Genomic DNA, 72,089 nt, shown 5'->3' with positions numbered 1-72,089 from the left:
TTTAAAAGATTTTATTTATTTATTCATGAGAGACAGGCAGAGGGAGAAACAGGCTCCATGCCACGAGCCCCATGTAGAACTTGATCCCGGGACTCTGGGAATCACAACCTGAGCCAAAGGCAGGTGCTCAACCACTGAGCCACCCAGGCGTCCCAAAGACTTCCCAAATTTAATGAAAGACCTGAATATATCCAAGAGGTTCAGTGAACTCCAAGCAAGATGAGCTCAAGGAGACCCACACTGAGACATATTATAATCAAACTTTCAAAGACAGAGACAAAGAAGGAATCTTGAAAGCAGTGGGGAGCAAATTATCATGTATAAGAGATCCTTAATAGGACAGCTTTCTAATAAGATACTTGGAGGCCAGAAGGCAGTGGGCCAATATATAAAAAGTGCCAAAAGAAAAAAAAACTGTCTATGAGGAATCATATATCCAGCAAAACTGTCTTTCAAAACTGAGGGAGAGTGGCGCCCATTTGGCCCAGTCGGCTAAGTGTCTGTCTTCGCCTCAGGTCATGATCCCAGAGTCCTAGGATCAAGCCCCACACTGGGCTCCCTGCTCAGTGGGGACCCTGCTTCTCCCTCTTTTTGCTGCTCTCTCCCATTCATGCTGTCTCTCTGCCTCTCACTCTCACTCTCTCTCAAATAAATAAATACAATTTAACAAAATTTTTTTAAAGTGAGGGAGAAATGAAGACATTACCAGATAAGGGTGTCCAGGTGGCTCAGTTGGTTGCCTCTCTCCTCACTTGCACTAAATAAATAAATAAATAAATAAATAAATAAATAAATAAATAAATAATTTTTTTAAAAAGGCACTCCCAGATAAACAAAAGCTGAAGAAGTTCATTACCACAAAAGCTGCCCTGCAAGAAATGCTAAAGAAATGCTGTAAGGTAAAATGAAAGGACACTAGCCAGTAACTGGAAGCCATATGAAGAAATAAATATTTCAATAGAGGTAATTTGCCCTTAGGCAATTACAAAAGCTAGTTTTATGGTAACAATGGTTTATAACTACACTTTTTGCTTCTACATGATTTAAGAGACTATATTTTAAAAAAATACAATTATTAGCCTAAAAGTTGGTATTGTTGTAACTGTGGTTTGTAACTCCAAATCTTGTTTTCTATATAATTTGGCAGAAAGGTATTAGGAAATTTTTGGTCACACAATGTATAAATATGTAATTTGGAGACATCAACAACTAAAAGGAGTAGGGATGTAGCTATTATAAAAAGGCACAGTTTTTATGTTATTGAAGTTAAGCTGGTGATATTTTAGAGTATCATAACTTTAGGATGATAAATGTAATCCTCAGGGTAACCACAAAGAAAATAACTATAGATTATACATGAAAGGAAATGAGAAAGAGATTTAAACATTCACTAGAAAAAAAAATCAACTTGAGACATGTGAATGGTTCAGTTTGTTGAGCATCCAGCTCTTGATTTTGGCTCAGATCATGATCTCAACTTCATGAGATGGACCCCCTCAGTAGGCTCCATGCTCCAGAGTCTGCTGGAGATTCTCTTTCACTGCCCCTCCCTCAGCTCACACAAAATAAGCTCCTTCTCTCTCTCTCGAAATAAATAAATATATATTTTTTTAAAAAACAACTAACCACAAAAGACTGTAATGAAGGAAATGAGGGACAAGATGTAAGTCATGTAGAAAACAATTAGCAGAACAACAGAAGTCCCCCTTATCAATAATTACTTTAAAAGACTGTAATGAAGGAAATGAGGGACAAGATGTAAGTCATGTAGAAAACAATTAGCAGAACAACAGAAGTCCCCCTTATCAATAATTACTTTAAATATAAATAGATTAAATTCTCTAATCAAAGACGTAAAAAAAAATATCTATACGCTACCTACCAAGAGACTCAAGAGCCAAAAACACAAATAGATTGAAAGAATGGAAAAAGATAGTCCATGAAAACAGTGTCCAAAGAGATTATGGGGCAGCCTGGTGGCTCAGCGGTTTGGCACTGCCTTCAGCCAAGGGAGTGATCCTGGAGACCCGGATCCAGTCCCACGTTGGGCTCCCTGCAGGGAGCCTGCTTCTCCCTCTGCCTGTGCCTCTGTCTCTTTCTCTCTCTGTGTTTCTCATGATTAAATAAATAAAATCTTAAAAAAAAAAGATATGAATGGCCATAGAATATCATACAAAATTGACTTTAAAACAAAAAAGTTTGTAAGAGACAAAAAAAGACATTAGATATTTATAAAAGTTTCTTTAAAAAAAAGATTTTATTTATTTATTCATGAGAGACACACAGAGAGAGGCAGAGACACAGGCAGAGGGAGAAGCAGGCTCCCTGCAGGGAGCATGATGTAGGACTCGATTCCGGACCCCAGGAACATGCCCTGAGCTGAAGGCAGACTCTCAACCACTGAGCCACCCAGGTGCCCCTTTAAAAGCTTCAATATAGCAAAAAGATGTAAGAATTATAAACCTTCGCATAACTAAAAACAGACTAGGAAAATATATGAAGCAAACGGTGATGAGATTGAAGGGAGACGTAGAAAATTTTATAATAATAGTTGGAGACTTCCATACCCTACTCTCCATAATGGATACAGTGACCAGAGAGAAGATAAGTAAGGAAACAGATCGAATAAGACAAGAGACCAACTAGATCTAACAGACATGTATAGAACACCCTATCAAACAACAATAGCACACATATCCTTCTCACATGCACATGGGACATTTTCTAGGACAGATCATATGTTAGGCCACAAATTGTCTCCATAGACTTTAAAAGATAAGTGAAAAAAAGATAGCTGTATGAAACTATCTTCTCCAACCATAGTGGGATGAAGTTAGAAACCAGTAACATAAGGAAAATCGGATAATTCACAAAATTGTGGAAATTAATCCATTTTTAAACAATCAATGGCTCAAAGAGGAAATCAGGGCAATTAGAAAATAGAGATGAATGAAAATGAAAATACAATATAGCAAAATTTATGGGATTTAGTAAAAGCAATGATAAAGGGGAATTTATAACTATAAATACCTACATTACAAAACAAGATCTTATATCAGCAACTTAGCTTTACACCGTAAGGAAGTAGAAGTAAGAATGAGCTAAACTCAAAGGTAGCAGAAGCAAGAAATGATACAGATTAGAAGAGAGACTGATGAAATAGAGAATAAAAAAAAATAAAACATAAAATCAGGGACACAAAAAATTGGTTCTTTGAAAAGATCAACAAAATTGATGAGCTATTAGTTGGATAGACTAAGGAAAAAAGAAGCCTAAATTTCTAAAATAAGAAATGGAAAAAAAAAGAAAAGGAAATGAAAGTGAGGAAGTGAGGACATTACTGCCAATTCTACAATAATAAAAAATAATTATGAGAGTACTATAAACAATTGCATGCCAGCAAATTGAATAATTTAGATGAAATGGATGAAACAAAACAAAAACAAAATCCACCAAGACTAAATCATGAAGAAATAGTCATTCTGAATAGATTTAAAACTAGTAAGAAGATTGAATCAGTAATCAAAAATCTGACAAAGAAAAGCCTTGGACAAGGTAGTTTCACTGGGGAATTCTACCAACATTAAGATTTATATTAGTGTATGCAGGGACACCAGGGTGGCTCAGTGGTTGAGCACCTCCCTTCAGCCCAGGGTATGATCCTGGAGTCCCAGGATCAGGCTCCCTGCATGGAGGCTGCTTCTCTCTCTGCCCATGTCTCTGCCTCTCTCTCTCTCTCTCTCTCTCTGTGTGTGTCTCTGATGAATAAATAAATTTTTAAAAAATCTTTTAAAAATGTATGTATACACACACACAATAATACTTCTTGGGCAGCCTGGGTGGCTCAGCGGTTTAGCACTGCCTTCGGCCCAGGGCGTGATCCTGGAGAACTGGGATGGAGTCCCACGTCGGGCCCCCTGAGTGGAGCCTGCTTCTCTTTCTGCCTGTGTCACAGCCTCTCTCTCTCTCTCTCTCTCTGTCTCTCATGAATAAATAAATAAAATATTAAAAAAAAACTTCTCAAAGTTTTCCAAACACTTGAAAAGGAGGAGACACTTCCTAACTCATTCTATGAAGCCAGTATTACCAATGTCAGACAAAAACACTACAAGAAAACAAAACTATAGGCAAGCATTCCTTCTGAACATTGATGCAAAAATCCTCAACAAAGTACAGGCAAATCAAATTCAGCAGCATGTTGAAAGAATTATACACCATGACCAAGTTGGGATTTATTCCTGGAATGAAAAGATAGTTAAACATAAGAAAATCAATCAATGTAATATAGCACATTAACAGAATGTAAGAAAAAAATCACACAATAATCCGAATTGATGCAGAAAAGCATTTGACAAAATTTGACACCCTTTCACATTAAACACACACAAACACAAAACTAGAAGTAGAAAAAAAACACTTCACCGTTAAAAAAGCCAAAAATGAAAAATCCACAGTGAACATCATACTCAATGAAAAAAGACTGAGTGCTTTTCCTTTAAGCCAGGGACAAGGCAAGGATGTTTGCTTTCATCACTTCTATTCAACATAGTACTGGAGGTTCCAGCAAGAGCAATTAGGCAAAATAAATAAATAAATAAATAAATAAATAAATAAATAAATAAATAAAAGACATCCAAGTTGAAAAGGAAGAAGTAAAATTATCCTGCAGATGATATGATCTTAAGATTCTAGACAGATAGACACACACACACACACACACACACACACACACACTGATTAGAATAAATGAATTCAGCAAAGTAGCAGGATACAAAGTCAACAAGCAAGAATCAGCTGTATTTCTATACAATAACAATGAACAATCTGAAAAGGAAATTACAAAAACAATTTTGTTTACAACTGCACCAAAAAGAACAAAATACTTAAGAACTAACCAAGGAGATAAAAGATTTATATGATGAAAACTATAACACATTGCTAAAAGAAATGAAAGACATAAATAAATAAATAAAAACACATCCTGTGTTTATGGATTAGAAGACTTAATGCTGGGACACCTGTGTTTATGGATTAGAAGACTTAATGCTGGGACACCTGGGTGGCTCAGCAGTTGAGAGTCTGCCTTCTGCTCAGGTCATGATCCTGGTGTCCTGGGATCAAGTCCCACATTAGGCTCCCTGCATGGAGCCTGCTTCTCCCTCTGCCTATGCTTCTGCCTCTCTCTCTCCCTCTCTCTCTCTCTGTCTCTCATGAATAAATAAATAAAATCTTTGAAAAAAAAAAGAATACAGTTAAAATGTCAATACTGGGGCAGCTGCATGGCTAGTTGGTTAAGTGTCTGACTCTTGGTTTTGGCTCAGATTGTGATCTCAGGGTCTGGAGATCAAGCCCTGAATTGGGATCTATGCTTGGGTAGATTCTGCTTGAGACTCTCTCTCTCCCTCACTCTCTGCCCCTCCTTGCTCTACACTCTCCTGGCTCTCTTTCTAAAATAAATAAATTAGATTTTAAAAATAATTAAATAAATAAAATAAATGTTAGTAGTACTCAAAGCAATAAATAAATGCAGTGCAATCCCTGGCAAAATCCCAATGTTTTTTTTTTTTTTTTTTTTTTTTTCAGGAATAGAAAAACCCATCTCCAAATTCACATGGAATCTCAGAGGACTCTCGACAGCCAAAACAATCTTTAAAAAGAACAAAACTAGGGGATCCCTGGGTGGTGCAGCGGTTTAGCGCCTGCCTTTGGCCCAGGGCACGATCCTGGAGACCCGGGATCGAGTCCCATGTCGGGCTCCCGGTGCATGGAGTCTGCTTCTCCCTCTGCCTGTATCTCTGCCTCTCTCTCTCTCTCTCTGTCTCTCTCTGTGACTATCATAAATAAATTAAAAAAAATTTAAAAAGAACAAAACTAGAGGAGTTATACTTCTAGACATTAAAACTTACTACAAAGCCACAATGATTAAAATAGTAGTACTGGCATAAAAACAGACATAAAGGCCGATGGAGTAGAACAGACAACCCAGATAAAAACACTCACAGATATGGCGAAACAATTTCTGCCAGGACCATTCAATGGGGGAAAGGACAGTATTTTCAGTGTTTCAGTGCATGTTGCTGGGAAAACTGGATGTCCACATGTGAAAGAATATGGTTGGACCTTAAGCTAACACCATATACAAAAATTAACTCAAAATGGATCAAAGACCTCAATGTAAGAACTAAAACAATAAAACTCTTAGAAGAAAACTTTACCACATTGAATTTGCAATGTATCTTGGATAAGACACCAAAGGCATTGGGTAAGAAAAAAAAAAAAAAGACAAATTTGATTTCATGGAAATCTTCGAATTTTGTGCATGAAAAGATACTCTCAACAGAGTAAAAAGGCAACTCGCAGAATTGGAGAAAATACTTGCAAATTATATAACAGAGGGAGGAGTGCTATCCAGAATACATAGAGAAGTCCTAGAACTGCACCACAAACAAATAAGCTGGTTCAAAAATGGGCAAAGGACTTGACTAGATATTTCCCTAAAGAAGATACGCAGATGGTCAATTAGCACATGAAGAGATACTCAACATCACTCACCATGAGGGAAATGTAAATCAAGATGGCAATGAGATACCACTCACACCCATTAGGATGATTATTATAAAAACAAAAAACAGAAACAACAACAAAACACAACCAGTGTTGGAGAGGATGTGGAAAAATCAGAACATTTGGGGCACCTCACTGGCAAGCTACTCTTGATCTCAGGGTGAGTTCGAGCTCCACCTTGGGCGTAGAGCTTAACTAAAAACACAAAACCAAACCAAACCCTGTGCTGTGCACCGTTGGTGGTGATGTAAAATGGTACGGCCATTGCGGAAAGCAACATGGTGGTTCCTCCAAAAAAAACTTAAAAAAAGAATCACCGTATGACCGCAGCAGTTCTGCTTCTAGGTACATACAACGAGGAGCTGGAAGCATGGTCTCAAAGAAGTGTTTGCGTACACATGTTCACGGAAACATCGTTCACAAGAGCTAGGAATGTGGAAGCAACTCAAGTGTCCATGGATGGATGAATGAATGGATAAGCAAAACGCATAACGTGGTCTACCCACAATGGAATGGCATCCAGCCCTCTAGAGGAGGGACGTTCGGACACATGGGTGAACCCTAAGGGCATCACGCTAAGCGATTCGTGACGGTCACGAAAACCGCACGATTCCACTGACGTAAGGTAGAGAGGAGCGGGAGGAGGGGGACGAAGGCGAGGAGGGAGGCCGCGGGAGCTGCGGTGCCGCGCCGGCCCACACGAGGGCGCCCGCCCGCCACGGCCGCCTGAGGCGCGGGGCCGGAGGGGAGCCCCCTGTCCAGGATCCACGCGCGGCCCCCCGCGAAGGTCGGCGTGAGGTGCCCCAGGGACGGGCCCCGCCCAGCCGCCTCGGGGCCTGAGGAGCAGGTGCGCACGTGTCGGGCTGCCTGCGGCGTGGGGGGGCTCGTCCGCCGCGGCGGGCGCGGCAGGTGGGGGCGGGGCGGGGCCTCCGCGGGGCGCCGGGCCGGCGGGGCCGCCGCCTCAGGGCTGCGGCGACGCGCGGCCCCGGAAGCCAGGGGCGGCCCCGCGCCGACTGGGCGCCGCCCCGCCTCGGAGCCCGGGGTCGGCGCGCGGAGAGCCGGGCCTTTGCCTTCAGCCCCGGGCTGGCGAGGGCGGAGGCGCGTCCGTCAGCGCGGCCCCGGGGCCGTGTGCCGGGAGCCCCCAGGCCCGGCAGGGCCCCCGCGCCAGGCCGGGGCGCGCCGCCCGCCTCGGGGCCGGGCCCGGCGCCTCGTGTCGCCGAGGTCTGTGGGCCGGGAGCTCCCCTGGCCTCGTTGTGGCCGGAGCTTGTCTTTCTCCCGAAGCCGCCGGGAGCCGCGGCGGGGAGCCCGGGGCCGGAGGGGCGGCGTCCTCTGCCCCTCGGCCTCGAGGATTATGCTGACGAAACGCAGACTCTGAGAACTGTAGGGGCTGCTCCTTTGGAAGGGGAACGAACATGTGTGTAGGGAACACCCGTCGGCGGAGAGGAGGCCGGAGTCGCGGGGGGCTCTGGCCGGTGGCGGCGCTGCCCGGTGCCCGCCCCGGCCCGCAGGCCCGCAGGCCCGCAGGCCCGCAGGCCCGCGCCACCCCCGCCCTCTGTCCTTCTGTCCTTCTGTCCTTTCGTCCTTAGGTGAAGATGCTGTCGGAGCTGCCGCTGTAGCCTCCCAGGGAGCCCTGACCGGCTTCGCTCTTATCGCAAACACATCAGGAGGGACACACAGGGGGAAACCTCGGTTACGGGGCCCCCGTCAAGACTCGGAAGAGAGTGGGAGAAATTCCTGTTCCCGCCTGGCGGGAGAGAGCCGCCAAGGGCTGCAGCCCCCAGCTCCTGGCACCGCCCCCAGCACCGCCCCCAGCACCGCCCCCAGCGCCGCCCCCAGCGCCGCCGGGCAGCTGCTGCGCCTGAGGGAGCTCTGCAGGCCGTGCCGGGGCCTGCGTCTCAGCCCGGATTTGGAGAGCGTCAGGGTCACTGGAAATTAAACCCAGGCTGGGAGGCTGGGAGGAGGCTCAGGCCAGTAGCTGAGGCCCTGGATGCTGTCCCAGAGCAGGAGGGTGAGGAAGCCTACTCAGGGCCAGTGGAGGAGAAGGCACGGAAGCCTTCGTGTCCTTAGGGTCCCAAAACAGGTCGCCGACAGAGGCAGGACCTTGCAGTGCGCGGGAGACCTGGAGCTGGGGAGGGGGGAATTCGAGCAGAGCCTCCCAGGGCTCCCATCCGTCAGACCCCCACTGTCTGTCGGTGTCCTGCACACTTTCCTCTTGTCCTGATCTTCTGGTCTCCAGGCCCAGGCAGGCAACCTGGGGAGACATGTGAGAGAACACTTTCCCGGGCTGCAGCGCCTCCAGGGGTAGCAAGACTTGGCCGAGAGCAGGGCGTCCAGGGAGCAAGGCTCCCTGCCCTCTAGTCACCTGGAAGAAGCCCTTGGTATCGGTCCGCGCTGCTTAGAACTCTAGCTCAGCCACCTAGCGGCCATGTGAGCCCTCAGTGAGCAAGCCTGTCGGCCCACTGAACCTTCGTGTTGTCACCTGCAGGGTGGCAACAGCAGTGACCTTATGGAGGTGTGGAGGTCAAGGGAGAGGACTGGGGAGGGTTTGGGCGCCGTAAGCGCTGTTGCTGGCCTGGAGGCCTTCTTTTCCGGGCCGGGCCCCTGCCCCTTCGGGGGGCCTGTGGGCCGCTGGCCTTTCTGAACAAGCAGCCCCCCTCTGGCCCAGACGGGAGCAGTCCTGCAGCTGGCCCGCACCACCCTGGTGGCCAGTTGGGAGCAGGCTGCTGGGCCCCTGTCAGCAGCCTCTGGGCACACACCAGGCTCGAGGGCGCCCTAGAGCCTGGGCTTCGTCTGAGACATAGCCAATGGCCTTTGTACCTCCCGGGCACTGACTGAGAGCTCGGGATCCACACCCTCCCACACATGGGGAGCAGCCCCAAACGTAAGCTCTCTGCCCACAGCCTCTCCCCGCCTGCCCTCAGCCTCCCATCCCTGCTTCAGAGCCTCTCACTCATCCAGTTCCAGCTCTGTTCGGCAAGACGGGGGAGGCTCCCCTGTTCCTGGTACAGAAGAGCCGTTTAATGCACGCACGTCAGTGGAACTGAAGGGTCACGGAGGGAAGAGGCTTTTATGAACTGAGTGCAGAGGTACATACCCGGCAGCCACCCCAGCTCTCTCTCTGCGCCCTCCCACCCCCTCCTGTGTGCTCTGCCTCCTCCTGAGCTCCCAAAGGGCTCCTCCATCTTTTCCCTTGTCTTCTTCTAAGCAGGTTCTCTCTAGACCAGACCGCTGCAGTGTCAGCACTGAAATCCTCACCTGCAGCCCTGCCCTCCCCAGCCTATTCCACAAACTGCAGCAAAGTGATATATCTTATTTTTTTTTATTTAATTTTTTTATCCATGAGACACAGAGAGAGCCAGACACAGGCAGAGGGAGAAGCAGGCTCCCTGCAAGGAGCCCGATGTGGGACTCTATCCCAGGACCCCAGGATCACGCCCTGAGCTGAAGGCAGACGCCCAACCACTGAGCCACCCAGGGGCCCTGCGAAGTGCTATTTCTGAAACCACAGTGGTGCCCCTTCTCCCTGCTTAACTACCTACTATGGTTCCCCATTGCCCGCAGGAGAAAGCTCAAATTCTCCAAGATGCTGTGGAAGCCCCCTTGAGATCCCCCACGCCCCTGCTTTCCTCTTCAGCTTCATTTCTTGTCCACTGTCCTCAGTTGTCACTCTGTGTACTGGGGGTACTGAACGTGAACTGTCCACTTGTGGAAAGTGCCAAGCATCTTGCAGGGGTTTGGATGTGGTTGCGTTCCCTTGAAATGGAACTTACATTGTCTGTCACACACCCCCACCTTGTTTCTTCATGCTTAATTGGGTTGATCTGTGGATCTCCTTGCCAGCCTGTATTGGCCACCTTTCTGTGAGCCGGCTGTTCCTTCTGGCAGGCAGGGTCCCGCCGATGTGAGTCTCTTCCTGCCTCCGTGTCCCGGGTGCAGTCCCACCCCTGAGGCCGCAGCGAGGCCCTGCTGCTCCCTGTCACAACTGTGCCGCGGTGTCCTGATCTCGATGCCAGGAGCGGCCCCACATGCCCCCCTGCCTTTGCTGCCCCGGCAGGGGAGCAGCTCCTCTAAAGCCTCAGCCACCGCACCCACCCCCCACCCCCACCAGCCCACAAGCACCCAAGCCCTTGTATTGATCACTTTCTGCTCGAAATACCTCGAGCGTCCTGAGTTCCTGCACGGAGCGCTGGCTGACACAACCACCATTACCCTTATGTTACAGATGAGGGAACCGAGGCACAGAGCAATGATGCGACCTTCCCGGAGCTGCCTGGCCTGCGAGAGGCAGAGCCAGGCTGTGGGCCCAGAGCCACTACACCACCCTGCCCGGGTGCAGCTGTGTTGAGGGGCGCCAGGCATGGGAACAGGTTGCGTCGACGCCGTGGAAGGTCTTGAGGAGGTGCCCGAGGGGCCTGCCCCCCATGAGGGCAGCACAAAGGAGGCAGGGTCCTGGGAAGCATCCCGGAGGCCGCGGCTGCCCTGGATGGGATGTGTGGGGCAGGTAGACGGCTACGAGAGCCAAACTGCTAGGACAGACCATGGTGGTCACCTCCCGTGCTGGGAGCGGCTCAGCAGGGTCTGGAGAAGCACTTCAGTGATTGGTGCAAAATCAAAAGAGGTGGATGGTCTGGAGCAGGCGTCACCAGGCCGGTGGGGCAGGAGGCTAACTTGGGGGGTGGTGCCGGGTGAACTTCCTGTGGTTTGGTCTTGGTGTCCCAGGGCTCAGTGGGTCTGGGGGCTTGATGGACGTCGGAGGCTCAGGTGTATACCAGAACTTACAGGAAGAGTACATCAGGTCCTCACGGGGAATGTTCCCGCCATCCTGCCATGTATGTCATCTCCTGTTAGGCAGCTAAAAACATAGAGGCAGACAAAGCCTTGCCCAGTGAGTAGAAAAGTAAATCAAAGGAGGTGGTTGGCACTTCAAGTATTTGAATGAAGCCAGTCTTTGACTGCATGTGAGGGCTCTGAGCCGGGCAGCCAGCCTGCTAGTCCCCTCTCCCTGAACACACCCTTCTCAGGAGTCCCTGTTCATTTACCCTTTCATTTTATATATTCAACAAATGAGTCCTATCAGATAATGAGTATATTCAGATACTCCCTGAGCTTACATTCCAGGGGAGTACACATTTTCCTGAGTTTCCTTGTTGATTATACCCCTTTCAGCTGTTACCACTTTCTTTGCAATGCCTTTTTAAAACAACAAACAAAACAAAACAAAACAACAACAAAAAAAACCAAGATTTTATTTATTTATTTGAGAGACAGAGGGAGAGAATGTATGAGCAGTGGGGCGGAGGGGGTGCAGAGGGAGAGAATCTCCAGCAGACTCCACACTGAGCAGGGAGCCCAGTGTGGGGCTGAATCCCATGACCCTGAGATGATGACCTGAGCTGAAACCAAGAGTCAGATGCTCAAGTGACTGAGTCACCCAGGCGCCCCAGCAATGACTTGAAGTAAGTAAGACTTTGGTAATGCTTCAGGGTTGCCCCTGCCCATAATAAGGACTTCTATTCCCAGAGATTTGAGGGAACTCGGACACTAATTCTCCGATGCCACCCATCTGGTGACAAAAGTCTAGCCACAAGATAGGAAGAAGAGGTGGTCTGACCATGGGTGTAGAACAGTTACCCTTTTATTGGTTTCTCTGAAGCCACCCCGAGCCTCACAGGGATCTCCTGTCTTTGGCCTTTCATCAAACCTGAGCCAGGGAAACATTGCCAGCAATTCACTTGAGTTTCTGATTCTGGACTTTAGGGCCCTCTCCACACTGTGTTGTAAGCTGTGATTTCCTTTTATTTCCCGCAACGACTGAGTGCTTCTTGAAAGCAGAGACCAGGTCTCATTCCTCTGTCTCCCTAGCCGAGCCCACGGGCTGGTACATGGTCTTTGTTTAATACCTGCTTGCCAGTTGCTGCTACATTGGCCCCGCACAGTTCTCTGGATGCTCTTCTCCGGGAAAAATGTAGCCTTCTCTGCCTCTACCCAGTTCAAATGTCACCTCCTGCCGAAGCTTCTCCAGCCCCTAAAATTAAAAGGGATCAATGAGTTTGCATGTTGTTCCCTCTCATCTCAAGCAGCTGGTAGGGTTTGGAAAAGCAAACCGATGAGTGTCATGCACTATTGTGCTAGGAAAAATTGTGAGGCTTTACGAATGGGCAAAGGATTCCTGGGTGTTCTGTCAGTGGAAGGCCATGGGTTGTCTGGGGTTCTGGGGTAGTGGGTTCTGTAGGGATCTCTGCCTCTGTCTTCTGCTGTCTTCCATCTTCTAGATGGAAGCTCATCTGTGGAGGGCTGACGGTGATGCAGGTGCTCCCTGTCTGATGTACAATGCAAATCACTCCTGTTCATCACAGTGCGAATGCATTTTGTCCATTTCTTCTCTAAGAAGTCTCCATAAATCCAATTCTCAATTGAAACAGTTATAAAATCTTACTGGTTCCTTCCTTAATTATTGAGTTATATAAACATGTGCATTTTATATCTGTATGAGAGTTATAATTTTACCATTTTTTAAGATTTTATTTGAGGGGAGAGAGATTTCATGACCCTGAGATCATGACCTGAGCCAAAACCAAGAGTGGGACGCTTTAACCAACTGAGCCACCCAGGCACCTCTGATTTTACCATTAAAAAAAAATTTACTTGAGAGAGATATGGGGAGGCACAGAGGGAGGAGAGAATCTCAAGTGGACACCCTGCTGAGTGTGGAACCTGACCTGGGGCTCAGGCTCATCACTCTGAGATCATGACCTGAGCCGAGATCTAGAGTCAGATGCTTATGGCTGAGCCACCCGGGTGCCCCTATGATTTTATCATTTTGAAAATTATTCTTTGGCAGTAAGAACAACTGTCTAGGACAGAGGTAGTGATAATTCCTCCTGAGTGTTTTATCCTGTCAGGTACTATGCTAAGGGTCTTAGAGGCATTGCCATATGTGATCCTCATGGCAGCCCTATAAGGTAAGTTCTATCAGTCCCATTTTATGGATGTATATATTGTAGGCTAGAGGTGAAGTAACTTGCTGAAGGACTCAATAGGTAGCCTACTTGGAATTTGTACCCAGGACCTAGGATTTGACAGATTCATACTCTGCTGTAGACATAAGGACAGTTAAAAGGAGAGGTGAACTGAGTTTCCAAGGATGACTAGGAGATGGTGCCAGAGAGGAGGGAGGGGTCACCACCAGGCACAAGTCAGCTTGCGGGAAGACACGATGGTATGAAACTAAGGGAGGGCCAGCATTACTAAGAAATCCAGCAGGGCTGGGGAGCAGGGTGCGGCGGAGGCCTGGCGGGAGAGAAGACTGGTGCAGTACGCAGGTGCGGATCTCTGATTGACAAGGGCTGCTGGCGTCAAGTTGAGATTGGACTTTATCCTTAAACCACAGAATTTTGAGCAGAGGAGTGACATGATTAGATGAGTTTTATTATTTTTATCTTTATTGCTTTTATTTGAAGTTATAAAAGCAGCTGGGTGACCGGTCTTTTTAGAAAAATCATTTGGGCAGCAGTGTCAACATTGGATTGGAGGTGGTGAGAACAGGGTAGGGAGGCTGTTAAAAGCCAACCCTATGGCAGGGAACAAAAGGAGGGGATGAAAGAAACAGGAAAGCAGTTCAGTCTACACACTTGGGCAGCTGGTGAGGCATGTGGGGGTAGGACTAGGAGGGACGGGGTGGGGAGCAAGTTTAGGAAAGCTCCCCAGTATCCAGCTCATTTGATCCCCTACTGCAGGTTGGTTCTTGCTTTCTCAGCATTTGAGAAGCAAGATAGTGCTTGGAATTTAAAAGGAGAAAGGTTGTTAATCAAAAGTAAAGCTCTCCTTTTGATTAGCATATACAAATAAGACGGGACAGAAAAGTATCCATGCCCTTCTCTTTTGGGTCTCAAAGTGGGGAAAAAAGCAGTGAGAAAGGAAAAAGACAAATCACAATGACAAGAACCACTAGAAACCTTCTCGATACTTATCGATGTACAGATTGTTAGCACACCAGGTGATTTCTAATCCCAGCCCAGTTCCCCTCCTGGCTTCTTAATGGCTGCTGGCCACTTCCTCTTGGAACCTGGCCAGGGTAAGCTCAGGAAATGCAGACTTTTAATTCTGGAATTAGTAAAGCATATTAAGAAAGGAAATCCACAAGTGAAGAAATCACATTATGAATTCCAAAGCCAGGGAAAAGGATTGTTAAATTAGATTGTGAATTCACTTGGGACAGGACAGGGCCATTTTACTTGTTTTGGTGTAGGGCCTGAGTGATTGGTCACTGTTCCAAGATTACCCAGGATTTGGCTTCTTCCATTCTTGTAGATCTCCAAACTTCCATCCAGTACCATCAGCTCTAGCCATGGAGCTGTCTGCAGTCTTGCTTTGCACCGAGCAGGGGAGATGCCCTCCTCAGATGAAGACCTAACTAAAGGGCAGTATTTCTCATTGCACCCACCTCCCCAGGATTCAGATGACAGAATGTACTTGAAAGGCCTTTGAAAACTCTGACTGGCTATACCAATGTTACCGGCTGTTCTTTATTCCTTGTTGTTGTGGTTATAACTTCATGGACACTTGCTATTTGTTTTTTTTGTTTGTTTGTTTTTAAGATTTATTTATTTGATTGAGAGAGAGCAGAGGAGGGAGACAGAGAATCCTTAGCACACTCCTTGCTGAGCACAATGCGCTCGATCTCATGACTCTGAGATCACGACCTGAACCAAAATTAAGAGTCAGACACTCAACTGACTGAGCCACCCAGGAACCCCGGTATTTAATTTTTAACACTATGAGCTCAGTGTAATGCAACTATACACTCAGCAGAATGCATGGTACTTTCACACTTAATCCTCACAATTTCATGTTTTTTTTTTTTATAAATTAATTTTTATTGGTGTTCAATTTACCAACATACAGAATAACACCCAGTGCTCATCCCGTCAAGTGTCCCCCTCCGTGCCCGTCACCCATTCACCCCCACCCCCCGCCCTCCTCCCCTTCCACCACCCCTAGTTCATTTCCCAGAGATGTTTGTTTTTTTAATTTTATGTTTATTTTACCAAAGAGTCTCAGAGAAATTAACTTGCTCAAGAATATATTTTCCTTTTCAGGGCCCTCTGGAGATTGGGTTAAAGAATTCTCCATGTGCTGCCCTACCACAACACTCACTACACAGCCCTACCTGCTAGACTAGAAGCTGTGGGTGCCAGGAACAAAATTTTGTTCAGTTACCTCCTCTATTCAGCACATAAGCACATAGATGCTGAAAAAACAAACAAACCCAAAATACTGTTTTCCTTATAACAGAGCTCACTGTCTCCTACTAGAATGTAAGATGCATGCGAAGACCTTTTGTGCTTTGCTCATGGTTGGATTCTCAAAGCCTAGAACAATACCTGGGACATAGTAAATGCCCAGTAAATATTCGCTGGTAAATAAATGCCAGCTATGTGGGCAAGCAAATTCTACTCCTTTTTGTGACATCAGTGCAGTGCTTTTTTTTCTGATGCTGATTCCAGTAAGATAATGTTTAAGACTGCAACACTGTGAGCTGAATGTTCTGGCTTTCTGAGTTAAACATCCACTTGCAGCTAAATGATGATCAGAGGGGGAACCATAGAAATGCTCTCCCCAAGAGCTCGGTCTCCAGGAAGGTAGCCCTGCAGGCCAGCACAGGTGGCCCACGGACTCTATGTTCCACAGCTCTGGTCCAGCACCAGGAGAATGACTTGAGACTACTGTGCTCTTGAGTCCATGTCTCATGCACCACCCTTTCACCAGGTGCAACTCTTGAAGCAGGAAAAAAATAACCTGCTTATAATCATTAGCATAATTTTCTGAGGAGTCGTGTTTCTTGCCAGAACGCTTCTAGAACTGTACTATTTTTTTCCCTCTGCAAACCAGTATTATGTGCTACATTAAATGTTTTCTTTTAGTGTAAAAGTTACCATCACATTAAGAAACTTAGAATATAGAAAAAGTCACTTCTAATTTTACTAGCCACAAAATGATTAGCCTATTTGTGTATGTTCTTTCCCCTGTCGTGCAGGTGCATATATGCATTATATACATGTATATATAACGTAGAGAGACATGTATCATAGTAGTTTGTGTTCTGCTTTTTTAACATTGTGCCATGTTTATGCCATAAGGACATCATAACCACCCATTTAAATAGTTACTGATACACACTTTAGGGTTTTTCAAAGAAACTGACAATTTCAAAGACAGACATTTTTCTTATATAAATTCAAATCTGGAATTCTTAGATGTGAACTCATGGCACTTGACGAGCATCATGTAATTGCTCAGTATGCTAAATACCAATTTATTCAGCCACCAACTGATAACTTATAATTTAAATCATGTTATCAACGTAGTATTGAAAAAACATCATGAGGTTTTCAATTTGCATTTAAGCACATTGCTAGGGACAACTTTAATCATGATTGGCTGCTAGTTTTATTTCTTTGAGAGGAAATGTTTTTCTGCACCTAGTTGGTCCTCTCTTCCTTGGAGATAGCGCACTGTTAGAGCAGCAGGAGCAAGGGTTTTGGGATTCACATCTCTCTTGCTCAAAGAGCTGGACACGTATGCACCATCCTCATAAACTGTTCATTTCATCCACTCAGTTGACCAAAGACCATTATGTTTATAAGAGTAAAAGGAGGATCTGATCAAAAGAATTTGATAATTTACACTTATGAAGCTCTTATTTAACAAGCTGTCACATATCAACTAAACTTCCTGATAACCCTGGGGGTGGGTTGGTACTAATTATTAACATCTTACTGATGCTTATGAAGACTAAGTAACTTGTTTGAGGTCACACAGCCTGTTTGAACCCAGGTGGCCTATACTGTTAAGCAACCAGCTGTCTGGGATTCCATTGCTAGCTATCCCAGTCTCCCCCAGGCAACTCAGGGTAAAAGTCAGCAAAATGAAGTAAATCGGTGCTGTTCAGCTCAAAAGATAATCCACACACAGACATGGTACCTTTTCCAATCACTGTCATTTGAATGGTTCTGTCACTACGGCCCTGACTGAATGGGGGGAAAAGGGGGTCACTGAATCTAAAATGCTAAAGCTAGAACACATTTCAGAAATGTGTTTCAAGTACATACTTGAAACCCCCTAAATGCTTCTAAACTCTGAAGCAACTTGGCTTAATTGCTTACATCTGGGCAAGCCAAGCAAGCTTGGGCTGTCCCTTCCTGTCAAGAACTGAAAGAATTTTCATATCGACACAAGTCTGTCATTAACCTCTTTCTTCATCTCTTCTAGGCAAATGTCTGACCTGATTATTATTAAGACAAGCCATGTTGCAAAGGTGGAAATTTACGGTTCACTTTTCCTCATCTTTCCGAGCAAAATGGGGGTGGGGGGGTCCTGATTATTAGGTTTGTGAACCATTGCTGGGTAAAACCCAGACATTTAGGTTTTTCATACAAATCAGTACCCATTTTATCAATCAAATTCAATACAGTAAAACACTGGTTCATACAAAAATATTAAATGGCTTTTAACAAACTTTTTTCCTTTTTAAAATACAGGATTAATATTGACATATGTATCTATGGTACAAACATAAACTAAATTCAGACAACCCAAGAATTCAAAGGATTAGTTACCAATGTGACTAAATAGGGATAAAAACACCTCTGAATTTTCCATAATTTGTTTCTACCACCATGCTTTCCTGAATATTTTGTAGAAATTATTTATAACTAGTTAAGGTAAATCATCAGCAGACTGCACTACAGCACAATAATACAGTCTTGTCACTATGATCATCTGTAGTTGTCCAGCCTATCAGTTTAAGTAGTTTTCCAGCTTTGGCTTGGGAGCCTGTTTCAGAGTATACTCTTGAAGTATGCCAAGCCTTTTTTTTAGGCCCTGTGACCTATGGAAGATGTGGGACACAGAGAAAACAAAGCTGGTGGGTGCTCTTTGCATACATCTGTGTTTCCAAAGCAGCCACTGACACTGTGTGAATTGGAAGAAAATTTAGTCCTCGTGTGGAGTAAAGGACAATAGATTGGATCAGAAAGTCCACCCACCTTTCCATTGTTGAACATAACCAACAATTCCTTGTTAACAAGAAATAGATGGCACACAGTGGGCCTATATTGGGTTTTAGTGTTGGCTGTTACCAAAACTGATCCTGAGTAATACTTTAATCCTGCCTCTTCAGGGGAAAAAGTCAGGGTTGGACTGGTCAATAGAAGGCTTAATTCCAGCTTTGAATCAGTTTTTAACCCTTCACTAACAAGATTCAACTATTGAAAAAAGATTAAGCAGGGTCTTAGGTATGGACATAGCTCAACAATGGGGATGGGGGTGATGGGGTTCAGGACAGGGCTGCCTCAAAATGTGCCACTTGGACATGTGGGTTATTTGAGCTAAAGGCAGTCAAATGCCTAACAGACTGAAGAAGAGCTTTTTACCTCCCTTGTAACTGCCTAGAAGAATTTAGGTAGGGAGCCTGTACCAGGAAGAGAGTAGTATTACAAAGGATAATTAAAAAAAATATTTTTTTACAGAAGACTTCTCTGCCTGGCATGGTTTACCAAACATTTGCTTTTCCCATCTTCCTGTAAATTGTCTTTATTCCTTGTGAAGCCGCAGACCCCTGCCCCCCTCCTCTCTTTAGCTTCAGATGGCTTGCAAACCTCAGTTGCCGGTTTTTGGCCTTCTCGTGTCTCTGTGAAGTTCCTGTATGTATGAAATGAAAATTTTCTCCTATCTTACCTGTCTTATGTCAGTTTAATTATTAGGCCATCCAAAGAACTGAGAAAGAAGGGAAAAGTTTTCCTCTCCTACAAGGAAAAATAATCCTGTACTTCTCCTCCTCCACCCCATGCCCCTTTCCCATTTCCTTTACTTATATTACCTCATGGACAGTGATCCTCATTTTTGTGGAAGGGGAGAGAGGCACATAAAGGTTATGGGCTCTGGTCTATGGAAAACGGCAGAATCCCAATTGGAGCCAAGCCTGCCAACAGTCACAGCAGGCTTCTCCCCTAAAATTCCTTCTCCATCTGCCATGACATTCAGGCATAGAAAGGAGTTTTCATTGTATCCTTTAAGGTTAACTGCTTTGGATGCTTTCAGAGAGGTGATTTCAAAATCCCCCTCTTCATGGACTTAAAGGAGGAACAAAGAAAAATAAAAATAAGCCATATACACAGTTCCCACAGTATATAAGCTGAATGATTTAATATTAGCAAGGGCCAAATTAATTTGATAATGAAGACACAGAAATATTTTCTCAAGAGAATAAACATTTGGAGGGAGAAACATTTCTTTAAAAAAAGAAAAAAAAAGTTTATTTGGAAAAGCCAGCCTCTTACACAAAAGGTTTTTATACCTATACTTTCACTGTTTCAATTACAATGATATTTTAAAATGCACTGAATATAATTTACTGAGTGTCTATCATTATCTTCTTGTGCATTTTAAAAGATACTAGTTTAAAAAATATTTACAGATTTCATTCTGGTCCAATCTCCCTATCCTTCTACTAAGCCCACTTCTCTATTTTTCAAATAAGTAAAAAGGGTCAGAATATCTTTATGTTTGTGTGGAGTAATAAGAATGTGTCCAATAATTATAAGCAAGACCTAATTTTTTTCCAGGCCTTCTCAGAAAAAGAAAAGGAGAAACTTCCCTCCCAATCTTATCTTCGTTGGTTTGCCTGGGGCCAAATTGCTCTGGCTTTAATTAGCAAACATTTAAAAAAAAAAACAACAAAAACACACAAAGATTGAATATTTCACACACAGCTCTAAGCTAGACCCAGATATAAATGGAACCACTATGAATTAATGGGGGAGAACTCCAGGAAAATCAACAACAAAAAATCTAAGTCTCATAGTTTAACTGAGGTTTTGGTAAAACTGAAGCTGAATTCTGCTGCTGTATGAAATATTTATCTACATTTAACTAGATGTGTTGTATTCACTACAGATGCACAAATATATGGTTTTCCATATTTTAAAGTTAACTTTTACAGTGAAAAATATTAAGTGATTTCAAAGGGGGCAATGGTTTATAACCACTCAAAATGTCTTTGAAAAGAGAAAATAGTAATTTAATGATATAAATTCTCAAGCACTAATAATATTAGCATCCCAAGAAAAGATTCCAGAGGGGTGCTGACGAGTACAATGTATCTAGAACAGCTAAGATGTTTCCAAAGTTTTGCGCCTTAAATTTCCTAAATATATAGCTACCAGGCACGAATCTAGGCAACTACTGATGAGAGGAAAATATTTTAGTCAGGATTTTATAATCCCAACTTCCAACCAATATTTCTATTCACAAATCTTCCAGTGATGATGTCTGACACGATAATACAAATAACAATGAAGGTTAATTTTAAATTTTAGATTTGCCTCAAACAAGTTAGTTGTTATTTTTCCTTATTAACCTAACACCTAAAATAGCATTCAGCAGAATGGTTTAAAAAGTTAAGGCTCCCTAAAGAGTTCTAAAGACTAAAACTTAAGGCACATATTATAATCTTTTGGACACTGTTAAAAGCTAGGATTTAAAAAAACAAACAAAAAAACCCCACACTACTTCCTTCTCTCATTTTTTGCCAATCACTCCCTCCCCACAGGTATGGCATTTTTAATTCAGGCTACTGGTAAGGAGTGAAACAAAAATTCCATCAATGAACACCTGATACGATTCCCACACATGTCCACTATTGGCAATGAGCACCACTGCTGGATTACAGGCCAGTATATTTACAGGTATCTTGATCACGGCTGCTGCACTGACCCTCAGGCCTCACAGGTTTAGACTGGACTTTCCTCCTCTTTGGGACTTCCTTCTGTGTCTTTCTGCTCTGCAGATTCTGATGCATATTCTTTCGGCTTCTCAGCAGCATCTACACTGGTCTCCTCTTCTTTACTTTCCTTTTTCTGCTGCTTCTCTGCTTTCTGCTCTTTGGCCACAAGTTGATAATTGATGCCCATGCCAATGAAGAGATAGATGCCTGCGATAATTAGGATCACACCACATGCCCAGTAGGTGTATTTGTAGTCTCCATAGATGTCATTCAGATGACCTAAGATATCCAAAACAAAGTTATGTGGGCAAAAGTAACAAGTATACCTTCCCCAAATAAAACTTAAGGATCCACTCAGAAAGAAGATGAAAACCAATAGTCAAAGAGCCCACAAATGATGAATTTGTCTAAAAAGGAACTGCTAAAATTTACATCTTTTATGATGTGACATTTGATTTTAGATGGCCTTGCATATCCTGTTATTTCTAGCAACTTGAAGGTAATGAAATCTGAAGTCAGACTTAGGAAATGGCTTCTCATATTCTTCTCTAGTGAAGATTCACGTCATTAGCATATTAAAGGTTTTGCAAGGTCCTCTAGTAGAAATATCTATCAGACTTGGTGTTTCCAAAATGTTTTTGGCCATGAAATCCCTTGTTACCATCTCATCAAATTGGTATGTTAAGGAATAACATACAACCTTACTCTCCACCTAAGAGAAGACTGAATATAACCCATTCCAATACGATTCCTTGTGCTTTTCTAACTCAGGGCACTGGTCATCCAGCAATACTTATTTGAGCCTGCACATGCACCAGGCACTGGGCTGCTGGCCCTGAGGATAAGGGAGAGCAGAGGAGCAAACATCCACAGTTCAGTGGACAAGAGAAATGTTAATCAAATCACTACACAAACTGTGACAAGGAGGGCTTGAAAACAGAAAATGGGGGGTTGGGAGCCGCCAGCAGGGTCAGGGAGGCTTCTCTTAAAGTGCAAATGAAGCAGAGACCTAGAGGGGGATGGGAGTTATCCAGGAGGAGGCGATGGGAGAAGGATGCGGTCAGAGAACAGCAAGTGCAAAGGCAGGTGGTGGGAAGCTGGGGTGGGAGAGGGGAAGGAGGAAGGGCAGGATTGCTGGAGCAGAGAGAACAAAAGGTGAGTGACAGGAAATGAGGCTGGAGAGACAGGTGGCCAGGTTGGGGTGGGGGTTGGGGGGCGCCTTGTAGGCCACTAGAGGGAATCTGATCTCCACCCTAAGGACAATGGGAAGCGACTGGAAAGATCTAAGCAGCTGGGCTATCAGGTTTGTATTTGCAGATAATTTTGCCTGCAGAGAAGAAAACAGATTGAAGGCTGGCTAGAGTGGATTTGGGTAGAGCAGCTAGGAGGCTACTGGAGCAGCCCATATGGGAGACAGGAGCTGTGGACAGGGTGGTGTTGTGATGGAAAAGTGGGCTGATTAGAAAGAGATTTAGGAGGTGAAAACTGACAAGACTTGGGGGCAATCACTAGATATGGGGAGGAAGAGAGCAGAATCAAAAGACAGCTGTAGGACTTTTCTTTTATGTATCCTCACTCACTAGCCAAATCATACTTCCAAAAAGTATACATCTAAAAGGAGGGCCAGGGGATCCCTGGGTGGCTCAGCGGTTTGGCACCTGCCTTTGGCCCGGGGTATGGTCCTGGAATCCTGGGATCAAGTCCCGCATGGGGCTCCCTGCATGGGGCCAGCTTCTCCCTCTGCCTGTGTCTCTGCCTCTCTCTCTCTCTCTCCATGTCTCTCATTAATAAATAAATAAAATCTTAAAAAAAATAAATAAAAGGAAGGCCAAATTATATTTTCACTAATGTTATCTAATGAGCTATTAATTCAAAAGATGAAGTATTAATGATCTTAGGAAACAGTTCCCAAATTATATACTCCCTTACTAGCCATGTGATATAAGGCAAATTATTTAACCTTTCGAAGTTTCTAGTTCTTATGAAGTAGGAACTGTGACAGTCCTCTTTCATAGGCTTGTAAGACATGAGGATACACAAAGTAAAACAGTTGCTGGTAAACCATGAGCTTACATGGGAGCTACTATCAGAGATAGAGTTGTATTTTACATGTTTTTCTACAACAAGCACACTAAGTTTTCTGAAGACAAAACATATTTCAAAAAGAATGCCATTTGTAAGAACATTTGACTCCTCTTTCAGGTTGATGGTTCAATATATTTTCAATTCTGTTAAGAATCCGAGCAATTATGCTGTGCCAACCATTGTGCCAACAGTGAGGCTACAGAAATGAGAAAATGAGAAATGTTCTCTGCCACCAAGCAGTTCACTAATCTCTGTTTTCTATTACCTTTTCCATCTTCTATGCCTGTTTAATGTTAACAGAACCAAAGAGGTAGTAAGGCATACTATACCTAAAAGTGGTGGCCCCAGGAGTACAGGACAGCATTCCACAATGGTCACCAGTCCCACGGCGCTGGAGAACCTCTGAGGTCCAACGAGGTCCATCAGTGTTTCAAACAACACTGAGCTGAGCCATCCAAATGCAAATCCAAAGAAGCCCGCATAGACACAGAACCCAATGTAGCTGGAGGATAAAGGTGCTAGCAGATGACACACTCCATTTGCAACAATAGAAGCCGCAAAAAAATACTGAACTCGAGGTCTTATCCACTTGGTGTTGGCTACAAGTCCCATAGAAGGTCTAGCTACCATGTCAACAAAAGCCAGAATGGAAAGAAGGAAGGCAGACTTCTCACTAGAGTAATGTTGACTCTTGCCATAATTACTAAGAAAGACCAAAGGAGTAAACAGTCCAAAAAACATGAGCACATTTCCGGAGAGATATAGCAAAAAGCCTCTGTGTGTGAACAGAGATAAGTCCAGGAATTTATTAATTGTTTGGAAGACTGATCGTTTCTCTTCCTTGCGGTTTCCTCCAATAAGATCTGTATTTGCATCACCTCCCTTTTTCTCGTCAGCTTTTCCAGCTTCCTGAAGGGATTCTTTAGACCTATCTTTCCCTGCACTGGTTGGTGGCGGCCCTATTGGTCGCATCAGGGCTCCAGCTACACAGCAGTTTAGTAGGAGGCCCCCAAGAATTAAAAAGCTTCCTCTCCAGCCAAAAATACCAAAGAAAGCCTGATTGAGGGGAGCCAGAGTAGAGAGGAACACAGGGCTGCCTGCCATGGCCAGTCCATTTGCCAGCGGTCGCCTCTTGTAGAAATACTTGCCAATCATTGTCAGAGCTGGATTCAAGTTGAAGGCAAGCCCGAGACCTGGGGAAGTGGGAGGAAAAGAATCACATAAATGTCAGAAACATATTTGAAACTACTTAACCAAAGAAATTAAAATAAGAGGTAAAAATAATGCAAAGGAGACAAAAATCCTTACCACTACAGGACATACTATATAGTGGTTTAAAGTGTGGGATCTGGGAATCCCTGGGTGGCTCAGTGGTTTAGTGGCTGCCTTTGGCCCAGGGTGTGATCCTGGAGTCCTTAGATCGAGTCCTACGTCAGGCTTCCTGCATGGAGCCTGCTTCTCTCTCTGCCTGTGTTCTACCTTCTCTCTCTCTCTCTCTCATTAATAAATAAATAAAATCTTAAAAAAAATAAAGTGTGGGATCTAAAACTAGACTATGTGATTTCAAATCTCAGCTTCAGTACTTACTGGCTGGTAATATCAGACATGTGTTTCTTAATATGTAGAAGGGGCACACAGTGTGACTGTGAGTAAAATATAGTAAAACACTTATTAGAGTATCTGGCATGTAGTAAGCACTCAATAAATGTTATTTTTATTATTGTTGCTTATATTATTTGAAAGTGAATAACTATTTGTCTCACCTTACAGAATCACCTGATGAATCATTGTAACAATAGATCATCATGAAGTAGTTACGAACGAGAGACAAAAGTTTTACAACAGAAAATACAATACAAAATTATTCCTCTTACAATAGCACCAAAAAGTAAAAAAAAAAAAAAAAAAAAAAATTAATCACTACAATTGTGTAACTTTCCTAAATTTAGAGTCAAAGAATTAAAAAAGGAAACATAGAGGGGATCCCTGGGCCGCTCAGCGGTTTAGTGCCTGTCTTTGGCTCAGGGCATGATCCTGGAGTCTGGGGACTGAGTCCTATATCAGGCTCCCTACATGGAGCCTGCTTCTCCCTCTACCTGTGTCTCTGCCTCTCTGCCTCTCTCTCTGTCTCCCATGAATAAATAATTAAAAAAAAAAAAAAGAAAGAAAGAAAACACACACACACAGTTTTTGGAAAATAAAACACAGCATTGTCAAGACATCGGTACTCCCCAAATGAATGCATTAATTTAATGTGATTCCAATGAAAATGTCAGTGCATTTCAGTTTGGAATAGGTAAAATGACTCTGAAACATACTTAGAGAATGCATGGGAGTCAAAAAGGAAATTTTTGGTGCTATAGGAAGAGTGTGACAGACATTAACAGATATTTTAAACAGACTTCCAAAAGCTACAATCATTACAACAGTGTGGCTCTGACTCAGGGAGAGATAAACTCTGATCAGTAAAAATGGACAGAAAGTCATGAACATATCTGATTTTATATATATATGTATGTATATAAAACATTTAATGTACAAGTGAAATTTTAAATTACTGTAGAAAGAATTATTCAATAAACATTGCTAGTAAAAGTAAATAAACTTCTAGATGCTCTTCCTGGCCCCTGCTTGTTCCTGCTCCCTACCAATTATGTTTAAGCTACTTAGAGAGGCTTAAGCCTATACACAAGGGCAGATCACTCCCCTATTTCAAGCCTGCTAATGGCTTCCCATCCATAACCTTTACCTTGGCCCTTACACCTCCCATTCTTCATCTGATACCAGATCATTCTATTCTCACCTACGCCAATAAGCATGCTGTTGACCTGGGGCTTAGGTTCCCCTAATTTTTTTTTAAGATTTTTTTTTTTTAAATTCATGAGACACACACAGAGAGAGGCAGAGACACAGAGGGAGAAGCAGCCTCCATGCAGGAAGCCCGACGTGGGACTCGATCCTGGGACTCCTAGACTCAATCCTGGACTCCTGGGCTGAAGGCAGGCACCAAATCTCTGAGCCACCCAGGTTGCCCAGTTCCCCTAAATTTTCACAAAGCTTGTTCCTTGTTGCTATTCAAATCTCTTAGTTAAGGTCATCTCTTCAGAGTGACCTACCTTTGTAGATTACCCAAGTCCTTACCAGTCAGAACATTTTGTTTTGCCGCTTTGTATAGCATTGTCACTACCGGGTATTTTTCCTATTTATTCATACATTTGTGAGTAGTACTGTCTGTCCCCTCCCATGAAAGAATATGATTTAGCCATAGTTGTTGCTCTATTCCCAACAACATCTTGAACACTGCTTGATAACACACATGGTTGTCCACAAATATTTGAGAAACAGAGTTTTACATTTCTTCTCATTTTATGTAAAATCTTTCCTTCAATTCAGAAGTTTTAAATGTAAAAAAGGGGGGGCATATATTTGAAAGTAGGCAAATGTAACAAATGGAAGGACATTCCATGCTCATGGAATGGAAGAACAAATATTGTTAAAATATCCATACTACCCAAAGCTATCTACAGATTAAATGCAATCCCTGTCAAAATATCAATAGCATTTTTCATAGAACTAGAACAAATAATCTTAAAATTTGTATGGAACTACAACAAACCTCCAAATATTGTTAAAATATCCATACTACCCAAAGCTATCTACAGATTAAATGCAATCCCTATCAAAATATCAATAGCATTTTTCATAGAACTAGAACAAATAATCTTAAAATTTGTATGGAACTACAACAAACCTCCAAATAGCCAAAGCAATCTTGAAAAAGAACAGAGCTGGAGGTATCACAATTCCAGATTTCAAGTATACTACAAAGCAGAAGTAATCAAAACAGTAAGAGACAAGTACAAAAATAGACACATAGGTCAATGGAACAGAATAGAAAGCCCAGAAATAAACCTACATTTATATGGTCAATTAATCTTTGACAAAAGAGGTAAGAATATGGAAAGGGAAGAAGACAGTATCTTTAAGAAATGGTGGTGGGAAAACTGGACAACTACATGCAAAAGAATGACACTGGATCACTTATGCTACACACAAACATAAACTCAGGATAAATTAAGGGCCTAAATGTGAGACCTGAAGCCATAAATTTCTCTGACATCAGCTGTAACATCTTTCTAGATATGTCTCCTGAGGCAAGGGAAACAAAAGCAAAAAGAAACTATTGGGACTACATCAAAACAAAAACCTTCTGCATGGCAAAGGAAACAACAAAACAATTTGTCATTTGCAAATGACATACCCAATAAAGAGCTAGTAGCCAAAATATATAAGGAACTTATATAACATACATACACACACCAAATAATCCAATTTAAAAACAGGCAGAAAACATTAATAGACATTTCCCTAAAGAAGACATACCGATGGCCAACAGACACATGAAAAGATGCTCAACATCACTCATCTCCAGGGAAATGCAAATTAAATTACACTGAGATATCACCTCATACTTGTCAAAATGGCTAAAATCCAAAGCTCAAGAAACAAGTGTTGGTGAGGATGTGGAGAAAAAGGAACCCTTGTTCACTGTTGGTGGGAATGCACGCACAGTGGCTACTGTGGAAGACAGTATGGAGGTTCCTCAAAAAATTAAAAATAGAGGGATGCCTGGGTGGCTCAGTGGTTGAATATCTGCCTTTGGCTCACGTTGTGATCCCACATCGTGGGATCCTTCTGCCCACGATGTCTCTTCTTCTGCCTATGTCTCTGCCTGTGTATGTCATGAAAAAATAAATAAAATCCTGAAAAAAAAAGAATAAAAAATTAAAAATAGGATTACCACATGATCCAGTAATTCCACTACTGGATATTTACCCAAAGAAGATGAAACTATCAATTCAAAGGGATATATGTATCCTGATGTTTACTGCAGCATTATTTACAATAGCCAAATTATGGAAGCAATCCAAGTGTCCACTGATTGGTGAATGGATAAAGAAGATGTGGTGTACACATATACAATGGAATATTATTTTTGTTAAGAATTATTTATTTAAAAAAAAGAGAATTATTTATTTACTTTAAAGAGAGCATGCACATGCTCAAGGAATGCATGTGAGCAGGGGAAGGGGCAGAGGGAGAGGAAGAGAATCTCAAGCAGACTCCCCGATGCACACGGAGCCTAAGGCAGGGCTCATTCCCAGCACCCTGAAATCACAACCCAAGCTAAAACCAACAGTTGGATGCTCAACCACTTAACTGAGCCACCCAGATGCGCTTGTACAATGGAATATTATTTAGTCATAAAAAGAATGAAATCCTGCCATTTGCAACAACATGGATGGACCTAGAGAGTATAATGCTGTGTTAAATAAGCCAGTCAAAGAATACAAATAGCATATGATTTCACTTATGTGGAATTTAAGAAACAAAACAAATGAACAAAGGAGGGGGAGGGGAAGACAAATTAAAAAAATGCCAGTCTCTAACTATAGAGAATAAGGGGAGAGGTGTGGTGGGATGGGCAAAATAAGTGAAGGAGATTAAGAATACATTTATCTTGATGAGCACAGATTGATATATGGAATTGCTGGATCACTAGATTTTGTTTTTTTAAAGATTTTATTTATTTATTCATGAGAGACATAGAGAGACAGAGACACAGCCAGAGGGAGAAGCAGGCTCCTTGCGAGGAGCCAGATGCAGCACTCGATCCCAGGATCCCGGGTTCATGACCTAAACTGAAGGCAGATGCTTAACCACTGAGCCACCCAGGCGTCCCTAGATCACTAGATTGTATACCTGAAACTAATATAATGCTATGTTAACTACACTGGAATTAAAACACAATTTAAAAAAAGTAGGCAAATATATTCATAATCTTAGAGTGTAGAATAACCTTGTGATAATGATATATGAGACAAAAATCACAAAGGATTGAGTTTTCAATATCTGAAATTATACATGAAGAAGGGAAAAAGTGGAATGAGGCTAAATTAAAAATTTTTCTTTCAAACAAAATTCAACAGAAAAAATTTAATTGGGAATAGATACTTGGGGGGAGGAGGAATGGGAAGTTACTGTTTAATGGGGACAGAGTTTCAGTTCTATAAGATGAAACAGTTTTGAAAATTGATGGTGGAAATGGTTGCCATAACAATGTGAATATACTTAATACCACTGAACTGAACACTTAAAAGATGTTAAATAGTTAAGTTTTATATGTATTTTACCACAATTAAATGTAAAAAAATTTTGGAAAAAAATAACTGTCTTATGCAAAAGGATAATAATTTAATATGTAAAGCTATCACACATTATTTTTAAATAAGTACACAAAAGCAGTCAATAAGCATTTTGTACAGGGGTGCCTGTGGCTCAAGTCGGTTAAGCATCTGCCTTCCACTCCAGTCATGATCTCAGAGTCCTGGGATTGAGCCTTGAGTGGGGCTCCCTGATCAGTGGGGAATCTGCTTCTCCCTCTGCCTCTCCCCTGCCCCCCATGCTCACTCTCTCCCTCTCTCTCAAATAAATAAACACTTAAAAAAAAAAGCATATTGTGCAGAGACAATAAAGAAAAAAACCCAAATACATTGCCACAAATGTATTAAAAATATTTACTTCCCAATAATCAAAGAGATTTAAATTAAAACCAGGAAATAGGGCAGCCCTGGTGACTCAGCGGTTTAGCGCTGTCTTCAGCCCAGGGCGTGATCCTGGAGACCCGGGATTGAGTCCCACATCGGGCTCCCTGCATGGAGCCTGTTTCTCCCTCTGCCTGTGTCTCTGCCTCTCTCTCTCTCTCTCTCTCTCTCTCTCTCTCTCTCTCTCATGAATGAATAAATAAGATCTTAAAAAATAAAATAAAAAAATAAAACCAGGAAATACTATTCACCTATTAAACTGGCAATGATTAAAAAAGATAATATTCCATTGTGGTCAAGGCTGTATTCCCCCCTCACATTATGGTGGAACTGTAAGTGAGCATGATCTTTCTAGAGAGCAACTTAGCTCATGCGTAATTTTTTAAAAACACAGCAGTTCCACTTCTATAAAGTTATCCTAAGAAAATATTCATATTCACAAAGGATCATCAACGCAACACTAACATTAAGAAAATGTAAAAAATAAAAAATAAATAAATAAAAATAAAAAGAAAATGTAAAAAATCAGAAACAAAACCCTAAATATTGAACAATTAACTATGAGACTGGTCAAATAAAATTACGGTATGTATTGAGGTACCTGGTTGGCTCATTTAGTATAGCATGGGAACCCTGGATTTTGGGGTTGTGAGTTCAAGCCCCACATTTGTAATAGAACTTACTAAAAAAACCTATCATACATTATCTATTCAATGGAATTACAGAGATTAAAAAAATCTTATCAGAATATTTAATGACATGGAAAGATGTTCATGGTATCTCATTAAGTGAAAAACTGGTTACAAAACATAATCTGATCATTTTTTATGTTTGTTCACAGGAAGAAGTATGGAAAGATATACAACAAAATGTCAATAGTCATGTTCTCTGGATTATGAAGTTATGAGTAATCTATTATATGCATCAGCAGTTTTTAATTGGGCTATCAAAAAAGGAGGGAGGTATTATGAAGTAGATCTTCTATCCCTCAGAAATGTATTTGGACATTCTGCCAGGTAATTCCTGCTTTATATTTTATACTCTCTCCTGCTCCAGCAGAAGCCTATTCTCTGTGGGAGGAAGAAGTAATGAGAAAGCAAAATAACCAATGATCACCCTTGCAACAAACTGCCAGACACATTTTACCTACCATCATGGACTAGTTTTAGGACAGGGGATGCAATCATCTTTCATTATTCATTCACTCAACAATGAACACCCACTGTATGACAATTTTTTTAAAAGTTTGCTTTTCTAGTACCGTTTAGTGTATTTATAGCTCCTCAAAATGATAATCAAGTCATTTCTATAAGGAAGGAATTTCACCCAAAAGATCTGAAAGATGACTGTTAAACGAATATCAAATAGCCAGCGATAAATTAATGCTTGAAAATGAATCAACAGTAACTCACCTCCAATGACTCCAATACATAAATAAAGTTCCTGAACAGTATTACAGAAAGAAGCTGCAATCAAGCCACAGCCTGACAAGCATCCACCAACAATCATGATTGGACGACTGCCATATTTATTTACCAGGATACTGCTGATGGGACCTAGAGAGAACCAGAATGAATGAATGAATGAATGAATGAATTTAATATATTTTATTTATTTATCCATGAGACAGAGAGAGAGGCAGATACACAGACAGAGGGAGAAGCAGGCTTCCCGCAAAGAGCTTGATGTTGGACTCTATCCTAGATCCTGGGATTACGCCCTAAGCTGAAGGCAGATCTCAACCACTGAGCTACCCAGGCATCCTGAGAACCAGAAATTTAGTAGCAGAGAGGAAAGGAACCAACTCCCTCATATCTGCAAAGCACTCCCATTAAATGACAAGTCCTTCAAAATAAACAGATAGAGGGATCCCTGGGTGGCTCAGCGGTTTAGCGCCTGCCTTTGGCCCAGGGTGCAATCCTGGAGACCCGGGATCGAATCCCACGTCGGGCTCCCGGTGCATGGAGCCTGCTTTTCCCTCTGCCTGTGTCTCTGCCTCTCTCTCTCTCTCTCTGACTATCATAAATAAATAAAAATTAAAAAATTAAAAAAAAATAAAATAAACAGATAGAAACCAAAAAAAATAGTAAGAATATTGCTTTCTATATTTCATAGTCAAAGGTATGTGCATTAGAAAATAAAGATGCTAAAAAACATCACTGTGTATCTTTATAAACATTGGATGGAGTTTTATTAAGATATAAGACTCTGGTTCTCTTTAATCTTTCTCTTCTAAGGCAGAACTGGCTAAAAATACCTTGGTAATGGATGTTCATAGGCTTGTTGATGTATCTAGGGTATGAGGAACATTATTTAGTTAAGTTTGCCCTGTTTTAATTTTTGAACAGACACTCTGATATTAGAGTATTACTTATACATTAACATAAATGTAGTTTGTGTCATATTTTTTAAAAAGAAAAAAAACCCTGAAAAATACATAATTATTTTTCCAAGTTTAAATAGTTTTGCAATTAGGAAATCTAAATTAAAAAAAAAAAAACCACCAAAAAATCTGTTCCCAGTTACATCTAGATGTCTCAGGTACTGCACTGAATATTTCTTTTAGAGTTAACCTGGTTCCATGCCTATCTTACTGTTTCACGGTAGCAATACTATGAAAAAAAGCTTGCAGGAGATGAAGTCAAATAATGGTCAAAGTATCTTGGGTCTAACAACTCAAGATAGGAAATAGAGTGTTATCTAAGAAAAATCAGATTAAATTTCCTCTGCTAAAAAGATGCATACCAAAATAACAGTTTATCTTGAATGTGAGAAAAGGATCAGGAAGAAAAAGATTTGATGCATTTAATGTATTAGTTTTCAAAATGAATATTAAATGGCCCCTCCTTACTTGCCACAAATAGGTATAAGCTGTAATTACCCTTTCCCCAATTTTTAGGTATTAACTATAAGAAAGTCTTATCCAAACCAAACAGTATTTTAAAAGTTGTAACATGGGGTGCCTGGCTGGCTCAGTCAGTTGAGTGTCCAGCTCTTGATTTCAGCTGGCATCATGATCTCAGAGGTAAAACTGAGCCCAGCATGGGGCTCCACACTCAGTGGGGAGTGGGCTAGAAGATTCTCTTCCTTTGCCCCTCCCCTCACTTGAGCATGCACTCACTCTCTCTCAAATAAATCTTAAAAAATAAAATAAAAGCTGTAACACAACTCTTAAGTAGACTAACTATATTTTCTGATTACACCAAATGACAGTCATTGCATTTTATTTATTTATAAGAGAATATACCTATGTCTGTACTTCATGGATATGGACTCATGGGAATAACAACTTTGTTTACATGACACTATACCTTGTCTGCCTTCTGCCTGGTTAAGGCAGATGACTGCAAACACAGAGGGTACTGCTATGCATCAGTAGGGAAGGGGACACAAGGAAATCAATTGATGTCTGAGCTTTGCAAAGGCATGAAGCTACCGAGCACCAAGTTTCAAATCTAACCCATTTTCTCCCTATTACATGTACTCCATATTTTTGGAACTTAGCTATAAAGCAGAAGACATAAAAATTATGTTTTTCTTCTATTAGCACAGTGAATTCTGATTCTGTTCATTCTATAATTAGCTCCACAAGACAGTCTATTTTTTAAAACAAATATAGAATGTACATACTCAGAATGTATTATTGACTTTATGTTGACATGTTCTATATCCATAAACACTATGGAAAATTCTGCAGTTACAGTATATTCTAGTACTATACTCAAAGTTGCAGTATGATGCAACTAAAAGGTCAGCTCTGACCCCAGGGAACCCAAATTCAAATTATGCTATGTAAGCACACAAAAAGGAATCAAACCTTTTGATATCCTGGTGTATCAGAGGACTAAGTCTCTTTAAGGGCTGGGTCAAGAAATGGCTGTCAGGAGAGACTTCAGGCCCAACCAAGGGTATGTATAAAGGGGTTTTCATTGACCTTCTCAATCACTTCATGAAAATATTAGACCATGGCTGGTTTGGAAATAATTTGAATTTACAATTTGTGTAAGATGAAAGAATTAAATACTGAAAGAATATTCATGAAATATTTCCCTATAAATTGTTTGTGAAACAGATTCTGTATCCTCAGAATTATAAACATCAAAATACTGCCACACTGCTGACTCTGTGAAGTAGAAGTTAATACTATAACATCTACAATGTTACACTAGGAATGTTAAAGACATTAGTGTGAAACTGAAAATAAATAAATTTACATTTTTCTTAAAAAAAAAAACAAAACAAGAAAAACTCAAATAGAATAGGCAACTGAGATCTCCTCTCCTAAAAATGTATTTACATTCTAACAAGCATTAGTATGTATCTCTGACCCAGAGTACTAAAGTAAAAACAAAAACAAACTAAACCACTCATAGTTCAAAATGTGTTAGTGTTGAGGGGGAGGCCCAAATACATGAATTACAGAATTATGGCAATTGAAAAACTGATGATAATTATTAAGGGAATATACCATTTAGGAGCCAAGCAAAACAAAATAACCTATTTAGTAAAAATTCTGCCACAAGGCTCTCCATAGGCAATTTGTCTTTCAGAGTTATTTCAGGAAGGATGGCCCCAATTAGCTATCATTAAAAATAGAAAGGGGTACAGTTCATAGGCCTATTATAACACAAATTCAGAGAAATGTGCTAGTTATCTCTGGGTGAGGACAAAGAAGGAACTGTTTTCCCAAAAGAAAGTGTCATGTGCAATTAGCACAACTGACATCACTTACTTTCTATGCAAAATCCAAGTGACTCTCAAGCTCTTTGGCAGCTCCAAATTGCAGTATGTGAACCTCTGGTTTATAGTGAGCTTAAAGATACACTGAGCACCTGGAGTACATCTGGATAATATTCATACCAATTTCTTCAAGCCATCATAGTCAAAACCTGATTAGAAAATCCTGGCAGATGGGAGTTCAAAGCCTCCAAAATCACTGGCTCTCAAGCTAGATAATATCCAAAGTCCCTTTTGATTTTTCTGAACTTATAAAAATAAAATAAGTACTATAGTTAGCACTTATGTTCTCTTCAAAGTACTTAATAGACAAAACAGAATTCAAAAGGTATAAAATAAAAAGATATACAGTGGAAAAACTAAGTCTACCCACTCCTGTTCCCAGTCACCTAATTCACCTCTAAGGCAACCAAGTTACCTGTTTTTTCTGTGCAATGAAATTATGACTTCAATTATTTATTCTTGTTTCATGAGTTTATGTTATTGCCTCAATAGGATTATAAACTCCCTAAAGGCAGGGATCAGATCAAGTGTTCTCCATCACAATATCTAACCTAGTGTGAAATATGTGCACAGGACTTAATATTGGTTGAATATGCCACTAGGTTAGAAACCTAGAGTTAAGATTTTACAGTTGAAATAGAGAAACTTTATACTGGCTATTAAGGAGCTGCATGTGAAAATAATCAGAGATACTGGATTGCCACCGAAAAGTAGTATTAATACTACTTTTTTTTCATAACAGAGGTGAAAGTTTGGCTAACTAAGCAACAGGAGACACCAGTCAACCTCAGTAAATAAATACACTTGGCTTTAGAATCTCTCACTAAGCAATTATATATTTTAAGTATTATGGAAGGTTCTAACTTTTATATGTTACATTGTGATTTGATATTCCATGGTGAAACAAATAGTATTTTAAATGATGGTAACTGAGCAACTTATTACCCTCCACATTTCCTTTACAACATGTCAAGAAAAACAGAAAGGAAAAAAATGATGAAAGTTTTTTTTTTTTAATGATGAAAGTTTAAGGTGCATTTGACATGCTTTTAGGACGAATAACGTCAAGGAATAAAGGGACAATTTTATTTCGTTCTTTAATCCTAACACCATGAAAAGATTTTACAGGACTTTGAACTATGCTATTCAGGTGAGCCTGATTTACTTTAATTCTCCCAACATCAATTTAGGAAAAATCTTTGTGTTTATACGTTAAGAGTCTAGTAGAGAGCAATAAGAAAAATCAGTTGTACACATGTTATTTTTCTGAGAGCTTTTTAAGGATACCAAGTTGTACCAAATCACAGCTCCTCATAGTTTCTCATTTCTGCTTCAGAATACTATAGTGGAACAAACAAAGCAACAGTTGTTATGGTTAATGGGAATGAAAAAAATGTGACTAAAACAGCAGGCCTTGGGGGAGTACTTACCTCCACCATACATGACAGCCAACATGATTGAGGATATCCATGACACTTCACTGGTGGTGGCACTGAATATACTTTCAATTTCTTTGAAGAACACAGTAATGGATTTGGGAAATGCATAAGAGAATCCAATGGAAATGAAAGCTCCAACTACTACTGCCCACCCCCAGCCTCCATCTGGGGGAGTGTATCCAACTGGACCTCCAACTGCTGGTGGCATTTTAAGTATAGATGAATTCCAAAGTGCAGTTCAAATCCAAATACCTGAAAGATATAAAATTAAAATACTATGTTAGTAATAAGGCACTTCCACCAGCAAAGCACTTCAACCTTTTATAGCCAACTCTCAAGTAACTAAATTGTTTCTCAATATTATTTTTCTAACAGAGATGATCTTCTAGAAATATTATCAGAAAAAAGTCTTAGAGCCATGGTATTGCCCATAGTAGCTTATTAAAGGAAGACAGTTCCATAACATTTAAGAAACCATAACTGAAATAAATCCTGTTCAATAAATACAGACTTTTATTTCAAATAAGCCTACTTGTTTGAGCAGTTAATATAATTCCTCAAATTACTGTGAATAACCAACTGCCTCATTTGACTTATCTGTTTGCAAAATATACATAACACATGCCATATACAAGTTTCAGGCTTAAACATAGCTTTCTAATTTTTCTCCCTTTCCCAAAATACATTCTTCACTACTACTTTCTTTTTACTTTCTCTTATTTATAACTGACAAAATATTAGGAAGGGGGTTCCCGAGTTACTAGGCATGCAGCAATCTGCAAAACAGATCATTCTGAATACACAAGAATTTCATTTAATGGACTGGAATATTCTCTCAGAAATGTTTCCTTTTATCTATCTAATTGCTTTGGTTCAAGAAATTTTTTCCCATTATATGACAAGAGAAGGTCCTAAACAACAGCTAGTCAATATAGTTAATCTCATGAATTGAACTATCATGTCACAAGATGGTACTTTAAATAAAAAACTGTACCTTTTTCTTGACGTCACCTAGTATTAAAGAATAGCATGGCTAGAAAATGCAACTTCTTGTTAAAATTATGAATAAGATGATAGAGTGTTTGATGGTAGGCTTGCCTGTTTTCTCATGAAGGTCTCATTTATTTGAAGCCAACATCTACCCTATAAAACTCATCCTGCAACCCATGTTATCTCCATTCCAAATTCCAAATTATCTCCATTCAGATTATATTACAGCAATAAATACAGGTCATAGAGGACAAGTTCATTCTTGGCTATAACATTCTTTAGGCCAAAATACAAATCTTAACTTATAGTATAGTAGTGGCATACTAGTCAACTGCTAAATACTGTTTCTTCCAACCCATTTGAACACTTCAAATATGATTTAAGACCATGAATGCTGCAGGGGTAGGAAAAAAAAAAGCGCATAGGGGAAGTTTCCTAAAAGCAAAAGTTTAGGTTTCATGACTTGTACTCAAAATTGTATTAGAGGTTCTAGCCTGCAGTGTATGCAGACAAGAAAAAGAAATAGAAGGCATAAAGACTAGAAAGGAAGAAGTTGTACTTATTCATAGATGATATAATCGTCTATGTAGGCAATAGCTAAATATTAAAAAACAGGTACCTGAACTAAAAATGAATTTAACTAGATTTCAGGACACAACAGTAATAAACAGGATTCTTTAAATATATAAACCAGCAATCAGAATTTACAATTTTAAAAACTACCATTTACAACAGTATCAAAAAACTACTGAATAGGGATACATACATCTGACAATGTATGATACATACACTGAAAACTATAAAACATTAACTAAGAAATTAAAAAACAAAAGATAATCCATTCTCATGGTTTGAAAGACTCAATATTTAAATTAGGCAAATACTTCTAAAGGCACTCAACAGTACATTTATTAAAAGAAGTGTATAAACTGGATTTCAAGCTACAGATTGGGGAGAAAATAAATGCAAAACATATCCAACAAAAGACATGTCGAAGACATAAAAAAGACATAATCATCTTTTATGATTCAGTAGTAAAAGACAACTCAATTAAAAATGGACCAACGATATGGACAATTTATCAATGAAAATACACAGATAACAAAGTACATGAAAAAATGCTCAAAACTGTTAGCCATTTGCGAAACGCAAATTGTAATCGAGATACATACATACTAGATATGTTCTCTACTGGAATGACAAAAATTAAGACTGATAATACCAAGAGTAGAAGAGAATATGAAGCAAATAGAACGCTGTTGCTGGTGGTAAAAGCAAAGTTGGAAAATATTTTGGCAGTTTCTTAAGAAGTTAAACATACAAACAGAACACCCAGCTGTTACATCCTTAGGTATTATCCAAGAGAAACGAAAACATGTATGTATCTTGGGGATCCCTTGATGGCTCAGCGGTTTAGTGCCTGCCTTTGGCTCAGGGCGTGGTTCTGGAGTCCCGTGATGGAGTCCCACATCAGGCTCCCTGCATGAAGCCTGCTTCTCTCTCTGCCTATGTCTCTGCCTCTCTCTCTCTGTGTCTCTCATGAATAAATAAAATCTTTTTTTTTTTAATTTATTTTATGATAGTCACACAGAGAGAGAGAGAAAGAGGCAGAGACATAGGCAGAGGGAGAAGCAGGCTTCATGCACCGGGAGCCCGACGTGGGATTCGATCCGGGGTCTCCAGAATTGCGCCCTGGGCCAAAGGCAGGCGCCAAACCGCTGCGCCACCCAGGGATCCCAAATAAAATCTTTAAAAAAGAAAAAAGAAAACATATCTTCACAAAGACTTATATGAGAATTCTCTAGTAGCTTTATTCATAACAGCCCCAAACTGAAAACAACCCAAGTGTTGATCAACAAGTGAATGGAAAAACAAATCATGGTATAGCCATATAATAGAACAATATAAACTGGAACAAATTATTGATGCATGCAAGAACATGGATGAATCGTAAAAGCATTATTTAAGTGAAAAAAGACTAAACATAAGACTATATTCTGTATTGTTACCTTTATATTAGTTCTAGAAAAGGACAAATTCTAGTAATAGAAAACAGATTAGAGGTTGGAAAAAAGAGGCTGACTGCAAAGGGGCATGAGAGAACTTCACTGGGTCATGGAAATGCTCTGATTATGGCAGTAGTTACCCATCAAACTGTATACTTAAAACTGGCTGATTTCATTGTATGTAGATAATACCTCAGTAAAAGTGATAAAAAAAATAGTTCAAAGACAATGACAAGAAGGATAAAATCTGTTCAGTGGCATGTGGAGACAATATGGAAGCAAAATGTGATGGCAGGCAAATTCTCTCTCTTGACTATCTCATGGTTAAAAGAAAGGAGAGGAAAAGGAAAAAGACAAGGAAGAGGAGATGACCCTCTCTTCTGAGAATTCACAACTACAGGCCTGGGTGAGCTTATGCTTGGCAGGCAATATCTGTGGGAAACCTCTGTTGTTCTTTTAGAGATATATGTCTGGCTTTGCTAGCAAAGATTTCCCACAGACAAAGCCCAGCCAAACATAAGCTGATAATCTAAAATTTCTCACTTACTTATGGATTGATTGTAGGCTTCACACTAAGCATGGAGCTCTATGCAGGGCTTGAACTCATGTTACAGAGATCAAGGCCTGAGCTCAGATCAAGAGTCAGATGCTCAACTGACTGAGCCATCCAGGTGCCCCAGCAATATAAAGCTTCAAAATTTCAACCTGATCAATGGTTAATTACCATGAGTGAAGTAAAGCCAATTCAATATAGCTGGATTAGACACAAGAACTACAGCCATTGGATATGAATATGTAAAATTATTAAAAGTATGAAAGAAGAAATTAAGACCACTAAATAAAAACAACACATTGTTCTGTTTTTTTTTTAAGATTTTATTTATTCATGAGAGACACACAAAAGGAGGTAGAGACATAGGCAGAGGGTGAAGCAGGCTCCCTGAGAGGAGCCTGATGTAGGACTCGATCCCAGGACCCAGGATCATGACCTGAACCAAAAGTAGTTGCTCAAACCACTGAACCACCCAGGCATCCCCGAACAACACATTAAATACTATTGAAAGACTAGTTGACTTGAAACAGAACTTCTAGAAATAAAAATAATTCCCAGTGAAATTAATAATAGGTGAACCAGGAGACTGAACATAGTTGGAAAGAAAGACCATGAAATCTAAAGAATAGTTTGAAGAAAATGGAATTCAGGGGAGAGGTTTATTATGGAGTTGTGAGAGAAACATTTAGAAACACAGAGTTGAGAATGGGAGGATCTAACATACACCCTAATGGGACTTGGGAAGAAGAGAATGAAGAGAATGGGAAAGAAGAAATTTTCAAGGGTTAATGGTTATGGCTATTCCAGATTTTATGAATAATATGCACCTACAGTTTGAGAAAACCCACCAAGATAAAGAGAAAAATCTTAAAAAAACAAAACAAAACACCACCACCAAATCATTGAGAAAATACAGATTACATAATCGAGAGAGGATGAATCTGACAAAACAATTTTCAACAATTTTGCAAACTCTCAGTCTTCAAATACTCATTCTTCTCCTTTTCCTTTTTCCACTCCCCCAAGACTCCAATTGGATGTGGGTTGAACCTTCACATGGTATCTACTCTTTCTCTTTTCTGTTTTTCATCCTTAGTACAGTTCCATCTGTATTGAGAATTTGAGGCTTAGGATAGTATCGTCCTCTTGAGTGATTTTCACTAACCTAGGGCTATATAAACCTAGAATCTTTTCAAGAATATTTCAAGGATCAAGATGTTTTGTTCATATAGATGACTTAAAATCAGGTTGCAGGTCATTTGAGGACTGTTTTACTTCCAATGCGCCCTTTATTTCTATGTCACAGCCATTTAGGATCCCAACCAAAAAGAACAGGTTTTATCAGAGCTCTTACTTTTGGCAGTCCCTAGACTCCAAAGTTTCCCTGGATCCATGAAGCTTTCCAAAGCACTGCTCAGGTCACCAAGAGAATTCTTCCTCCTTCTGTAACCACAAAGCCACTGACTCCATAATCATATCACTATTGGCATAATTAGTAAGCCAGCAATATAAGAAGCTGCCAAAATCAGGTGATCATCAAAATCAGGAAGTTGTAATCAAAGACTTAATTTCTGCAGTCAGCTCCAGAACCATGTGTGACTCCTATGACATCATTAAGATGGATCTGACATGCCCTGCTTCTCAAAATCTCAAAGCCAGTGAGTAGGCATAAAGACCTCTGTTTTAATTCTGCCCTGCATATGTCATATGAATACACGTGACTGGCAGAATTTAAATCAAATTCAGAAATATAGCTGCAAGGGAACCTGAGAAATGTACTTTAGCTTTAAAGCACACTAGAAAGGAGGATGTGTAATGGATGCTAAACATTTCCAGAGTCACTTGAGACACACACACTACGATGTATGTAAAATTTTAAATCATACAAAACTATGCATACAAAACTATGTTTTGTATGATTTAAAATTTTACATACATCGTAGTGTATGTATATATATATGCATATATATATATGTATATATGCATACATACACCAGCATCTTTATAAAGAGTATATATTAATACTACCATATACAGACATGTACAAAATGGGTACATACAAAAATGAAAAAAAACTGCTGTGAGAGTTTCTAAGTGCTTACCGTCAATGTCTGTACTTATGTCATCATGGAGGGGCAATACACAATACACCAGCACTGATCTGTAGGCCAAACTTGGTAGTGCTCCTTCAGAATTATCTGGGAGAAGTGGTTCAAGAATTTAGGCAAGGGCATGTCCTCCATATCCTCCTGGCACTGGTACTTCCTAAGAGGAAGTCCTAGCCAAGACTGATATGATCTTATATACTGGGGCCACAATTATAAATTTGCTCCTATCAGGAGCTTCCCTTCATTAATTGGTCAGGATGGGTGAAAGTGTGTTACAAAATAATTTTCGACCTATTCTTGCTCATTGGTGGAACAAACATAGCTGAAGAAAAGGTGAAGTGCCCAGAAGAAGAGAGAACGCACCATCCATTTCCTTTATAGAAGAAATTTAGACAGTAGGAGATATTTCTGAGTTAGTCACAACCTCACTAGAGTTGCAGATAGGTCCTAATCTCCTGAGGCATAATACTATTTGCACAGCCAGAATTGCTGGCTTGTCCTGATTTCAGGCACTTGGTCTATTCGAGGATCCCTAGTTTGTTCTCTATGTGAAAATAGTGTCAACATCTGAAAATAATATTCTTTTCCTTGGAACTGTAGTCTTGTTTTACTCAGTATGTACACTTTTTTTAAAAAAATTTCTTTTGGTTTTATTTATTCATGAGACAGAGAGAGAGAGAGAGAGAGAGGCAGAGACACAGGCAGAGGGAGAAGCAGGATCCATGCAGGGAACCTGATGTGGGACTCGATCCTAGGACTCCAGGATCACGCCCTGAGTCAAAGGCAGATGCTCATCCACTGAGTCACCCAGGCATTCCAGTATGTACACTATTAAATGACACATCATTACCTGACTCCATAGTTTGCCTTAAGGTTCATTCTTGGTGGTGTGTATTCTATGTCTGGACAAATTTATAATGATATGTATCCACCATTATAGTATCTTAATAAGTAGTTTCATGGCTCTAAAAATATTTTGTGCTCCTACTATTCATCCCTTCCTCCTCTTTAACCCCTGGTGACCACTGATCTTTTTATTGTCTTCATAGTTTTGCTTTTTCCAGAATGCCATAGAGTCAGAATCCTACAGTATGCAGCCTTTGCTAGAATCATACAGTATGCAGTTAGAATCATGCAGTATGAAGCCTCAAATTGGCTTCTTTCACTTAGTAATATGCATTTAAGTGTCCTCTAGGTCTTTTCATGGCTTAATAGCACATTTCTTTTTAGTGCTATAATACTCCATTGTCTGCATGTACCACAATTTATCTGTTCACCTACTGAAGGAATCTTGGTTGCTTCCAAGTTTGGCAATTATGAGTAAAGCTACTGTAACTTGATGTGCAGAGTTTATTGTAGGCAGAAAAAAATATATGTACTGTCTTGTATATTAACTTTACATCTAAAGTTTGTCACTAAGCTTAATAGTTACATAGAACATAATTTCTGGCATATTATATATTGTACTCTATGTGCTTTAAAGCACATATTTTAAATTTTAAAATATATTTGTCAAAACTCTGGCACTAAAGATTTAGCCCAATTTATGGAAAAAAACAGTCTAAATGACCAGGTTTCTTAAAAAAAAATCATACCTTTTAGGTGAAATAAATGCATTGATACACCTCTGTGGTAACTATATCACTTTTAAAATATAATTGTAATTTAGAAAACAGAGAAAGAGTTTTTGTCCAGAAGAAATTAAGCCCTGCCTCCCCCAGTATTTCTCACCTAACCCCTTTTTGAATTTCTGTCATGGGACTCTCTCTTTCTGGGACAATGCATTCTGTTAATTTTCTCTTGTTTGGGTGGGGGGGACTCAGAGATTTTGATAGTATGGGGCAATGAACCATAGTTAGAATTAGGATAAGTAAGAGATATCTTTCTTTTGTAATGGAGTTAAGGGCTTTTGGATAAAATAAACTGGGCAGCCGGGATGGCTCAGCGGTTTAGCCTTTAGCCCAGGGTGTGATCCTGGAGACTCGGGATCAAGTCCTGCGTCCGGCTCTCTGCATGGAGCCTGCTTCTCCCTCTGCCTGTGTCTCTGCCTATGTTTCTCTCTGTGTCTCTCATGGATAAATTAAAAAAAAAAATGAAAAAGGAGGAAGACCCCAGCATCTATTTTCAGGAGAGCTGATTTTTAGTTCAGAGTACATGTGAATCTGAAAAATAATTCCCTTAAAAATATAACCCAGTTTAAAGATCTTTGTCCCAGGGCATTTCACCTACCTATGTTTCAAGTGGTATTTATAAGTTGAGGCTTCCTAAAATTTCTAGTGGAATAAATATAATAAAAAGCTATGTAAACTGCTTAGTTCTTCTAATGGAAAGTCTCAATTCTAAAATTATGTTAAATAGAACTGCTCTAGGCATTCATTTTTATGAGTTTTTACTTCCTTCATCTAAGTATGAAAGAAAGAGAAAAGCACTTGAAATTTTTCAAAGAACACTAAAAAGATTAATGTACCCAGACTGTTTACACACATACAGAGATATCCACACAGACGGCAGAGCTATTTAATGCATCAAGCTCTGACTCGAACAGCTAATACGTGCTGGACGTGATTAAACTTTGAGCTTAGCTGCCAGCTATGATTTGCCCCAGTTAGTTAAAGCAGTTACAATTTTTAGTCACTAAGACTTGCCTCATCAAGTTAGTAATACCTTATTCCATAGTGTCAAAATTAGATTTAGAACTTCAAGAAGCTTTAAAAAGATTCAGAAGGAAATAAGAATGATATTCAAATTTTGAAAACAACAACACTTCAAAAAACCAGATATGGAATCAATACAATTCTGCTACCATCTGATTAATGGCTCTCCTTATTAATTTAAAAATTCTGATGATACACAGTATTAAAAAAGTGTACTATTATTATCTAAGTATACTATTTCCTTTTAAGCTAACCATATTTCAGCTATTAAAAGAGTTCATACAACAAGCAAATTATGAGAGCAGTCTCCCTTGCATACTATTCAAAGCCCCACTGAGGAGTATTCAAGCCCAGAGGCTAAAAGGGATTAAAGTTTAAGATTTTAATCCGTACAGGGTGCACAGTAGCCTTCCTATTAGCTTAGCTATTACTTGAGGACTCTTTTGCAGTTCCCTGAAAATGAGGGGAGATTAAAAAAAAAAAAAGTAATATGGTGAAGAGAAAGTTCTTCATCAGCTTGCCTTGTAAAGGACAATGGGAAACAACCTTAATTTCTTGGCAATGACCATGGTACAAGAATCACCTAATTTCTCCTCTAATCACCTTCCCAATTCTTTCCTTTTCTCATGACTCTCAGGAATTGTGCAAATAAACTAATCTGGAAAGCTGAAATTGTGCTTCATACACTCCATGCTCTGCTCCCGCTCCAGAAGAGAAAGAGTTACAAAAGCCCTTGGAAATAGTACTACTCATTATGTTCCCTATACTTTCTCCATCAATGTTTAAAACAAAGCCATTGTCACTTCCTAAAATGACAATGGCCAGTTTGTGAATTTAAGAGAGGCTGAAAGTATCTAAAACAATAATCTTAAAAGAATTTGTTACTAAGTGTAAACTAGTTTTAGGTTTCAAATTCACATGGAAACATTCACATGGAAAATCCAGAAGGCTGATCTACTGAAGCTATTGCTGCTAATGTAGCCACACTACTACTCTTTGCAACCATCTAGTTTCATGGTTTACAGAACCTGCCTCAAAGCAAATCCCAAGATTCAAGGTCTAGGAAACCTCACTCTCTTTTACCTTCTTTTCCATTAGAAACTGAAGAGAAAGAAATAAAAGACTGTGGAAAAACAAAACAAAACAGTAAATAACTGTAAAGCACCAGTGAAAGGAGAAATATACTATTGTTAGCTAGCCAAATACTCAGCAGTTATGAAATGCATGGTTTTGATCAAACTCAATATAAAGAATCTAGAAAAATATAAACCTGGCTCTGCAAACTTCTGTTTATATCTCCCTTACCACTAAGGGAAAATCCAACCAGCATTACAAAGAGTTAAATACTCTATTCTTGAAGAGAAATTAAGAATTTGCTAACTCGGGATCCCTGGGTGGCGCAGCGGTTTGGCGCCTGCCTTTGGCCCAGGGCGCGATCCTAGAGACCCTGGATCGAATCCCACGTCGGGCTCCTGGTGCGTGGAGCCTGCTTCTCCCTCTGCCTGTGTCTCTGCCTCTCTCTCTGTGTGACTATCATAAATAAATAAAAATTAAAAAAAAAAAAAAGAATTTGCTAACTAGAATACTTAAAAGATTTTGGGTTTGTCCTTCCTAATATATGAAAATTAATTCTACATCTTACTTTCATTTAGCTAATATTTATAATCTCTTAAAGTACCAATATTTTAATTATTAATAATTTCCAGATTTTAAAAATTATTTACATGGTCAGATTATCCTACCCATAGATATAAAATAGATTTTTAATACAACAGATCTCAAAGTTTTTGGTCTAAAGCAACCTTAAGCAGATACATAGTTGTAAAAGGGAGTATTTTAATGGTCTTTTTCAGATAACTGGACATTTTACCTTGATACTACACCGAAACTTGATAAACTGTTATCTATCATCTTTTAATGATTAGTTACAATGTGTAATCTAAGGATTCCAGCCCTGAGTCTTATGGTCCCTGAAGGGCCCATAAACCACACTTTGAGAATGGCTGTTGTTTCAAATCATTAACTTTACTTGATTGCAAAAGTAACTAAATTGATATCTGTTGGTTTTTGGTTTATTCAAATTATATGTCATTTTCGCACATTCAACTGAATCAGAATCTCTGTAGGCTAGGCAGTATTTTCTAAGTGCTATAGTAAATAATGATGTATAATTTGAATGTATTAATTACAGAAAAAAAGCTGATGCCCATGTATATAGGAAAGGAAAGGGTGCTAGGAGATGATGCTGAATGGACTATTTTTCATTATAAGTCATGCTCATTTAAACTATATATATGTAGTTTATATTTTGATAAAATTATAAATATATAATCTCTTATTAAAATAATATTAAATAAAGATGTCAAATTTTTGCTTTTTAAAAGTCAGTTAGAAAAAAAAAGTGATAATTCTATTATAAACCAAAATAATAGTTTCCTTTAAGAGTTCTTTGGCTTATTAGGCATTCCCTGTCATCCTCCTTACATTTTCAAAAAAGATTTCTTTCAGAGAAGAAGAGAGTCTGCATGCGCATAGGTGTGTATGGGTAGGGGAAGGGGCAGAGGCAGAGGGAAAGAGTGTCTTAAGCACATTCTTTGAGAAGTGTAGAGCCGATGCTCAAAGTAGGCTTGATCTCATGACCCTGAATTCACCACCTGAGCAGAAACCAAGAGTGAGACACTCAACTGAATTTGCCACCCAGGTGCCACCTCTGTTCCTACTTTTTTGTAGTCCCAAATACCATATATATTCTCGGAGAGTATTTTCTACTCAAACTAGGAGTTGTTCAAAGTTTTTCCCAACAGAAAGCTCACAATACATACCTATCAAGACCCCGAGCACCATGAAACAGATGAGACCTAACATTTGTAACTGTCCTCATTTCTACTGTGATCTAGAAAAGGGCTGCTGTTTCAAGTAAATGTATCATGTGCCAAAGGGTGTGTGAGATGAAATGGAGGGAGTTTGTTTGAACTAAGGGCCTCTTACCACCTAAAATAAGACTGACAAGTGTGTCAGAAGTCAAGGGGCAAGGATTTCTCTAACACAAACAACCAATACCCTTAATTTCTAGCCCTTCTGCCACCTGTCTACTGTGGTCTTTTGTACACATTGTTCAAGTATAATACTTTTCTATCTTACGAATGACAGCTTTCTATCAAGGATCTTCCTTAAAAACTAGTCAACTACCTTTTGCTCAGTTGAGTAAAACCTCAAGGCTAAAATTTTTTGAAAAGGTCGAAATACAAATTCATCAATAATATACAGGCATGTGAACATAAAGACCCAGTACTGAGAAAGGCTTCTAGAGAATGGAATTCAGTGCCATCACTAAATGACATCGTCATAAATATTCCTGGCTTATTTCATGAAATGGGTTTAAGTTTTCCTCTAGGGTTTCCTCTAGAGTTCCATAAAATCAATATGTCCCATTTTATGTCAATATATCACTATTACAGTAACAGAGCTACTTTTGCTGTACCGTGAACAAAGCCAGGTAAACTATTCAATGAGTGATGTACATGGGGAGCTTTTGGTTATTTGCAACTTCAACTATAATTCGGTAAGAGGGTTACCTGGGTGGCTCAGTTATACATCTGACTCTTTTATTTAAGTATTTTTTTAAAGATTTATTTTAGAAGGCAGGGGAAGAGAGAAGCATGTGGGCAGGGGAAGGGACAGAGGGAGAAGGAGAATTTCAAACAGAGTGCCCACTGATGAGCCCTACATGGGACTCGATCTAAGGACCCTGAGATCATGACCTAAGCCAAAACCAAGAGTTAACGCTTAATTGAGTTGGGCTCCACACTGGGCATGGAGCTTACTTAAAAGGTGAAAAGTAAAATTATTTCCATAAAAAATTATGGAATGCCCAAGTTAATAGTAAGTGAAAATCAATTTTTGCTTATTTCTGCTTGTCTGGGCTACACTGATGCAGGCTTCTAATCAATATATCTTGATTTTGTTTAATGTTCTACAATAGTGCTATGATACTGCTGTAACAACTAAATTTTTGAAATGTCAAGCCTAATTTCTTATAGTTGTTTTAAAAAAGAGGACTGGGGCACCTGGGTAGTTCAGTCTGCTGGGTGCTGGAGTCTTGATTTCAGCTCAGGTTATGATCTCAGGGGTCAGGAGATCCAGCGGAGTCGGGTTCTGGGGTCAGTGCAGCCTGCTGGTGATTCTCTCCCTCTGCCCCTCCTCCTGCTCCCTCTCTCTCAAAATAAAAATAAAATCTTTAAAAAAATAAAAATAGGATTAAAGTTTTATAAGTACTACAGAGAACTAATGAATTTGATCATACCTGCAAATGAACAAACTAATATGTAACCTTAAAGGTAGTCGATGTACATGTATGTACATATGTGTATATGTATACATATTTACTTATTTAATCCTCTTTTGTCAATCTCAAACAATGTGATACTGAGTAATCTGAATCTGTAATACTCTTTAATTCTCCATGTAAAACAAAGATTTCTGGCATTTGGTTGAATAACCAAATAAGCATACTTTTAGTCAAGTGGATAGGGGGAGGAATTACAGTCCCTGAACTGTGTAAAAACTCTCAATTCAGGTTCTGGTTTATCTGCTAAGGGGTAATTTTGGTATTCTATTTCTCTCTTCACCCCATACCAGTGCAATTTCTTACCAGTGCAAGTAGTAAGGAATATACTTGTAGACTTATAGAACAGATAGTATTGGTATATATTAACTAATATGCACTTTAGTATTTAATATGCACATATTGAGAGTAAGAGTTTCAAAATAAGGAAAAGAGAAAGTTCCACTTACTTTTAAAGTCTGATTTGCAAACTATAAGCATAATCAAACTGATTCCAATAAAAACATCTTTCCCTTTAGTAATTTAATATAAAACTCAGATTATATGAAAAATTGTGAAATTATTTTTATTATAAAAAGGTTTCAAGAAACTTGCAACTATTTCTACTCCAGCTGACAAATAGCAAAACACAAGAAGAGAGTAAAGCACTGAGACTTTACTTAGTATCTTTCATTCCTATGGTTCTAGCTCCCTATATCCAAGAGTAAGTAGACTCCTTTCAAGGGGACAAAGCATGAAAACATAAATCCTCAGTTTTACATTGCTTCTAGTGAATTACTACTTCAGGAAGAAAAAAGGGAAGCTCATTAGCTATTAAATACCATTCAGGATGAAAAGTAATAGTTTTAAAACACAAAGCAATGGAAAGAAATCCCATCCTCATAAAGTGGACAAATGTTGTTAAAATGTCTATACTACCCAAAGCAATCTACACATTTAATGCAATCCCTATCAAAATATCAACAATATTTTTCATAGGACTAGAACATCAATCCTACAATTTTTATCAAACCACAAATTGCCAAAGTAATCTTGAAAAAGAAAAGCTAGAGGCATCAAATTCCAGATTCTAAGTTAAATCACAAAGCTATAGTAATCAAAACTGTATGGTATTGGCACAAAAATAGACACACAGATCAATGGAACAAAACAGAAAATCCAGAAACTAGACCCACATTTTTATGGTCAATTGATCTTCAACAAAGAATATCCAATAGCAAAAAGACAATCTTTTCAACAAATGGTGTTGGGAAAACTGGACAGCTACATGCAAAAGAATGAAACTAGACTGACCACTCCTTACACTATACACAAAAATAAATTCAAGTGGATTAAAGACCTAAAATGTGAGACCTGAAACCATAAAAATCCTAGGGGAGAAAACAGTAACTTCTTTGACAGGGGCCACAACAACCTCTTTCCAGGTATGTCTCCTGATATAAGGGAAACAAAAGCAAAACTAAACTATTGGGACTACGTCAAAATAAAAATCAATAAAACTGAAAGGCAACCTACAGAGTGGGAGAAGACATACGCAAATGACATATCCGACAAATGGTTAGTATTCAAAATCTATAAAGAACTTATAAAACTCAACACCCAAAAAAACAAATAATTCAATTAAAAATAGGCAAAAAGACTTGAACAGACATTTCCCCTCAGGGAAGACCTACAGATAACCAACACACATATGAAAAGATGCTCAATATCACTCATTATCAGGGAAATGCAAGTCAAAACTACAATGAGATATCACTAATGAATGCCTAAAATCAACAAACAGGAAACAACAGGTGTTGGTGAGATGTTGGAGAAAAACAGATCTTAGAGCACTGTTGGTGGGAACGCAAACTGGTACAGCCACTGTGGATGTTGGATGTTGGTGAGATGTTGGAGAAAAAGAGACCTTAGTGCACTGTTGGTGGGAATGCAAACTGGTACAGCCACTGTGGAAAACAATATGGAGGCTTCTCAAAAAGTTACAAATAGATCCCATGATCCAGCAATTATTAATACTTCTGGGTATTTATCCAAAAAATACAAGAACACTAATTCAAAGGGATACATGCACCCCTATGTTTATTGCAACATTTACAATAGCTAAGATATGGAAGGAGCCCAAGTGTCCATTGATTGATAAATGGATAAAGAAGTGATGTATATACATACAGTGGCATACAGCCATATAAAGAATGCTATCTTGCCATTTACAATGGTATGGATGGAGCAAGAGTATAATGCTTGGTGAAATAAGATAAAAATAAATAGCATATGATTTCATTCATATGTAGAATTTAAGAAACAAAACAAACAAGTAAAGGTTAAAAAATAAGAGAGAAAGACAACTCAAGAAACAATTAGAGAATAAACTATTGGTTACCAGAAGGGAGGTGGGTAGGGGGATGGGTGAAGTAAGTGATGGGGATTGAGGAGTGCACTTGTGATGAGCACAGGGTGAGGTATGAAAGTGCTGAATTGCTATATTATAAACCTGAAACCAATAAAACACTGTATGTTAGCTACTATAATTAAAATAAAAATTTAAAAGATTGTTGTTTTAGAGAGAGAGCGGGTGTGCAACAGGGGTGGGCGGCCTAGGGAGAGGGAGAGAGAAGGAGAGAATCTCAAGCACACTCCTTGCAGAGAGCAGAACTTGGTGTAGGGCTGTAGACCTGAGACCATGACCTGAGCCGAAACCAAGAGTCAGCTGTTTAACTGACTGATCCACCCAGGTGCCCCCAGTAATAGTCTTATAGTAGCAGATTAATTCTTGTATAACTTCCTAAGTGTCATACTGCATTCCTTGGTCATTTCACCCTTCCTTTCTAGTACCCAAGCACAAACTGAGGTGTAACTTTATAAACAGTATAATCCCAAAGAACAAGGGTTAGTTTCTATTTGTGCCAATAAAGGGGCATACCTTGTTAATAGTAAAGATTCATACAAAGGCAGGATTTTAGGGTCATGAGACCCAAAGAGGATCAATTATAAATGTCCTAAATTTCATGAATGTTTTTGCAATTCATATTTTTAAACTTACACATAATAGGACTGTACAATCATTAAAAAATTATGTCAGGATATATATCAAACTTTTTTTGTCATTCATTTAATAACACTTGAGTGCTGGAACAAAAGCAGCACACAAAACAGACACAGTCCCTGGCCTCAGGGAGTATAGATTCTAGGAAAGAAAGAAGAAAAAAAAATATATCTGAAACTTTATATTGGTTGGAGCTTTTAAGTAGATAATAATCCTCTTCCATGTGTTGTTTGACTTGTTCCAACTTTATAATAAAAAACACAAAGTAGCAAAGTATTAAAAGATGACAAGCTATACATACTCATTATAGAAAAATTAAAGGATATACTTATATAAATAGAAAATAGAGTCTGCTCAGGGCACCTGGGTGGCTCAGTCCGTAAAACGGCTATCTCTTGGTTTCAGCTCAGGTCATGATTTCAGGGATCAAGCCCCATGTGAGGTTCTGTGCTCAGCAGGGAGTCTGCTTGAGGATTCTCTCTCAAATAAATAAAACTTTTAAAAAAGATTCTTGCCTGTCATTCTACCATCCTCATATTAATTATTCACATATTTTTAAAAAAGATTTTATCTATTCATGAGAGATACAGAGAAAGAGAATGAGAGAGAGAGAGAGAGAGGCAGGCAGAGACATAGGCAGAGGGAGAAGCAGTCTCCAGGCAGGGAGCCCGATGTGGGACTGGATCCAGGGACTCCAGGATCCTGAGACAAAGGGAGACGTCAAACCGCTGAGCCATCCAGGCGTCCCATTATTCACATTTTGAAGAAAATTCTCTTAAACTTATTTCTAGAATAGTCATATATATGCATATATGTAATATAAACATGGGATTGTATTTTATGCTGCTTTATAGCCTATTTCCATTCAGTATCAGAAACATTTTTTTAAAGATTTATTTATTCATGAGAGGCACAGAGAAAGAAGCAGAGACATAGGCAGAGGGTGAAGCAGGTTTCCTGTAGGGAGCCCAATGAGGGACTCGATCCTGGAACTCCTGGGATCATGCCCTGAGCCAAAGGCAGATGCTTAACTGCTAAGCAACCCAGGTGTCCCCACCGAAATATTTTTCTGCTATGTGTCCAGATCTACAGTATTATTTCTCAATAGTGGCTTTCTACTTTACGGTAAGGTTTATGTTAAGACAGACAATGACTGACATCTTCATTTTTTTCCTATATTTAAAGTTCATGAATTATTTAACATCAGATGAATTAAAAAACAGGCAACTCTTCAATATAACAGGGTTACTTAGGGCTCAGCATTAAGATTTCCGGGCTAAAATTGGACACTTGGTCAAATGAACTGGCAAACTCATTTTTACTTTTTACTGCAAACCCTTAACTTCAGAGAACTTTTCCACTTCACTGTGGTTAACCATGTAGGCTACCCTCAAAGTCTCATCACAGAGAAGTTAAAGTAGTATGTTTGTAATCTATATTGGAAAACAACAGTATACTATAAACTAAGACAGGGATGCCTGGGTGGCTTAGTGGTTGAGCATCTGCCTTTCGCTCAGGGCATGATCTCGGGGTCCTGGGATCGAGTCTCACACTGGGCTCCCTGCAGGGAGCCTGCTTCTCCCTCTGCCCGTGTCTCTCTGTGTGTCTCATGAATAAATAAAATCTTAAAAAAAAAAAAAACTAAGACAAAACCCATGAAATCAAGTTAGTTCTCTTCAACAGTGGGGCTTACTTGTGGGAATAAGGAGGTAGATGAGAATGTCCAGAAATTAGAAAATAACTCCTACAGATATTTCAAAGCTTAAAGTGAAATTAGTAGAACCAATTTTTTATTACATCAATCATGATTAAAATGTGTACTTACAAGTTTCTTTTTCCTTCATACTGTTGTATCATTAGTACTTCTCACACTAGCAAAATCTTTATAAGGATTTTTGTCTCATAAACCAGAGAGGAAAGAAGGAAAGAGAAAAAGAAGAGATATTCTGGTAATGCTACTATGTACGAGTTGGAAGTAGAAGAAGGAAAGATAAGGGACTTGTGTGGGTTTTTTCTTTTTTTTTTAAGATTTTATTTATTCATGAGAGACAGAGAGAGGCAGAGGGAGAAGCAGTCTCACCAAGTAAACAGGGAACCTGATGTGGGACTCGATCCCAGGACCCCAGGATCATGACTTGAGCCCAAGGCAGACACTTAACCAACTGAGCCACCCAGGTATCCGGTGAGGGACTTTTGAAGTACGTTTTTACAATTCATGATAGAATCACACACCTCGGGTAATCTCGGTTGTAAATGAAGACAAAGGGAAGAGAAAAGCAAGTGTGTGATTCCCCAGGGAGAAAAAGACAATTCAAGAGGCACCACTGCTTTAGGACACCTTAGTCTTACGGACCAAATCAGAAACAAAGACAAAAAGATAGGACAGTCTTATTCCAAATTCACATATTGATATAAAAGCATTTAGTAATTTATAAAAATGAAATTTTCATTTGCTGATAATTTCTATAATTCTAATTTTATCTAGTATTAAAAATCTATTCTAGCCCACCAATACCCTTTGTTTTTCTGAATATACCATGCCGCATGGAGTTAATTTCCTCTATTACATCTTAGTGCTTCTTAGGTAGCATTCTCAAAACTCTATACTAAACTATCTTTCTTTCTTTATAAGTAACTATTTCCCTAATTAGTTTAGGTGTGAACTTTTAGATCATGAATTAAGGACAGAGGCTATGCTTACTACTTTTAGAAATTTAACATCCTCCCACCCCCAAAAGTCAGCATTAGATGAACTTCAGGGAATCTGATTTCCCCAGTTTCTGAGAAGAGAAAAATATGCAACCAGGGAAAATCCTCCAGTGATGTGATGTTATGCTTTCTGGACCTGGTGCTCTATATAGTCAAAAAGGCAGAAATGGTTTTTATTTGTTATTTATTTTTAGTAAGAGAGAGAGATAGAGAGCGAGCATGAGAGCAGGGGGGAGAAGTGGAAAAGGAGAGACTCTTAAACAGGCTTCACCTCCAGTGCGGAGCCTGACGCAGGGCTCAATTTCATGACCCTGAGGATCATGACCGAAGCCAAAATCAAGAGTTGGACACTTAACTAACTGAGCCACCCAGGCACCCCTTGTTTTTAAATAAAAAAAAAAAATACTGAATACAACGTTTGGCACATAGAATTTAATAGGATCAGTCTCACTTTCTGAGTTATTAATTACACCAGCAGAAATGCTTCATTTTTGCCTGCTTCTCACAGACTGAAAAACCGGCTATTGTCCATGTTTAGGCCAAGTCCTATTCCCTTTCACATGCTAATTTATTTCTTGCTTGGGCAACAGTTTCCAAATACAGACCCACTTCACACTTAATAAAATAAAGAATGTGATAGTAGTAAAGAAAGGGAAGTTGGGAGGCTTTATCCTTCAATGGCAGGTTCTGTTTGGCAGAATTTCAGGTTATATCCTAGAACGCCATATATATGGTTTTTCTTAAACAATCCAAAAAAAAGTACACCAAATAAAGATCTAAGTGAGCCATTTCAATTTATTAATGTAAGATCTGTCTTGTTCCAGAATCTAAAAAAAAAAAAATGTACTGGTTAGATTAAAATTACAAATAGGTTGTCAGGGTTGTGTCATCCATATTATTTTAAATATAAATGAGTATTTGAATATAATAGATGTTATTTCTGCTAGAATCTACTTCATTTCCAGTATTCTTAACCCTAAGTGGGGAGCATAAGTGGATTACAATTCATTAAAAGATAAACAAAGAAACCTTCTCTTTTTCTTACAAAAGGCTGAGTTTAACTATTCACTGACAGAAATAATACTTACATATAAACATATCTTAAGTTTCGAGGACTAGAGACAATGTAGTAATACACTAACATTTCATTTCAAAGCTTTATTCTCATTCTAAATGTTCTCAAACCATATTTTAAAATATTCCTTCACCCTTTCTAGTAACTTCTTGTACACACAGTAATTCTTTAATAAATATCCCTTGAATGAGTCTGAACTTCATTATTATGCTACCTTTGACCATCATTATCTCAAAAAATAAGCTTTATTTTCTTGTTTGTTTCATTAGTACAGACCACAGAAGGTATTAAAATGGAGTATTGTTTGTCTGGCATTAAATCATTATCCACCATTTCCAAATGTATATTTGAAAAGCTTTAAAAAATTTTAATTTCACTTAAATTCAATTAATTAACATATAGTGTATATTATTAGTTTCAGAGGTAAAGTTCAATGATTCATCAGTTGTAGTTAACACCCAGGGCTCATTACATCACATGTCCTCCTTAATATATGGACATTCAGTTACCCCATCCCCGCCAACTTCCCTTCCAGCAACCCTCAGTTTGTTTCCTATGGTTATGAGTCTCTTATGGTTTGTCTATCTCTCTGATTTATTTTACCTTGTTTTAATTTTCCCTTCTTTTTTCTATTCTGTTTCTTAAGTCCCTTCCTGTTTCTATTCTGTTTCTTAAGTCCCACATATGACTGAGATCATACAACTCTTTCTCTGATTATTTCACTTAGCATAATATCCTCTAGTTCCATCCACAATGCTGCAAATTGGCAAGATTCATTTTTTTTATGGCTAATATTCCCCTGTATATATACCACATCTATTTTATCCATTCACCTGTCGAGGGACATCTGGGATCTGTCCATAGTTTGGCTATTGTGGACATTCAAAACTTTAGAAGATATTCACAGACACTAAAGACATAGCAAAAAGAAGTCAACATTATCACCTCAAAATATACTTAAATAGCCTTTTTAATTGCTGACAAGACTATATTGTCTTTTAAGATAATTACCAGTTTATTAGAAATACACAATTTTCAAATGATTGTCTTATTTTTTGGAAACTACAGTAATTGTTAAACCATTCTTTTTCCCTCTACTAACTCTATCAAGTAGTTTGCTAGGTGACAGAGTAAATACAAACAACATCATTACACAATCACAATAGAAAGGATGTGTCTTTCTTTCATTTTTATTTAAGTAATCTACACCCAATATGGGGCTCAAATTCACGACTCTGAAATAAAGAGTCGCACATTCCTCCAGCTGAGCCAGCCAGGCACCCCAAAGGTGTGTATTTCTAATATTCAGAGCAGCTATTTCAAACCTGAATTCCACTGACCCCTTTAGGCATTCACTAGCTGAGCAAAATAAAAGCCAGCATCTAATAAAGTGAACTTGTGAAGATAAGATTTAAAGCAATTTGAAGCATCTTTCCTGATATATCCAAAAGAGAGCAAGAAAGTCTCCCAAGTCAATGAAGACAACCCCTATTCCATTTAACTTATGGCACTTAAAAATAAATAAATAAATAAAAAATAAAAAAATAACCTATGGCACTTAAAAGAGAATTTGTGGGGCATCTGGCTAGCTTTGTCAGTGAATTGTGAAACTCTTGATCTTGCGGTTATGAGTTCAAGCCCCATGTTGGGTGTAGAGCTTACTTAAAATATTTTTTTTTAATAAAAAAAAACCCCACAGAATTTTGGAAACTGTAATTTTAAGTAATGAAAATATATGCTTCCTGAATACAAAGGAAAATTATTCTGCCCAAGTTTGTAGAAATCATCTTACTAGCCCTTAGAATACACACAAGCATTTTGATGAGATCGGGCACATTCAGGGTGGTATGGCCGCAGACACACATAAGCATTTTGTTCTGCATCACTTGTGAGATCAAAATTTATGATGACTTAGTATACAAAAGTCAATGGTCAAATTATTTATATAAACCTGTGACATCATGATTTGTATGCTATATTCCATCACAGGTTCTGGCAAACCATTCTTATATTGGAAAAGACATATAAGAGTTAGGACTAGAAGTCCTTAGGCTCTTTGGTGCCACAGATTCCTTTGACAGTTTGGTAAAACCTGTCATTATTCTTGTTAGAATGACATTTTTAAATGCATAAAATAAAATAAAAATGTATAATTGTTAAAATATTTTTAATTGATATATGCTTTTTAATTGATATGTGCTTCTATTTTTATTATTTTTTAAAAAAGATTTTATTTATTCATGAGAGACACACAGAGAGAGGCAAAGACACAGGCAGAGAGAGAAGCAGGCTCCACGCAGGGAGCCGGATGTGGGACTCGATCCCAGGACCCCGGTATCGTGCTCTGAGCCAAAGGCAGACGCTCAACCGCTGAGCCACCCAGTCGTCCCGATATGTGCTTTTAAAAATAACAAATTAGATAAGCTCTAGTAGATCTAATAACCACAGTAACTTTGAAGAAATTAATTTAAACAATTTCAATATGGCTACAACCACTGTATTATGTGAAAATTTGTGTTTTCTATTGGTGACAAAGTCACAGGTACTGCTAAAACTACTATGGCTTGTTGTCTACACTCATAGTTGAAAGAAATCTTAATTTTATGTAGAAGTTAATGAAAAGAAGTAATTTTTTTTCTCCAGCAAGTTCAGACACTCCCTGAATTCCATCCATCATGGACGACCAATCTGTAGATTCCCAGGTTAAAAATCCTTGATAGGGGAACAGAAGAGAAAGTTAATAAAGTAAAAGCTTTGAGTCTCAAAATTATATAAAACATACAAAAGCCCTATTACAAGTACACTTATCATGATGAACACTGAGTAATGTACAGAATTGTTCAACCACTATACTGTATACCTGAAAGTGATATTAACACCATGTTAAATATATCAGGATTAAAATAAAAACTTAATCAAACAAAAAAAAAGTCCCGTTATGATCAAAAACAGTTTAATACACTTGAGCAGTATTATCAAGCTTTCATTCACTCAATAATCTTCAGTGATTTACCATAATAAGAGCAAAATCAAAGGGAAGAAATATTTTTCAACAAATGATCAAATATGTGGCTTACAATGCTTCTACATTTTGAGGAATTTCTCTTTTATATGAAGGCTAGTCATTGTAATCAAATCAGATTAAATTCAACAATATCATGAACTGTGACCAGAAACAGAATAGTATCGACAACCAACACAACTACATCCTGCTTCTTCTGCATGAATAGTCAGCTGTACTCCTCAATAGCTCAGCCCTTGGAGCCAGTCTCCCCCTTGGTAGATATGAACTCATGCTGTCATTGTACTGTGACCCCAGAAGAGAAATCACCATTTCCTTAACATCATTATTGCTGTGTCATTACTTCTTTATAGGACACAAGGGCTCAAACATGTCAACTATATACTAATCGTGGCATACATAGAATGGATCCTATGACCAGGAAAAGAGAAAAAAAAATATTACAGGGAAAAAAGCATGGAGAAAAATTTCTGTTTGTCAGTACAAGTTAAAAGAAGAATAACCTACAACACAAGAAGGGTAACTTGGAGTCATATACTGTAGAATGCTTAAATCTATCGAGACAAATACTAAATTTGGTAGGCACTAGAAAGTCATGAGAAGGTTCTGATTAGAGAAATGACATGACCAAAACTGGTAGCAGATTACAGAACAGCCTGGAAATGGGGAATGGCAATGATAGAAGATACAAGGCAACCACAACAATCATAGTAGCAGCAGGAACTAGAGAGTAATAATAAAAATGAAAAGTGGAAAAAAAAAAAAGAAAAGTGGAGTGTGTGGAATGGGGGAGAGAATGGACACAAGAGAGAAAACAAAGAGAAGGGCTTGACATATAACTGCATTTGGGAGGGCAGGGGCCGGACTAGGGAAGTATGAAGATGACTCAGGGGTTTAAGCCTGATTACCTGAAAGAATGTAGTCAGAAGACTAGGTTTGGGGGATGAAGGGAAGTTGAAAACAGGTAGACATAATGAACCTTAAATAATATTTTAAGTTTGAAATGCCCAAGAGATAATTAGAAATGCAGATCATTGATAAGAATAATCAATCTCTGTACTTACGGAACTTAAAATCTGTATTCTAGTTACAGCTAGAAATTTAGATATGGTAGAGATTCTACCAGAAATTCCCCAAAAGCTACAAGAACAAATAAGTTTTTCAACAAAGAGAATACCAAAAGAAACCCTATTAATCTAAGAATAGAAATTATAAATACTCCAAATACTAAAAACCATTTGAAATGTTAATATCAAGTGCTACAGACATTTTAACATAATACTGACTTTTAAAGAGGACATATTTTGAAACATTTAACTATACATTTCTCCAAAAAGATAGTGTCTCAATCATTTATAATGTATTAAAACATACCAACTTTAAATTGCCCTTACTATTCAAAAACCACTTAGAAGAGGGTGATCAGAAGGTACCAACTTCTAATTATAAGCTAAGTACCAGGGATGTGAGGCACAGCATTACGAATATAGTTAACACTGCTATATGATGTATATGATGGTTAAGAGAGTAAATCCTGAGTTTTGTTCAAAAGGAAAAAAAAATTTTCTGCTCTTTTTATCTAATGAGCTAATAGATGCTAACTAAGTTTTTTGTGGCAATCATTTCACAATATATGTTAGTCAAGCCATTATGCTGTACACCTTAAACTTATATAGTGATGTCAATTATATCTCAAAATAAAACAAGAAAAAAACCCTATTTCTCTCTATCGAGGTATTCTAGAATGTTAGAGAGGGACTTCTGGGTGGCTCAGTCAGTTAAGTGCCTTTGGCTCAGGTCATGATCCCAGGGTCTTGGGACGGAACCGCATCACACCATGCTCCCTGCTCAGTGGGGAGCTTGCTTCTCCTTCTCCCTCTGCTTCTCCCCCACACCTTCTCTCTAATAAATAAAATCTTAAAAAAAAAAAGAAATTCTAGAGAATAAAAGACCATTTGCAAACCACTAACGAAAAAGTGGAACCACACGGTTAATAGAGCAGAATCAGTGATAACCAAACATAGGCGCCCTGATGGAAAGAAAAATACATCATCACCTATGAATTATATCTGTCCTCTCCCCCCCCCACACTGTCCCTACTCTCAGAAATCAAACCTGAACTAATCTAAGTATGCCTGAAGTCTCCAATTTAGCTACTAATTTATAGGAAATACAGGGAATCAAGGGACATGTTGAACTAGAACATGTTAAAACTATTCCAGAGGGACATAGTCAAGAAGATCCAGGATGAGGGAAATTTTAGGAAAAACTAACCTGGTTTCTTCAGCAAAGAAATTATGAGGAAAATGAGAAAGGAAGAAACTGTAGATAAAAAGACATACCAGGGCAGCCCGGGTGGCTCAGCGGTTTAGCGCCACCTTCAGCCCAGGGCCTGATCCTGGAGACCCAGGATCGAGTCCCATGTCAGGATCCTTGCATACAGCCTGCTTCTCCCTCTGCCTGTGTCTCTGCCTCTCTCTCTCTCTCTCTCTCTCTCTCTCTCTCTCATGAATAAATAAATAACATCTTTAAAAAATAAAAGACATACCAACCAAATGTAAATGTGTGACTATGTTTGGATCCCAAATCAAACAAATCAATTATTTAAACACAACTTGGGGAAGGGGGGCACCTGGGTGGTACAATTGGTCGAACATCCAACTCTTGGTTTTGGCTCAGGCCGTGATCTAAGGGTTGTGAAACTGAGTCCCATGTCAGGCTCCGCACTCAGCATGGAGTTGGCTTGAGTTTCTCTCCCTTATTTCTCTGCCCCTCCCCACCACCTTGCTTTCTCTCCCTCTCAAATAAATAAATAGACCTTAAAAAACAAAAAACAAACTTAGGGGTATGCCTGGCTGGTTCAGTCAATGAGAGCCTGTGACTCTTGATCTCAGGGCCTTGAGCTCAAGCCCCATGTTGGAAGTACAGCTTACTGAAAAGAAAAGAAAAGAAAAGAAAAGAAAAGAAAAGAAAAGAGAAACCAACTGAGGAAAATTTGAATATTGCCTGGTTATTTGGTGATGTTGATTTTTACAAGTGAGAAAACAGTATGTGGTTGATTTTTTTTAGGACTATCTTTTAGATAACTGAAATATTCACAGACGAAGTAATTATATATGTAGCCATTATTTCAGAATAACCCAGTAGAGCAACTGTGGGGGTGTAGAAAAGGGTATAGATGAAACACTGGCTCCTGTGTTTGAAATTTTCGATAATAAATTGTTTAAAGCAGAATAAGTAAGAAAAAACATCATTATCAATAACACTAACAGAACTACAAAGAAGACAGGAATGGATTTGTTTCATTTGCAGCCCTGGGCTAGCCATACAATGTCATAGTTGCCCCCACTGCTTAAATGGAGACCTATACCATCTAATAAAGCATAAAATCATATTTGGTCAAGTTAGAAACCTCAGAGATATCATTAACTCTGGCTGGCCCAGTCTCCTACCTCTGGCTCCACCACTGAATCCTGTTTTCCCCTCTCTTTCGTCCTCCCACTACTGTCTATCTCTATGGTCTCACAGACTCCCAACAGCCTCCTTTCAACCCGTTTCCCACACTGTATACAGAGTGATGACCCTAAAATGCAAAATCTGATCCCCAATCCCACTTACAACCCTTAAACTGCTTTTGATCAGCTTCCAGGCCAAGAGTGCTTCTCTAAATTTTTAAACTAGTCCCTTCCCTAACCCTTTAAAATGACTTATAAGGCCTTCCATTTTCTGAGATCATCTACCTCTCCAACTTCCATCTGTCCCTAATTTCCCTTTTCCCTCTTATGCTTTAGCTCTGATAAATTCTTGCAGTTTCTTCTAATGTACCTGTACTCCGACTGCAGTTTCAGCATTCGTGTCGGGAATGCTCTACCATCACTTCCTTGCCTAGTTAGCTCCTTTCTTTTTTTTAATTTTTATTTATTTACGATAGTCACAGAGAGACAGAGAGAGAGAGAGAGAGAGAGAGAGAGAGGCAGAAACACAGGCAGAGGGAGAAGCAGGCTCCATGCACCGGGAGCCCGACGTGGGATTCGATCCTGGGTCTCCAGGATCGCGCCCTGGGCCAAAGGCAGGCGCTAAACCGCTGCGCCACCCAGGGATCCCCCTAACTTTCAAGTCTAAAAAGTTAAGCAGCATTTGCTCAGAGAGGCCTATCCAGTTTGCTTTCACACTAGGTTGGGTGTCTTCTCACACATACAGAATACACTTTTGCTTGTTCCATAGGAACCTGTACTCTATCTATCTGTACATGTGATTACTGTTATTTATCTGCTCTCCAGTTAAACCACAAACTCTAGGAGGGATAGGGCCAGAACTTGTTCACTGCTGAATACTAAATCTCTCATGGTGCCTAGTAACTAAGAACAAATTGCTGAATACATAAATATTCACAACTCTGGTCTGTTTTTCTCATATCCAAGGTTCCATCTTTCTGGTCTTCCTCTGCAACAATAACAGACTGGCCATAAAGGCATTTATAGGGACCTAAATTCTACATAGGAATGCATTATAAAGTGGACTGAAAACACAATGGAAATGAAGAACATAAACTGGAAAAGTTTCTCAAGATACCCATTTTAGTATAAAATAATTTATATCCACATTAGCAATTTTACAGAAAGCTCAAGAGTAGGGACGTCTGGGTGGCTCAGTCAGTTAAGCGTCTGCCTTCAGCTCTGGTCATGATCTCAGGGTCTTGGGATTGAGCCCTGACGGGACTCTCTGCTCAGGAGGGAGTCTGCTTCTCCCTCTCCTTTTGGCCCTCCAACCCATTCATGCTTGGTCTCAAATAAATAAATAAAATCTTAAAAAAAAAAAAAGCTCAAGAGTGCTAACCTAATTAAATAGGAGTCAAAAGACACATTAATTCCCACACAAACATCAAGTTTTCACACCTACAATGCCAAGTCCCTTAACTTCTGCAACTTCAGTTTCCTAATCTGTAAAATAAGGGAACCTAACTAGCTGGTTATTAAGATATTTTTCAGGGTTAATATTATAAGTATTAACATTTAGAAGATAAAAAGACATGTAAACCACTGAAACACTATCAACTGTTTCATCCTATGACCCTTTTTATCCTTGTTTTTTTTTTTTTTAATCTGTTTAGGGATATTATAGCCTATTATGTTAAGCTTACAACCAAACCTTTAAACCTATTCAGCTATAAAAATCTCACAAAATGCTCTGCAGACCATTAAGTTGCATATTTTACAAGTCACTGCAATTTGATTAAAGAACAGCATTTATCTAAACCCTAAATTACTGAAGTATGTTAAATTTTTAAATAATACCTATCCATTACCTATATTAAAGGCTAGATGTCTTGAATTCCCGATATTTTCTATGGCAATTTGAAGGCAAAGTCATACATCAGGGCTAAGACTTGGACTTATGGGTACTCCTGAATGCCAAACGAAAAAGATACATAGTCTCTAATTCACTGCAGTTCTGGTAAACGACATTGACATTATTAATGCCTAATTCCTACTCATACTCTTCCAAACTCTCACACAATTCAGAGTTCACCCTGTAATGGCATTCCAGTAGTTACTAAGCCCACATTTGTTTTGTCAGGGCACTGGCGTGTACGCATTTTATTTCGAAACCCGGAATAACTTTTGGAAAAAAAAAATTTCAAAATTCGTTATGGTAAAGAGTAACTAAACATTCTACTGTTATCAACAGACACCTAGTTCTTATAAGCAAACGCTGGAAACTCGGGTAAAGTAGAAATTCGTTTGCTTCTTGGTCCAAAATAATTACACAGTAGTTTTGGCCACTGCTTGTCACACCAAGTGAGTCGTGACAAAGAAATGAGACTCTAAAATGCACGTGGGGGAAAAAAAAAGATGTACTTGGAACAAAACGCGTGCATCTGACCGAGTGTAACGCTCTCCTCAGATTCCTCGCTGAGGGCCGCCTTCGAGACCAGGAGCGCGAGGGCGCTGCAGCCGCCGTTCAGCAGCCACAGGTTGAATGACAAAGAGTCCTCGTCGGCACCAGTCCCGACCCTCCGCAAAGTCCGCTGGAGCCCTGCAGTCACGTCTCGGCGGCGGGGACTGCGGCTCCCACACCACTGTCGCAAGTCACCAGGTGGGGCGAGGATTGGCTGGCCGGGGCGGCTGGGGCGGGCGTGCCACGAGTCCCAAATAACTCCCGCCCCGAGTCCCTTCCCTCGGAGCAGGACGCGGCCAGGAGAGCGCACGGGCACCACGTGAACCAGCCCCACGTCGTCCCTTCTCCAAGTCAAAAGCATCTCTTGAGGCGGCTCCCGAACGCTAGAGGAAACGCTTCTTGCCCAAGGTCACCGGCACCCAAGCCCAACTCCGCCGCCAGGCCGGCGGCCGGCACCTGACTACGGGGCCGCAGCTCGGCAGGGCGAGGCGCTGTCGGCATCGCCTCCAGGTCTCCTTCCCCAACGCCGCGCTCCGGCACCACGCGGCTGCCCGCCGCCACGATGCCCCGCCGGACCGCCCCCGCCCCCGAGACCCAGGTCTGCGCCCCGAGGCTCCCTCCCGCCCCACGGCAGGGGTACGGCGGGGTCCGCGCCGAGCTCCGCCGCCGGCCGTTATCCGACTAACCGTTATGCGCGGCTCGCGCCGCCGAGCGTGTACGTGACGCGCCTGGAGTTCCGCAGGGCCCGGGGCCAGGTCGCGTCCTTCGCCGGCTGCCTCGCTCGCTCACCGGGCACCCACGCGGCCGCCGGGTCACGTCGCAGCTCGCCAGCACTTTGTCGGGGCCGGGCCCGCGGGGCCGCCTTATAATCGGCGGGGCCGGAGCATGCGCACAGGGGGCGGAGCCGGCCCTCCCGGCCGCCGCCCCCCCCCCCCCCAGACGCCCGAATCGCGACTCGCGCCTCCACACGCTCTGAGGCGCGCGCCCGCCCGCCCGCCCGTCCGCCCGCGCTCCGGCGCGCGCCGCCGCCCCCTCCCCGCCACGTGACCCGCGGCCCTGCGCGACCCGCGCTCGGCGCCCGGCTCTGCTGCGGTCCCCCAGCGCCGCGCGCCTCTGCCGAGCCAGCCCCTCGGGTCCCCAGTCCCAGGAGTTCGCGGTGACCTGCACGCGTGCGGGGCCCCGGCACCAGCCCCCGCCCTCAGTCTCGGGCGGAGAGAAGGGAAAAGCCGCCGAGGACGGATGGGGCGCACCCCCGGGGCCGACTCAGGTGTGGGGGGCGACGGGCGCGCGGAGGAGCGGGGAAGCGCCTGGAGAGGAGGGACGGAGCCGGGTGTGCATCGACTCGGGGGCACCTCGGGCCCGGGAAGAGGCCGCGGGGCGGGCGGTGAGGGCGCGGGCTGTGGCCTCCGCGGAGTTCGGGGAACTCGGGGAAGTCGCTCAAACCCTCAGGGCCTGTTTCCTGTTTTTTAAAATGGCAACAGTAGTAGAACAGACCTTATGGGCGCTTTTGGTGGTTTTGCTAAGAGAACTGATTGAACTTCCTTAACCCAGAGCCAGAGCCTGCCAGCCTCCCGGGGCACTGGGTGAATGCTGGGCGTTCGCCAAACACCGAAGTCGGGGAGGAAGAGCAGGTCGGAGCGGGGCGAGGCGGGTCCCTGGGGAGAGGGGGTGTGTGTCGGAAACAGGGAGACGCGAGAACGCAGAGGCCAAGTTTTTATGGACACTGAATGTTCGGGACAGGATGTGATTAGCGCCAGCAGTTCTGAGGGACCAGTGATGTGCTAAGCACTTCACCTGAATTATCCTCATAACCTTACGAGGTAGCTCACTGTTATTAACATTCCACAAATAAGGGGCTTGAGGCTCAGAGAGGTTAAGTGACTTTCCAGAGGTCACAGAGTAATTGACCAACACCCAAAGCCAGACTCCAGAGCCTGGTTTTGTTCTAAGAGCCATTGTAAGTTCTTGAGCAAGTTAGAGCCCTGGAAGTGTTATCAGCTTAAATGATCAGCTTCAATAAACATGAGGTGGCTCTTATGTTGGCTTTTGGGAAATACCAAAAACGTATGAAGGCCTCCCTGCCTTCCAAGAGTCTGCAAGTTCTTTGGGGAGATTGAGTCAGGGAGAAAACCACCAACACCGGATTACCACTTGCTATTTGCCCCAAACCAGCCCCTTCTACCCTGAATTGTCACAGCCCTGGGGAGTCGGCCTTAAGGTTATGTCTTGCAAATGAAGAACTGAGTTTGAGGAGTGAGGATTGAGGGGTCAGGTCCCGAGATGTAAATCTGCTTTACCTTCACCCACTCTGCCTCTGTTTCTTCTTTCTTTCTTTCTTTCTTTCTTTCTTTCTTTCTTTCTTTCTTCTTTCTTCTTTCTTTCTTTCTTTCTTTCTTTCTTTCTTTCTTTCTTTCTTTCTTCTTTCTTTCTTTCTTCTTTCTTTCAAGATTTTATTTGTTTATTCATGAGAGACACAGTGAGTGAGAGAGAGGCAGAGACACAGGCAGAGGGAAAGCAGGCTCCAGGCTGGGAGCCCAATCTGGTACTGGATCCTGAGACTTCAGAATCACGCCCTGAGCAGAAGGCAGGGGCTCAACCGCTGAGCCACCCAGGTGTCCCTCTGCCTCTGTTTCACACAAAGAAGGTTTTCGGTGATAGTTTGGTGCCTCAGAAGACCGTATGGAATCTGTGGCCATGCAGTGCATGTGAGCGGTAACTGCTTTGCACCTTTGATAAATGCAGAGGAGGAAGGCATTTCAGGATTTAGAACAGCAGTGCTTCAGGATTGATGGGGTGGTAGCAGCATTGATGGTGGATGGTAAGAGAACTGAGTTAGGGAGACAAAATGGGACTGATTCAGACATGAACTTTATCAGAGCCAGAACCATAGAATGTAGCGGGAAGTGGTAGAGTAAGTTGATTCCCAGGAAACCTGAATAGGAACTGAGTGGGGTAGCTTTATAATATCAACCCAGAAACCAGATCTGAGTTCCAATTTTGATACTTGTCATCTACAAGCTCTGTATCGTTAGACAAATTATTTTGCTCTCCAAGCCTCATTCTCTGTGAAACAAGGATAATACCTACCTCATAGGGTTTTTATAATAATAAAAATAGTATTTTACTTAAGTCTGGCATATAGTAAGCACTAAATAATTGTATAACTATGGAAAACCATGAAACTGGATCCTAGAGATTAATCCTAAAAGCACTTCATTTGAATAGATTCCTTCCATGGCCCTAAGGGGGGCCCTAACAGTGGGTTCACAGGATCATATTGGTGTTCTATGGTAATTCTGTATTCCTTTTCTTGAAAATGTCCACCAAAATTGTATACACCTCAGGCTGCACAAAATCTGGATCTGCTCTTAGTAGGAACTGTAGTGTTGTAGAAAGAGTATAGATGTTGGAATCAGAAGGTTTGTTCCCATATCTTATTATTTGTGTTACTTTGGACAATTAATTCATTGAACTCTTCTGGGCCAGGTAAAATCAAGGTAATATATGCCAGCCTGAGCTGCTGCGATAATCAAATAAAGAGTGTTTGCAGAAGGGGTTGGTAAAACTTGGAAAGCACTCGACAAGTGTTTGTGAGTGCTGACAATGACAATACAATTAATATTGTAATGTGTTTATAAAGTGCTTAAGAGGAAGAGGTCAGAAGCAGGGGAAAGGGTGTCAGCTTAAAAAGTAGAAATAGAATGGGTGAGCTGGCAAAACTGATAAAATGATACAGGTAGGGGGATCCCTGGGTGGCTCAGCGGTTTAGGGCCTGCCTTTGGCCCAGGGTGTGATCCTGGAGTCCCGGGATCAAGTCCCACGTCGGGCTCCTGGCATGGAGCCTGCTTCTCCCTCCTCCTGTGTCTCTGCCTTTCTCTCTATGTCTATCATAAATAAATAAATCTTAAAAAAAAAAAAACTTAAAAAAATGATACAGGCAAAATTCTTGCTTTCCTGCCAGATTTCTTCTGATTAGAGAAATTGAAGAAATAAACTAGTAAGCACAGGATCAGAATTAGAGCTGAGAAATTTTACAGAATGGAAATTAAGGCCCAGAGAAGCCAAAAGGCTTTTTGACCACTCATCTAATAAGTGGCAGGATCAGAAGAACCAGATCTGCAGGCTCTGGGGTCTTCTTACTGTACCAAGTGTGGTGGGGTTTTTTTTTTTTTTTTTTTTGCTTTTTTTGTTTGTTTGTTTTTTGCTTTTGAAAAGCTGTCCTTTTTTTTTCCTTAAGATTTTATTTATTTGAGAGAGCTGGGAGGGAAGGGCAAAAAGCAGAGGGAGAGGGACAAGTGGACTCCACGATGAGGGCGGAGCGTGACACAGGGCTCTATCCCACGACCCTGAGATCATGACCTGATCCAAGATTGAGTTGGTCACTCATCCAAATGGGCCACCCAGGCACTTCCCAAGTGTGGTTTTTAAAATAAAAAAAAATTCATCATGGAGTCTTTCAAAATCATTACATCAAAGCCAGGGAAGGCATGGCGTCCTTTAGTGGCTTTCGGCTTTAGCATGAAATTCCCCAGTTTTACTTTCCTGTTTTTAAAGCTAATAGATGGATGATGCATGGGTAATCTGCTCTTGGCAAGCTTGTCAAGAGAGCAAAACTTCTGCAGATATTAAGGTAAGAGTTGTAACCTCAGAAATTAGTAATGGGATGAGAATTGCAAATGCAAAAGTTTGAAAATTCCTAACAATAAATTACTATTTAAGTTACCCCATTGATTTATATAGAAAAGAAATATAATAAAATTAGAGTATATATTTTCTGGAATGTACATACCTCACCTACATTACCTTAATTCCATCATTTCTTTGCTGGAAGATAACTATTATCCCCATTTCACTAACACCAAACAAAGCAGAAAGGGATTTTTAAAAAATACTATAGTGCTTAATTGGTTAAGAATAATATCCCTTTTATAATTTATAATAACTCAAGGGGGAATATGGAAAATGAAATTTGAAATTTGCTTTGTATCATGTATGAAGAAAAGAGTTTACTAAGCACATAACTAGCGTAAAGGAGATACTGTAATGCTGAAAAGCATTCTTTAAAGCAGAGAACTCTTAGGGCATCTGGCTGGCTCATCTGGTAAAGAGTGCAACTTTCCATCTCTGGGTTGTGAGTTCGGACCCCATGTTAGGCATTGAGACTACTTAAAAATAAAATCCTGGGGTGCCTGGGTGGTGCAGTTGGTTAAGTGTCCTGCTCTTGGTTTCAGCTCAGGTCAGGTCAGGGGGGCTCATCCCATCAAGTGCCCCCCTCATTGCCCGTCACCCTTGACCTGTTTATCTAATTCAGTTTATTTTAACCAAATTGCCTGAGGCTCTGTTTGAATATGGCCATACAGTTCTCATACACTCCATTTCTGGTCTGATATAGCTTATGGTATACTTCTTACTGCTGCTAGCACAGAGACAGTTTTGGCCTAGACTCTTTGTAACCTATATCATTGTTTAAGATCTTTCCTGGCAAGCATTCCTTCTAGGCATTGTCCTACATATTTGCCAGACCTGTCTTACCTCCTTGACGCTGGCTAACCCAAAGTTTCTTCCTTTCCATCTTTAGTATTGTAGGCAGATGGGGTGGGGATTGGAAATCATAATGATAACTTGATGATAGCTAGGATTAGGGAGTGCATACTATATGCCAGGCATTGATCTAAGCACTTTACACATATTAACTCATGTAGTACTCATAAAAATGCTATGAACTAAATACTGTTATAATCCCCATTTTACACATACAGATACAAGAGGTTAAGTAACTTGCTTAAGGTCATATAATCAATATTTTCTGGAATCATCAGGAAGTATTCATCATATAGTTGTCACCAATAATACATGAGCAGAAATTGTCATTTATAACTATAAATACCATAGGAGACTAATCCCTAGAGTTTGAAGGCCATCTTGACTTAGGAAAATCCTGTTCTGGTTTCCTTCTACCCCTCATAGGGCTAAACAATCCTGACAAAAGCTGTTGGCCACAAAATCTGCCTTTGAAACCATAAAATGCACTGTAGGGAACTACTCTCATGCCCACAAGGCACTTCTAGGCACTAAATTGGGACATGTTTTTTAAAGCTTAATTTTAAGATCACCTATATTCCAGGAAGTTCTGGGTGTCCTGGTGCCTGTATTACATGCTGTGCGATCTTTTATTATGAGAACTTGGACCTTATGGCCCGTACTCAACAGCAGTAGCAGGCAGTTGGAACTCCTGAACAGCTGTACCTCAAGCCTGATGTGACTCAGAGGAGTGATACATGCAATGAAGGAGGCCTCTTAGATCATAATGACTAGCTTTATGTATCCACCTGCCTGGGTAGCCAGACCTGGGGGTTCTAACTTGATCTTGATGCTGCACTGGTGAACAAAATGAGGCTTAAATAAACCATGAGCTCAGTCTGTGGTGACCTCTGAGAATTGTGAATCTGCCACAGTGCTTCCATGCAGTACAATATCTATGACACCTGTGCCCAGGTAAGGTCCAGGGACTACCAACCCCACTTCTGAGTTGTGTATTAATAGAGTGAAGCCTCCTCCCTTCCCCCAGCTTGCCTTTTATACAAGCCATGGGTTCAGATGTTACACTTGTACAATAGTAGGATTATTTTTATGGCCATAGAATAAGCTTATACCCCTTTGGGTAGGATGGAAGGGTATCCTTAAATAAGACATTCTCATTATCAATCGTTTATAGAGGAAGGTCCTCACACAGAAAAACCTAGAACATAGAAGAGGTAGAAGATGACTCTTGTGGATTTACCTTTTCGGGAAGTTAAAAAATGTTGAAGGCCCTCCTTACTGCTATGAGGGAAATGGCCATTGCCACAGAGCTGCCCACTAGGAGCCAGGCCAAGAGGTTTTCCTGGACCCAAAGGGAAGGCAAATACTCATGTTTTGTAAGTCTGTTTATTGGTGCATTACTCTGCTTAATCCCTGAATTTTAGTTAGGTTTAATCTAAGTCACAGATTCAAACTGGAAAGTCTTCAAGGACTAGGAAAAGTTAATCAGCTCAGTATAAGATAATAAAGAGTGGTGAGCAGTGGGGTGGAAGTGAGTCCATACCCACTGGGTATGGGCCCAAGGGTTCAGATGTTTCAAGTGTGCTTCATGAAGCTCTTCCCTTTACAGCACTAACTACAGTACATGTTTGCTTGACATTTCTACATTGTACATTATTCATCATACATACAAAAGAAAACAATTCTTTAAACTCCTCATACTTTATTTTTAAACAGTATGAAGGGGAAAACAACAATGACAGAAAATGGTGGGGGCACCTGGGTGGCTTAGTCAGTTGGGTGTCTGCCTTTGGCTCTGGTCATGATCTCCAGGGTCCTGGGATTGATGTGGGCTTCCTGCTCAGTGGGGAGACTGCTTCTGCTTCTGCCCTTTCCCCTGCTCATGGTCTCACTCTCGACTTCTCTGTCAAATAAATAAAATCTTGGA

General features: G+C 40.3%; 1 protein-coding gene across 1 annotated transcript; it reads right to left on the bottom strand.

Annotated features, from left to right (window-relative positions):
• Positions 1-17,984: 17,984 nt before the first annotated feature.
• SLC16A1 (solute carrier family 16 member 1) lies at positions 17,985-65,467 on the bottom strand. Its single transcript, XM_055312585.1, has 5 exons — positions 65,308-65,467; positions 36,210-36,470; positions 31,452-31,595; positions 23,764-24,627; positions 17,985-21,628 (listed from the first exon to the last, which is right to left on the bottom strand). The coding sequence occupies exons 2-5, from the start codon at positions 36,424-36,426 to the stop codon at positions 21,357-21,359; spliced, it is 1,497 nt and encodes a 498-aa protein (XP_055168560.1). The 5' UTR covers positions 36,427-36,470; positions 65,308-65,467; the 3' UTR covers positions 17,985-21,356.
• Positions 65,468-72,089: the final 6,622 nt, after the last annotated feature.

The sequence above is a fragment of the Nyctereutes procyonoides genome, unplaced genomic scaffold, assembly GCF_905146905.1.
Source record: "Nyctereutes procyonoides isolate TBG_1078 unplaced genomic scaffold, NYPRO_anot_genome, whole genome shotgun sequence".
Classification (NCBI taxonomy): Eukaryota; Metazoa; Chordata; class Mammalia; order Carnivora; family Canidae; genus Nyctereutes; species Nyctereutes procyonoides.
The sequence above is the reverse complement of the archived record's forward strand: the minus strand, read 5'-3'. Positions and strand labels throughout refer to the sequence as shown.

Bases quoted from the DNA above. Each gene is read 5' to 3' on its own strand.
- SLC16A1 (XM_055312585.1), bottom strand. From the start codon at position 36,426: ATGCCACCAGCAGTTGGAGGTCCAGTTGGATACACTCCCCCAGATGGA. The intron at 31,596-36,209 runs GTAAGTACTCCC...GGTTCTCTCTAG, and splicing joins GGCTGTCATGTATGGTGGAG to GTCCCATCAGCAGTATCCTG. The intron at 21,629-23,763 runs GTATAGTATGCC...TGGATATCTTAG, and splicing joins CCTGGGGCCACCACTTTTAG to GTCATCTGAATGACATCTAT.